This window comes from Kogia breviceps, chromosome X (assembly GCF_026419965.1).
Source record: "Kogia breviceps isolate mKogBre1 chromosome X, mKogBre1 haplotype 1, whole genome shotgun sequence".
NCBI lineage: Eukaryota > Metazoa > Chordata > Mammalia > Artiodactyla > Physeteridae > Kogia > Kogia breviceps.
Window position 1 is genome coordinate 87,973,591 of NC_081330.1, and position 72,089 is coordinate 88,045,679.

General features: G+C 43.2%; 1 protein-coding gene across 1 annotated transcript; it reads left to right on the top strand.

Annotated features, from left to right (window-relative positions):
- The first annotated feature begins 2,723 nt into the window (after positions 1–2,723).
- Positions 2,724–44,871, top strand: ITIH6 (inter-alpha-trypsin inhibitor heavy chain family member 6). The gene is given in 21 exon segments (XM_059049738.1): positions 2,724–2,824; position 2,996; positions 4,079–4,233; positions 9,260–9,350; positions 9,352–9,371; positions 10,217–10,278; positions 10,281–10,463; positions 12,548–12,717; positions 17,463–17,579; positions 24,685–24,856; positions 25,585–25,778; positions 25,780–25,900; positions 25,903–26,533; positions 26,535–26,698; positions 26,701–27,636; positions 29,868–29,960; positions 31,038–31,073; positions 41,923–42,036; positions 43,016–43,070; positions 43,072–43,380; positions 44,658–44,871. Coding segments are annotated over 21 exon segments (3,939 nt in total).
- The last annotated feature ends 27,218 nt before the right edge of the window (positions 44,872–72,089 follow it).

Consider the following 72,089-nt stretch of genomic DNA (forward strand, 5'->3'; position numbering starts at 1 on the left):
ATCAGATAAATAAGTAAAATATATAATAAGTTTAAGTGTTATCAGTGCTATAGAGAAAAATAAATCAGGATAAAAAGGATAGGGAATGCCAGTGAGAGTGGGAGGTTATTGAAGTTTTAAAGAGGTTGGTCAGAGAAAGACTCACTGGAAAGGTAGCATGTGAACAAAGACTTGCATGAAGTGAGAGAGCTAGCCAAGTGGATACCTGGGGAAAGAACATTCCAAATAGAAAGAACAGTCAGTGCAAAGGCCCTAGAGCAGGACTGTGCCTGGCATTGTTTGTCTCGTGCCTGTCATTTTTGAAGAACATAAAAGTCAGTGTTGGGCTTCCCTGGTGGCGCAGTGGTTGAGAGTCCACCTGCTGATGCAGGGGATATGGGTTCCTGCCCCAGTCTGGGAAGATCCCACATGCTGCGGAGCGGCTGGGCCTGTGAGCCATAGCTGCTGAGCCTGCGCGTCCGGAGCCTGTGCTCCGCAACGGGAGAGGCCACAACAGTGAGAGGCCCGCGTACCACAAAAAAAAAAAAAAAAAAAAAAAAAAAAAAAGTCAGTGTTGCTAGACTAGTGGAGTAAGGCAAGGAGGGAAGTAATAGAAAATGAGGTCAGATAGGTAATGAGGGCCTGATCTTATAGGGCCCTGTAAGCCAAGCCACAGTGGGATCCACAGTAGGGTTTTGAGCAGAGGTGGGAGTGTATCTGACTTGGGTTTTAAAAGGATCCCTCTGGCTGTTGTGAAAATAAACTGGTGGAGGGTGGGGAATGACAAAGTAGGAAGCTGAAGACCAGTGAGGAGGCTGTTGTAGTAATTGCTTGGGTTGGATCCACTGTTACCTGGGTTCACTGTTCTGGGCACCTGTTCTGGAAATCCTTCTTCAGCTTTGGAAAATTAACTTCTAATAAGTTTTTGACAAATTGTCCTTTATTTTTTATGTTCTCTCTGACTAGGACTCCTGTTATTCAGATGTTGAACCTGCTGGATTAATCTTCATCTCTGAAATTTTCTCTCCTACTTTGTGTTTCTTTGTTTTTTGGCCCTGCATACTGGGAAATTTCCTCAATTTTAATTCCCAGTCCTTCTGTTGATTTTCTTTTCATTTCAGCAACTTATTTTCCATCCCTAAGGAGTCTTTCTTTTCTCTGATTGTTCCTGTTCTGTGGCATTTACTTCTTGTTTTATTCATGTTTTACCTTCTTGAAATTTGCTGAGGATATTATCATTTCTTTTCTGAAATTCTCTTTCCTTTCCAAAATTGCCAAATTTCTCTGGGATCAGTTGTTCTATTTCTTATTTTAGTCTTTTGCTTTCATGCTGCAGATTCTCTTAATTTGCCTGAAGACTCTTAGTTATCCATCCCAGGTAAGGGAAAAGGACTGGTAGCTGATGTGGGTTCCTCTGTTGTTGTATAAGCAGAGCTGTTTTTCTAGCTAGGACTCTCTCCCATGAGGAAATTCTGACAGGAAACCTCGTGTGGGCTTGGGGGAGGTGGCAACTGACAGGCCATGGGTCACCAAATACAAGAATGAGGAGGCTTTGTTATTTGGTACCAAATGCCATAGGACGTTCCCTATGCAGTTTGTAAAATGTCATTAGAGATTTTGCCTGAAGGTAAGTGCTGGGTCTGCATGTGCTCTATGTGGGTAGAAAGGGCAGAGGGATAGGGGTTCTGACTGATGCTGATGTTCCATGTGCACACCTTCAAGCAATTTTCTTTCTCAGCTCCAGTTCTCACTCTTGCCCTCCACAGTTCCTGTAGACACAGTCCAGAGCATCTCTGGGTTCCCACAGACAAACTGACGCCCATCAACTGAGCATCTCCCCTCCCCTCCCCCACCTAGGTCTCCAGAGGGACAGGGAGCTTCCCATACTTTTGAGATCAATCAAGCCTCATCCAGCTCTAGTCCTAGCAGCTAATGTTTACTGAATGCTTACCATGTACCAAGCATTCTGAAAGTACAACCTTTTAAAATCTTCATAACAACTTTATGAAATAGGCGCTATTATTATTCTCTTTTTATAGGTAAGGAAACTGAGGCTGCAGAGCGATTAATTAAATTTCACAATATTACACTGTCAGTAAGTGGCAGAACTGAGACAAACCCAGTTGGTCTGAGTTCAGTAGTTCTATTTTGAACCACTATCTTATTTTCTCAGTCCTAGCCTAGCCTGTCTTGGCCTCTGAATATTCTGGAGATTGTAAGGCTCATATCTTTAGGAGTCAATTTTTATGGGACCCTAAGTAAATCCTTCCTGTCTCAAGGCTAAAAACCATGCCAGAAAGGACCAGGATTGGGGCCTTGCTCCACCAACCCCTCTCTCATATCAGCTACCTTTTTAAGATGATCAGTGCTAAGTGACCTTTCTCTGGCCTCAGTTACTGAACTCCTGTGGATGTTTATAGGAAAGGAAAACCCCACCCTGGGCCAACACAGCAAACAGACAGACCCAGAACTCTAGTATGTTTAGTTTCCATTCATCTTACAGCTGGATGATGGGGAAAAGGGAGGCATGGAACTGGCCCCTCTCCAGGCAAGATGCCAACCCCAGCTCTTGGACAATCCTGGCTTGTGTGGATTCAATGCCACATTCAGAGTCTTCCCCACCCTTCAGGATAGTCGCTCCCTCTCAAGAGAAGGGATACCTGAAGGCTTAAAAGAGCACGAGTTTGGAGATTGGGCTCAGACCTTCTGGATGTGAACAACAGCCCCGGGCCAGAGGTCGCATCATGTCTAAGTGGAGATACCTCATCAGTATCAGCTTTTTGCTGACCATTCTCCTGGAACTGACATGCCAGGGACCTTCTGGGCCCTCCTCATCAAGCACAAAGTTTAGATCTGGGATGAGGGAACAGAGCTCCAGGATTTACAAGGAAATTAGCTCCTTGGGGGCAACAGCGGAAGGTTATTTGGTCTGCTTTCTCAGTCCTAGGAAACTAGGGCCAGAGGAAGGAGTTTCTATTTTCTGAGTATATGTCAGGTACTCCACCAGGGATTTTAGAGTTATTATTTCATTTAGTCCTTACAGCATCCCAGTAAGCTAAGCTCTACTATTATAGCTAAGTAGATAGCTAAGCTACCTACTATTATAGAAGAGGAAACTGAGACTCATAGATTGACAAGTTAAGAGGTGGCAGAACCAGAATTTGATTCTAGGTCCATCTGATCCCAAATGCCTTCATTTCCCTCTGCCCCACACTGAGAATGAACTAGACGTGTGGGTAGATGAAGGGATCATGGCTTCAGGAAAGGTCAGGAAGAAGATCGATATGTTACTTGCTGTGCGACCTCAGGCTGTAGGCCCAGTTAACACATCCGTAAAATATGAACAATAATATTATGTAGCCCATAGAGATGATGTGAGGATTAAATAAGATCGTGGATGCCAAATGCTTATCATGCTTTCAGTGTCTGATTGTACTTATCAGGTGCAATTCTTTTTTTTTTCCTCTTTCGGCCCCGCCGTGCGACATGCGGGATCTTAGTTCCCCAACCACATCAAACCTGTGCCCTCTGCAGTGGAAGTGCAGAGTCTTAATCACTGGACCTCCAGGGAAGTCCCCAGGTGCAATCCTTTACACTTGAGTTCCTAAAAAGGGAATAGATATAGATATAGTTATAGACACATATATCACGGTGTTGCACAGAGTAGAGCTCAACGAATGACAGCCACTCTGTTATATTCTAAAGCCTTGCTACTCAAAGTAAAATTCATAGACCAGCAGCATCAACATCAACTGGGAGTTTGTTACAAAGTCAGAATCTCAATCCCCACCCCAGACTTGCTAAATCAGAATCTGCATTTTAACAAGATGTCCAGGAAATTCATGTGCACATTAAAGTTGGAGAAGCACTTGTCCAAAGGTCCCTTGATTTGTGATCCTCTGTGAGCCTTTGGGTTTGAGACTTGGTAAAGCTCACTGAAATATTAGGCAGATCCACAAAATGAGTGACAGAGGCTGTTTTCCCTCTCTGGGCCTCAGTTTCTCCATTTGTACCTTGAGGACTGTCCAGGAGTCCTGGGTACTAGTGCATGTAGGCCAAGGATAGAGTCTACCTAACCCACCTCCCTGTCTTCCCTCAGCTGTTGATGAAAAGCTATTCCATGCATTCTACTGTGGTTTCCCGCTACGCTCACACCTTGGTCACCTCTGTCCTGTTCAGTCTGCATGCCAAGGCTCATGAAGTCATCTTTGACCTAGATCTGCCTCGCCTCACCTTTATCTCCAATTTCACCATGTAAGTCTGCTTCCAAACTCATGGTTTTATTCATTCTTTTGTTCATTCTTTCAGCAGAGCATAGTGATAAAGAGCATGCACTCTTGAGTTTGAATCCTGGTTCTGCCAGCTATGGGACTCAGGACAAATCATGTCACTTATCAGAGTCTCATTTTACACATCTGTAAAATGGGGATAAAATTAGAACCCACAAGGCTTCCTGGTGGTGTAGTGGTTAATAATCCACCTGCCAATGCAGGGGATATGGGTTCAAGCCCTGGTCCAGGAAGATCCCACATACCATGGAGCAGCTAAGTCCGTGTGCCACAACTGCTGAGCCTGCGCTCTGGAGCCCGCGAGCCACAACTGCTGAAGCCCGCATGCTGCAACTACAGAAGCCCTCATGCTGCAACTACAGAAGCCCGCATGCTGCAACTATGGAAGCCCGTGCACCTGGAGCCCATGCTCTGCAACAAGGGACACCACCACAATGAGGACCCCACGCACTGCAACAAAGAGTAGCCCCACTCGCCACAACTAGAGTAAGCCCTCACCCAGCAACAAAGACCCAAAGCAACCAAAAATAAATAAATACATTAAATAAATTTTAAAAAGATTAGAACCCACCTGAGAGGATTAAATGAGCTAATATATGTGAAAATATATGCTAAAATTAGTGGTGGGCAGATAATATCTGCTTGATTATTTTTTTAACAAACATTTCCTGATGCTGACTGTGTGACTTACACTGGGCTGGGTATTACGGAAAAAGGAAGATGAATTGCACATGGCCCTGCTCCCAAAGAGTTCACAGTCTAATGGGGGAAATAAAAATGAAAGTAGATAATTTTAATAAAGTATGCTGGGAAGAAAGAGAAGTGTGAATGCGGGATGGTGGGAATGGCGAGGCCTACCAGGAGACAGTGGTCAGTTCCCCAGCCCCACGCAGAGAAAGCCTCACAAAGATGACACCTAAACTGAGGTTCAAAATATGAGGTGTTCATTGGGCAAGCAGGCTGAAGGCAGGGCTGGAGAATCCAGACAAAAGGAGCACAGGAGTAAATGTTTCCTCATTAGGGGAACTGGAAGGACTTCACTGTCACCAGAGTGTAGGGCACAAGCAGAGGTAGAGAGTGGTCAAAATTGAGACTGGAGAGGTAAGGAAAGACTAGGTGGTAGAGGGCTGCCAATGCCAGACCAAGCACCTGGTCCTTACTTGATGGTCTTCAAACCGGTTATCTTCTGTGTTTGCACGCCCATCAGGAAAAAATTGATCATGTACTTCCCAAATATATATTATTTATTAATTTATAAAGTATATAAATATACTACTGAGCAAATATATTAGGTAAATTATGAAGCATATGCAAAAATATACGTAGACAATGTAGGAGAAAACCCTATAAGTAGAGTGTTAACATTGCTTTCCCACTCCCTCAGTGTGTGTTGGAGTGTACACGCTCCAGCACCCCCGAAGTGTGTGCATCCCACTTTAGAAATTACTGTGGCCTATAATGAGGAGACATGGCAAGGTTTTAAGCAAGGAGTGACAATAGTGAGGTGGGGTAGACTGGAGGGGCCAGCTGGGAAGCAGGGAGCTCAGTAAGGAGCCTGGGGCAATATCCGCATAAGGGCTGCTGAGGGCTGGAACAGTGCAGTGGGGGTGGGATTTGAGAGACCATAAGGAGGGAGAAACAACCTGGTGCATACATGTGGGGGAGTTATGTAAAGATAGAAGGTGCCCACCTGATTTCAGCTTGTCTGGCCTGGTAGATGAGAGTGCCTTCTTTGAGATGGTAAATGTGAGAGGAGGAGCAGATAAGGAGAAGCTTGGTGGGGCCTCATTGGCTCATATACCTTAGTGTGAATTAGAATGAATGAGGCCAGCACGTGCAGAGTTTCGGCCTTTGCTCAGACCCCCTCACCAGAGGTGGGCTTTGTGCTATAAACAATCTGTAAGCCTCTGTTAACAGCAGCCCTAGAGCCTGAGCTTTGTCATCAGGAACCTCCTGGCCTTGATGGACAGATGGCACTCCCCCGAAGAGATGAAAGATTGGAGGAGGTAGGCAGTGTGCCCCTGGCAAGGGATTTCATAGGAGAGGTGGTGAGGTAGTCAAAGAAATTTTCCTGGAAACAGGATTTCCATATGGGTAAGACTGGAAGGGACCAGGATCACTGTGTGTGGGTGACCCAGGAAGATCAAAGGCAAAAAAGACAGCATGGGTTTGGAGTATGGGGGCTCACCAGAGAGGTTGCTGGTCAAATGATACAAGAGCTAAGCAGCCAGACAGAATGTGGATTTTTGCTCTAATAGAAAAAACTCCAAAATAATTTTTTTAATTAAGCAAAGCAGGCTGGAGGAAATGTTTTGGGCAGACTCAATGGAAAGTATGCTTGCTGGAGGCAGCACACACACAGAGGCCCCAGTGTGCTGCTGCCAGACCTGCCCCACCCTACTCCCCCACAACACCCAGGAGACCTTGGGGCAATGCCAGCTCAGCCCACCCCCACATGAGCCCAGCCACAGCAATAGTCTGTTTCAGCTGCCTAGAAACACTTCCCACCTGAGTGGTCTTTTCTGCAGGTTGCATATCCTCCTCAAGTGTTCCTAGAAACTGCTGCTTTGGTCAAATAACTTCATTCTACCCCAACCACCCCCAGTACCTGTGCCTTCCATTTGCAAAATAGAGACTGTTGCTCCTGCCACTTACAGAGTTGCAGTAATATTCTCTAGGACATGGAACTATCTATCATTCCTCAAAGACCAGCTCTGACCCGTCCCCCACTTCAAGATTTATCTTGGAATCCCATTCTCCAAATCTGGTCTTCACTGTCATATGAGCTCATTGAGTCTAGTGTTCAAAGCCCTTTATTCTCTAGGCCTACACAACCACTCCAAACTTCTCACCATAACTCCTTTCCCTACCTCTCTGTTCCAGCCAAATCTAACCACTTGCTGTTCTCTGAAACATGGTCCCTGTGTTTTCCTGCTGTCTGTATGGAATGCCCATTCCACAAATAATTGTTGAGTGCCTACTATGTGCCAGGCAGCATTCCAGGTACTGGGGATACAGCAGCAATTAATAGAGACAAAATTCGTGCCCTCGAGGAGCTTACAGTCCAATGGAGAAGGCAGATAAGGGAAAAATAAACAAGGAAGTATATGTCAGTTTATGGATAAGTGCTACAAAGGAATAGAAAGTAGAGCAAGGGAGATAAACAGTGAGTGGGAAAGTGCAGTTTAGGAGTGATCAAGGATGTCTCTCTGAGGAAATGACATTTGAACAAAGACCTGAAAGAAGAGAGAGTATAAGATTTGCCAATATCTGAAGGAAGAGTTTTCCAAACAAAGGGAACAGCAATTGTAAAGGCTCTTAAACAGGAGTGTGCTGAAAAAACTCAAGAAACAGCAAGGAGGACTTGGTGGCTGGAGAATAATGAATAAGGTGAAGAGAAGGAGGAGATGGGGTTAAAGAGGTGACAGGGAGCCAGAGAGTATAGGACCATGGAGGCCCTGGTGAGGACTTTGGCCTTTACTCTGATTTGAGACAAGAGCCACAGAGACTTTTGAGCAAAGAAGGGACATGGTCTGACTTAGGATTTAACAGGATCTAGGATCTGTCTGACTGCTGTGAAGAGAACAGATAATAAGGAGGCACGGCTTTAAAGAGGGAGGCCAGTTAGTAGGTTGTTGCATTTATCCAAGCAAGAAATGTTGGTAGTTTGGATTAGGGTAGTAATTGTGGGTGTGGGGAAAAGTAGTCAGATTGTGGACATATCTAAAGATAGGGTCAATTCCCTGATGGATTAGAAGTGGCGTATGAGAGGAAGAAGGGAGTCAAGCATGACTCTAAGATTTCCAGCTGAACAACTATTTCCTGAGATAAGGAAAACCAAGGGAGGAGCAGATTTGGGAGGTGGGGGAGATACAAGGAACTCAGTTTGGGATATGTTAAGCTTTAGGTGTCTACTGGAAATGCTGGTGAAATGTCAAGTAAGCAATATATAGGTCTGGCGTTCAGGAGACAGGTCCACACTAGAGATACAGATTTGGGAGTCATCTGTGTGCAAATGATATTTAAACCCATGGGACTAGACAACCTCACCTAGAGAGTGACTGTAGAAAGAACAGAGGAGAGGAAGGGGAGGTCTAGAACAGAGCCTAGGAGTGTTCCAAAGATTTAGAATCAAGAAGAGAAGGAGCCAACAAAGGAGACTGAGGAAGCATGGCCAGTGATGATCATCTGTCCAAATCTTCCCTAATTTGAATTCCCCCACCACAAAGGCCACCTCCTCTAGGACCTTTTCTGGAAGACTTGGGCAAAAGTGCTTCCTCCCTTCTTTGAACTCCTTTATACTTTATTACCTTCCTTAGAGCAATAGGAAAAACTGGGGTAAAACAAGTTTGAATTAGTATCTCATTGGTCTCTGAGCCCGCTAAGGTCAAGGCCCCTTCCCTAGTCAATCTCAGATGCCTTTGCAGCAATTTGCATTCCGCTTTCACAATTTTTACTGCCTGTGCCACCCACCATATTTACTGAATATAGTTTCTGTAAATAGACACACTTAAGATTACCTAAGTTAGGCTTATCCTAAGTAACAATATCTATGAGCTCATGTGTTCAACATGCTACTTATATTTTAATACTCATTACAGTAAATATATAACAACTGTAATAAAAATGTTCAGTTGTGTCCCACCTAAAATTATTTTATGTGCCACAACATGGAATTCATTCAACACTTTGGAAAACATAAAGTCCTAACACCAAGTCAACCATATACCAACTGTGTGGTCTCTGTTTCCCAACCTGACAAATGGAGATAAAGATAACTGCTTCACCTGGTTTTATCTCCCTGGACTCTCCTCTCTTCTCTTCTTCCTTCTATCACTCTGGCTTCACAGTTCTATTTTGCTCTTTTTCTCTCCCCATTCCTCATCCTCTTCCTCCATCTTCTTTGTATGTCTCTTTCCGTCTATGTCACTGACCATCTCTTTTTTCCTTTCTCTGTTTCTGTCTGTCCTTCCTCTTTCCTGCTCCATCAGGACCATCAACAATAAAGTCTACATTGCATAAGTCAAAGAGAAGCACCAGACAAAGAAAATCTATGAGGAAGCCCATCAGCAAGGAAAAAATAGCTGCTCATGTAGGCATCAGGTAAGGCTCCAACCAGTCTGAAACATGACAAGTTCATCTTTGATGTGTGATCAGGGGTTTACACATGTTCTCACTTGGCCTCAATCTCTACCTCTGTAAAGTGGGGATAATGATCTCTACTTCATAAGATTACATAAAGATGAGGTGAGTTAATGAATAGCAAAACCTATAAGAGATTAGGTGTTCAATAAATGGGAGTTTACTTCACTACTTCCACTTTCCTCCTGCCAGCAGGATGTGGCTTATTTAAGAACTGGCATCTTCCGGTAAGGTTATGTTCAAGTGAGATTTCTCTAAATCAAATCCTGTTTCCTAACTGAGTTCCATTCTGCTGGCAGAAGTGTATTGTCTTCCTTCAGTGTTTCCTCCCAGCCTCCAAAAGAGTTTCATCAAGCACGGAAACTTTAGGTTTGGCTACTGCATACTGATGAATTAATGCCATATAAACAAGCTTAGTCTAAAGCATGGGGGAGGGGTGGGCGTGAGGGGTTATTTGAAGGGAAAGAGGCATTGTGTGTAAATTGGAACCTCTTTTTATAAAACAAATCATTAGTCCCTTATTGTTTTATTGTAGATTCAGATTTTCACTAACATTGTTTCCTTATAGGTAAGTTGCCTGTGATAGAATGTCTTAGGCAGAATATTTAAGAGGATGAATGAGGGACAGAGACAGTTTAACAAGTGGGTGAGTGAATAACTAACTGTGGTCGAGGGACTGAGTTGAAACAGAAGTCTGGCCAGGTCTGCTGGGGCCAGAGAGTGGGTAGCCAGAACTAGGTCATCTAACAGCTCCCCTCCTCCTCACGATATCCCATCTCTTTCATCCTCCTCCCTTTCAAGACCAGGGACTGAGAATCAGAGAAGTTTCACATCTTCACCAGGCTGGCAACAGCCACAAAGGTGACATTTTTCTCACCTACGAGGAGCTGCTGCAGTGGCACCAGGGCAAGTACCAGCTGGTGGTGAGTCTGAGACCCCAACAATTGGTGACAAGGCTGAGTGTAGAGGTCACAGTGTCAGAAAAGACAGGCAATGGCTATCTTCACGTGCCACCTCTGAGGACCAGCCGTCTGCACACCAACACCCACACAAGTATGTGAGCGGCACTACAGGCCACCCATAAGACTGGCCTTCCCTAGATGGGAAGCTGCCTCTTTTCCCTCTGCTTCCCTCTAATAACACTCCTGCCCTAGGTTCCTTTCCCATTCAAACAAGGAGAAGAGGACATGTCTGAAGTTGAAAATATTTCAGTTACAAACTTGGTCTCATCCTTGCAAGCTGTGTGAAACCAGCAAGTCCCACATTTCCCACAGTGGTGATTTCCCTCCTGAAACTGTAAAAAGTGGAGAAGGGGTCGCTGGGTCAGCTCCATGAAACCATATGTTGACAGTGCTAAGGGATGCAGAGGCCACACTTGCTTTCCTCTGGAATCACCACCGAGAATGGAAGGGCAATGGGAGGACAGTGTGAAGTGCAGGCTGCCCCAGAGGACATCATCTCAGACTCTGTAGGGCAGAGAGACATCCTGGCCGCCAGCCTTGCTTCAAACTTCATCTCAAGGTGTTTGTTTTTTCATCTCAAGGTGTTTGAAGGCCACACTGGCTACAGCAGAATTGCTATGTGAGCTGTCAGAATACAGATTCCTGGACCCCACCCTCCTGGAGTCTGCTTCAGTAGGTTGGGGAGGGCCCCAGGAACCTAGATGCCTCTGCTGAGGGACAAGTGGACAGGCACAGAGAAATCACCCATGTCATGTGGCCACTCTCACTAAACTGTTTAGCTTCAGTTGTCCTACCTACTTGGACCCTGCTGACCCAGAGAGACAGTATGGAATACAGAACAGGAGAGAGACAGACACAGACCTGGGTCCAAACCCCAGCTTTGCCAGCTGGGGCAGCAGGCAAATCACTCACTGGCTCTGCTTCACTTTTCCCGTCTGTATGATGAGGACATGCAATCGATGGCCCAGGACCACTGTGAGAATTTGAGAAAATTCCTCTCTGCAAATCACTGGTATAGAGTAATGAAGACCTGATGATACTTGTAATCATTAGCATTACCGAGCACTTACTATGATCCAAGGATGGTTCCAAATGCTTTACATAAATGATCTCATTGAATTCGCACAAACACTGTCTATGAAAGAGGAGTTATTATCCATCCCGTGCTACAGATGAGGAGCCTGAGGCTTAGAGAGTATGAGTAACTTGTCCAGGGGCCCACAGGCAGCATCTGAGTCCTTGGAGCCTGCACGCTTAAACCCTAAGCTATAAATGGCAGCTCCCTCCCCCTTTCTCGTTAAAAGTTAAAGCGGAGGGGAGAGCCAATCCTGTGGGGATAAAACAGAACAAAGACCTCTGAAAGGAAGGAAGCCAAGAGAATGTATGTAAGCAGATGCCTCAGGGAGTATGGGGGCTCAGTTTGCCCCTAAGCTTCCTGACAGCTGTAGCAGGAAAGGGAGGCGGGGAGTAGAATTCCCTAGTTTCCATTTTCTGGAAAAAAGGAGGCACAGAGGCATGTCTAAATGCACATTTGTCTTGGGCTGAAATTCCAGAGGAGTTGATCTTGTGGCCAGCTCAGCAAACATCCGGGACCAGAAGTTCATCTGTGATTTCATGAGGCGCTAAAAGTCTTATTCACACACGTGATTCTGAGAGTCAAGAAGCCAGAGGGGGAAGAAAACACATGAAATTCTATCTAGAAGAGACCGTTGCTGGGCTGCAGTTTCCCACAGCAGTAAGGGGCATGGGAGGAGACCGAGGCCCTGACTGTGTATCTGTCTCTCTCCACAACACACACGACACGGTCACTCTGGGAGGAGATCCAGGCTTCTGGGGACGTGACACTCCTCCAGAGACTGGGATCCCGGGGTGGATGGCAAATGAGCCAGGATGAAGTTGTGAGTGAGGGCCATGTTGCCAGAGCCTGGGAGCTGAGTGGGGCTGGGTGGGTCAGGCTGGGCCCGTGGAAGAGGCAGAGTAAGGGGAGCTGGTTGTAGGATTGGGAGAGGAATGCAGCATTTGGGCAGGTGGAGGGGCGTTGTAGGCACAAGGAACAGCAGGTGGTGCAGGGCTTGCTTCTCACCCTCCCCAGATATTGCCTCTTTTGATGTCCCTTTACGTGGCTTTCTGTCTGGCAAGCTCTCCATCCCACCTACCCCCTCCCCACCCATGCAGGTGAGGCTGACTCGCCCCCATCCACCAGGATTGAGAGGGGAGAGACCTGTGTCCAAATTACCTTCTGCGCGACACTGCAAGACCAGTCTGCCTTCTCCAGTTCAGGTATCAGGGCCGACTTCGTGGTCCAGTATGATGTAGTCATGGAAGACATCATTGGAGATGTGCAGGTGAGAGGGCCAGGGGAATGGAAAGTTTGTGGGCTCTGGAGTCAGACAGGCCTGGGAAACAAGGTGCTGGCCTCCACAAGGTGCGTGTTTGTTTCTCCCTAGGGATCAGTGAGGACTAGTGAACACTGACAGGACGGTGTGTAGCAACACATGACTTCACACCTGGTGAGGCACATGTGTCCCCCAAAGGGTTGGAGACCCGGGACTGTATAAACTGAATCAAGATCCAGGTGAATACATTCCTAACTGAAGCAAGTCATAGCCCACTCTTAACCAGACCTTTTGGAAAGGCAACCATTGGCCTGTGATTAGTCTCTCACACTTTCTGCAGCTCTGATACTCTCATGTTCTCTTGGGCTTTCTGGATGTCTCTAAGTTTTAAAAATTATTTTTGCCTCACTTGAGCCATTTGCCTAAACAGGGAGCCCTTAAATTCTGAGCGCACACACTCACGAAGAACGTGCAGAGGTCCCACGCTCTACCAGAGGAGTGGAGGCTGATCTGGGACCCTTGGCTTGACAACAACAATTGCATGGCAGCCTGAGATGTCTGGTCCCAGCCTGCTTCTCCCACCACACCTCTCACTGCCTCCAGCACACAAACCATCCTCCAGCTGCCCCACACCACACCACACAGCACACCAACGTCCCAAAGCACCTGAACCTGCCAGTCATCTGTGCCTGAGTATGTGCTCATACTATCTGCCGCCCTGGGAATGTCTTCTCCCTCCTTTCTCCACTGGTGAGTGTCCTCCTTATCCCTGAAAACCTTGCTTCAGTGCCACCTCCATGATGACCCCACCCCCACTTACAATTCCTCTCTCTGCTCTGGGCTAATATAGTGCTTTGGTTACACCTCTCCTCATGCACTTACTTATTCATTCATTCATTCATATGTGGACTCATCTCCATCAAGCAGGAAACTGCCCTAGCCCAGTCCTGCCCTCAGTGACTCTGGGAAGTCAGGAATGAGTTGGACACAGCCCCTAATCTCCCTTTGGAAATGTCCCATCCTGAGGTAACCCGATACATAGAGCCAGAGCAGTCATTAAAGGCTCTAAGGGCTGTGTATAAATCTGTAATGGGTTACGTATGGATACCACTGAGGGGGGTTTCACGAGAGCCTTCCTGAACGAGTTGGCCTTTAAGTTAGCATAGGAAAACTGAATAGACTTTACCTCCACCTGGACTGATAGGATGAAGGGGAGGGCATGCAGAGAGAGGGGAATAGCATATGCAGAGGCACAGAGGTATAACAGAGGCCTGTTGTGTAAGGGGAATAGAAGGAATTCACCCTCTCAGAATAGGAGCTGAGGGTATCATGCCAGTAGGTGGCAGCAGGGCCTTAACCTGGTGTCCTGGGGTGTGTGTGTGTGTGTGTGTGTGTGTGTGTGTGTGTGTGCGCGCACGCGGGCACGCGCACACGTGTGAACTGAGGCATTTGTCTGCTTGTTCCTTCTTTACCATCTCCCATCTCCCACCATTGCCTGGAGCAAAGATACAGATAGAACAGACGGAACTAGGCATTAAATAGTATGACTGATACTCCCATCCACTGTGCGCTATGATTCCTGCATCCCCCAACCAAGAACCCCTCAATTCCCCTCCCATTTTACTTGAGTATGCCCGCCTTTCAAAGCCCAACACATTAACTCCATGGGCACCTAATCCATTATGCCCACTGCTAGCTGATGTCAGGAACCCTGAAGTGAATCACACACAGATCTTATTCACTGTCACCAGGTGAAACAGAGAGACACGAGAATGACGCAAGTTGAGAAGTGCTTTGTCAATGACAACATAAGTATGATGGAAGCCATCATGAGGGGTGAGGAGGTCAGGGAGTCTGACCTGGGTCTTAAAGAATTCAAAGAAGTGTACCAAGTTGGGAAGGGGGCTCTCAGAAGGCAAAGGCAGTCTAGTAAACTGAGGGCTGCATGATACAAAGAATGGAGGCTGGAAATATCCAGGGGTGTGTAGGTGAACTACAAGTGGATTGGAGTTCCTGGAGTGTTGATTTGAGGCCCAAGAAATGCTAAGAGGTGAGATTGAAGGCCATGAGTGCTGCAGGGGCTTGATAAGGAACATACAATTTATGTTGAACATGCCCAGGGAGCCCTGAGAGGGAATGACGCTATGAGGTTTGTGTTTAGAAAGATCAGACCGTGCAGCTGCTGAAACGATGCATGGATGGGAGGGGCCCCCAGGAGAAGCAGGGAAAGGAGCTCTAAATTTGGGCTTCATTAGTTTGGGATGGCGAGGAGGGGTGGACCTGAGACATATCCAGCCGATCAAACCGGCATGAATTTGTGGCTGGTTGGATGTGAGGAGTGAGGGACACAGGAGGATTCAGGGGTGACACTCAGGTTTATATCTGGAGTGACCATGTGGATGATGGTGCCTCTAAATGACAAAGACACGCAAGGGTGAGACGGAAGGAAAGTAATGGATTTGTCGTTTGGGCAGCATACATTGGAGGCTTCAGCCATCCAAGGGAACAGGTCCGGTGGTAAGTGGGTATGAAGTTGTGGAGGGGGAAGAGTGAAGAGCATTGTACTGGGGAAAGAGTTGTGGGGTCAGCAGTGGAGATTCAGGGGTTGAATCCAAGAGAGCTAGCTAGGGAGGTGACCCAGGCCAAATGTATAGAGCCAGAAGAGCAGATCCAGGGTGGCAGTTGCTACGGTAGAGCTTCCCAGTCTAGGAGCTATTGATCTCCACAGCCCTTGGGGTATCTGGCCCCACGAGCTGCCATCAGCCTATTCAGGGCTCTAAATCCCCACCACTTCCCTCCGTTGTGCTACACAAACGTCATCATTTTCTTTGCAGGCCATGACACACAAATATTAGGCAACACTGTTTAAGGGACGGGGGGAAAATGGAGCTGAAGAAAGAGACTGAATCCGATGGGCCCGAGAACTGGAAGGAGAATAAGGAGCGTTCATCATCTCTGGATCCCAGGGGAAAAGATTCTTCTGAGGACTAGAAGTGATTGTCAATTGTGAAATATATCAGGGAGGTGCAGTCTGATGAGAACTGAAATACACCCACTGAGTGTTCCAACCAACTGATCGTTGCTACCTTTGGTGAGAGATGGATCAGCGGTGGGGGTGGGAGCCAGTCTGCAGTGGGCAGAGGAGTAAACCGGAGGTGAGAAGACCATTGCATCTGCCGAGTTCATTACCTTGGCATGCTACCGGGAAGAAAGGAGCTGATTTGAAGTTTGGGTGGGATCCAGATGAGTGGAGGTTGTCTTAGTGGATGGAAAAGACACCAAAATTTTTAACCTGTAATGAAGACCCAGTTGGGTGCATGGGCTGGGTTGGAGAGTAGGAGTCTTGCTGGTGGAAGAGGTACTGGAGGCTGGGCATGCATGGGGTCAGGGAAGGATTGATTTGTCTTTCAGTAGAGGGAGGAGGCATATAGGTGTGTGGACCCTGTGCAAGGGTGGGGTGGGCAGTGCAAGGGACATGGCCTGGTGCCCTTAAGTCTTTCATGAGGAGGGAGGGGAGGCATTTCCTGAGAATGGGGTGGCATGACAGCTGAAGGGAGTGTGAGAGGTTGGTGACCTGGGTCATGCCTCTTGTTTATATAATAGGATGTGAGGTGTGGGGCCACTGGTGAGCCTGGGACCATGGAGAGGTAGGAATGTGATTTTCCCAGAAGCTCTCACCTACCCAGGTATGGGAAGAACACAGAAGGACAGCTGGACTTTGCCTGAGGCTTGGGCAGTTGCAGGATGGTTGACCCAGGGCTTGGGGAACTGCTGTAGAGTGCCAGGAAAAAGTGCAGACAAAGCCTGCGCTTGTGCTTGTGAATTAATTCAAAGGCTGGGGTGGAGGGGAAGAGCAAGATGTCCTCCCATCTCCTTCCTGCTCTCCACCACCCCCCTCCTGCCCTCCAAGACGGGAGGAGGATAGTGTGTCCAGCTTTGTGACCAGAGAATGCCTGGAGGGCTGAGAGGAGAATAAGCTGGTTATCCCAGGACAGAGCTTGCTTCAGGCTTCTGGGCAGAACAGACCCTCAGCGAGCCTATACTTCCTTAGGCTGAGCTGCCCCTGGCCCTGGGGGCCCTTCCAGCTTCCCCCTCCCCTTCCCTCAACTGTCCCAGGCCCCAGGCTCTGCAGAAGGAGAGGTGGAGTGGGGGAAGGGGGTCAGCAGCCAATCATATCCCCGATAGCCCAAGGCATCTGCACCTGGTCTAACCAATCCCCTCTGAACAAATAGCTCACTCAGCCTCTGCTCCCTCCTCCCCTCCCTGCTCTGCCCAGCAACAGCAGAAAGGAGGTTTAAGGAGGAGAGGGAGGCCCTGCAAACTCCCAGCCCCTGGCAGCAATGGAGCTGGGCCTCAGGCTCACTCTATAGAGGGAGGTTAAAACAACACTCTCAGTTCCTGGAGCCCAGGCAAACCGTCCCTAGGGGCCCTCAAGACTATGCAAGCCCAGCTCTCACAGACAGGAACTCACATATTACAGAGATCCTGATCCCTGGAGCCTTGGGCCACAAGCCAGTCTCATTTTCTCCACAGCTCAGGGGCAGGCCCTGGGCTGGCAGCCTGACCAGCAGAGATACACTTCTGGTGGAGGAGATGGACATTGAGCAAACAATCCCACAAATGCCTATTTGATAGATAGCAACAGTGATAAGGCCTAGGAAGGAAAAGAGCAGGGTTTTATACAGCAAAATAAGAGGGGACTTGATTTAGACTGGCTTTCACAGTTTTTGTTGATTCCACTTCTTTTTTTCCAGATTTGCGATGGCTATTTTGTTCATTACTTTGCACCCAGAAGCCTTCCACCTGTTGAGAAAAACGTGGTGTTTGTTATTGACGCGAGCGGCTCCACGTTTGGTACCAAAGTGAAGCAGGTAACAAGGACCCTGGGGATCGTTCATAGCTCTTGATTTAGAAAGCTCAGAGAGCAGAGAGTGCTGGTACACTGGTTCCCTGAGACAAGACACCCTGCCATCCCATCACCTTTGGACCTTATAGGCCTAGGCCTATCTTAGAGTCTTGGTACCTTACCTATCAGGTGCCATGTAGACATTGGAGCCACAGAATCCTAGGAACACTGAAACATAGGACTATGGGGCCTGAACCCATCAAGAGCCTCAACCACAAACCTCCAGGACTCATAAAGGCCCAGAGTCACAGAGACTTTGGGCTAGAGTACTCTGGCATCATAAAGCCTGAGTCAAAAACATTAAAACTGTAGTCATTTTAGATTCAGAACTGTCAAGGGTCCACAGCTTTGTTTTGTTTTGTTTTGTTTTGTTTTATTTGACTATGTAGCCAGAAGAATGCAGTGCACTGGCCTTATAGTGCTTAGAAGCCATAGAGTCCTGGGTCCATCTAGGCTTCAGTCTTGTATCCACAGCTTTGTTTTGTTTGACTATATAGCCAGAAGAATACAGTGCACTGGCCTTATAGTGCTTAGAAGCCATAGAGTCCTGGGTTCATCTAGGCTTCAGTCTTGTACCCCACCTAACAGAACACCCTTGAAACAGCATCCTGGAGCCACAGGCCAAAGTGATTTTGACTTTAGAGCCTGAATCCATAAAGTTCTGGAAGCTGCGTTTCAAACCATAGTACTCTAGGTTTCTAGAAATATACAGTTCTAGTGTCTTGGGACCGTGTAACTTTTTTCCTTGACATTTGTAACCAAAGAGCCCATGGGACCTAAGGCTAACTGACTTGTGTTTTATGAGAATATAACTAAACTTGGAGAAGTGAAGTATTGAAAACTGTCTCCTCTAGCCTTTAATGTATGGGAAGGAATATACCCAACTCCAAACCTTTTTAGTCTTCCCATTTGATCTAAGGCAGGACAAAAGCTGAAAGAAATTATGATGAGCATATTCCAGGGGCTAGGCATCCTAAAAGACTGAGATCTAGTCCTGGAACTATAGAATGTTTCTCCTCCCCCCATGCATGGCCACCATATCAGCTGAGTTCCTGTGTAAAAGCAGGAGGTTACAGTTGAAAGAACTGTAAGCCTGTACTCTATTTATGAAAGAGTCTCTAGGGAAACTCAAGACAACATAGGAAACAAAAACAAGGGCTCTAGAAACAATTTTAGTCTCTGACACCCACAACTGCAGCAACCAACAAACACAACCTAACTCCTAACAAGATAAACATAAAACCTCACACTAAAGGTCTATTTACCTCAGTTTCTTTTACCTCATACCTCATGTCTGGCTTTCAACAAAAATATACAAAGAGTGCTAAAAGGAGCACAATCTGAAGAAATGAATCAAGCATCAGAACCAAACTGATATGGCAGAGCTTAGAAATTATCACACCAGGAATTTAAAGTAAGTATGACTAATATGTTAAGGGTTCTAATGGGAAAAGTGGGCAACATACAAGAACAGATGGCAAATTTAAGCAGAGATGGATATCCTAAGAAAATTAAAAAGAATACTAGAAATATAAAACACTGTAACAGGAATGAAAAATGCCTTTGGTGGGCTCTTTAGGAGACTGAACATGGCCAAAGAAAGAATCAATGAACTTGAAGATATGACAATAGAAACTTCCCAAACCAAAAAGCAAAGAGAAAAAAGAATGAAAAATATATATATATGGAATCTAAAAAAAGAAATGGTTCTGAAGAACCTAGGGGCAAGACAGGAGTAAAGACATAGACATAGAGAATGGACTTGAGGATACGGGGAGGGGGAAGGGTAAGCTGGGACAAAGTGAGAGAGTGGCATGGACTTATATATACTACCAAATGTAAAATAGGTAGCTAGTGGGAAGCAGCCACATAGCACAGGGGGATCAGCTCAGTGCTTTGTGACCACCTAGAGGGGTGGGATAGGGAGGGTGGGAGGGAGACACAGAGAGAGGAGATATGAGGATATATGTATATGTATAGCTGATTCGCTTTGTTGTAGAGCACAAACTAACACATCATTGTAAAGCAATTATACTCCAATGAAGATGTTAAAAAAAAACAAAGACAAAATATCCAAGAACTGTGTACATGTACAAAAGTTTAACATGTGTAATGGGAATCCCATAAGGAAAAGAAAGAGAGAACGTAACAGAAGAAATATTTGGAGGAATAACAGGTACACATTTTCCAAAATAAATTACATCCATCAAACCACAGGTCCAGGAAGCTCAGAGAACACTGAGCAGGATAAATACCAAGAAATGTGCATGTAGGCATATCTTATTCAACCTGCAGAAAACTAAAGACAAAGAGAAAATCCTGTAAAAGCCCACAGAAAATAATACCTTACTTATAGAGGAACAAGAATAAGAATTACATTGAATTTCTCTTGAGAAACCATGCAAGGAAAAGGAGAGTGTAGTGAAATATTCAAAGTGTTGAAGGAGAAGGGAAGTTGAAGGAAAAAACCACTCACTTTGAATTCTGTATGCAGCAAAATTGTCCTTCCAAAGTGAAAAATAAAGACTTTATCAGCCAAATATTGAGAGAATTGTCACCAGTAGACCTGTCTTGCACAGCTAAATGTTAAAAGAAGTTCTCCATAGAGAATGAAAATGGGATAGCTCAGATAGTTGGATCTCCATAAAGCAAGGAAGATTGTTAGAGAAAGAATACTGCTGGTGGGAATGTAAATTGATACAGCCACTATGGAGAACAGTATGGAGGTTCCTTAAAAAACTACAAATATAACTACCATACAACCCTGCAATCCCACTACTGGGCATATACCCTGAGAAAACCATAATTCAAAAAGTGTCGTGTACCAAAATGTTCATTGCAGCTCTATTTACAATATCCAGGACATGGAAGCAACCTAAGTGTCCATCAACAGATGAATGGATAAAGAAGTTGTGGCACATATATATAATGGAATATTACTCAGCCATAAAAAGAAATGAAACTGATTTATTTGTAATGAGGTGGATGGACCTGGAGTCTGTCATACAGAGTGAAGTAAGTCAAAAGGAGAAAAACAAATACTGTATGCTAACACATATATATGGAATCTAAGAAAAAAAATGTCATGAAGAGACTAGGGGTAGGACGGGAATAAAACACAGACCTACTAGAGCATGGACTTGAGGATATGGGGAGGGGAAAGGGTAAGTTGTAACGAAGTGAGAGAGTGGCATGGACATATATACACTACCAAATGTAAAGTAGATAGCTAGTGGGAAGCAACTGCATAGCACAGGGAGATCAGCTTGGTGCTTTGTGACCACCTAGAGGGGTGGCATAGGGAAGGTGGGAGGGAGGGAGACGCAAGAGGGAAGAGATATGGGAACATATGTATATGTATAACTGATTCACTTTGTTGTAAAGCAGAAACTAACACACCACTGTAAAAGTTATACTCCAATAACGATGTTAAAAAAATAAAATTAAAGAGAATGACATTGTAACTATAACTTCGCTGTACAATGAAGGCAAAATAAATGGAAACAGATAAATATCAAATAAATTTAATGCTCTCAGTAAGTCTTAGGTACCCTGAAAAAAAAAAGAATAAATAAAAGTAAAATAATATATTTTATTTTTAACTAATTGATCTAACAGATAACGATTTGTTCAAAATAATAATAGCAACAAGGTATTCAGTGAATATAGTTTACTGATAAGTGAAATTAATGACAGCAATGTTATAAAGGACAAGATAGAGGAATTGGACTACTCTGTCACAAGGTATTTGAACTATTCATGAAGCTGTATAGTGTTATTTGAATGTGGACTGGAATTAGTTGTAAAGGCATGCTGCAAACTCTAGTGCAACCACTAAGAAATTTTCTTAACATAATGGATATGCTAAGAGACAAGAGACAATGGGACCGTATAAAACACTCGACTGAAACCAGAGAAGGCAGGAAAAGAGTAGAAGACAAAGAGAAAAAAGGGAAACAAAGAGAAAACAGTTAGGGCTTCCCTGGTGGCACAGTGGTTGAGAATCTGCCTGCCAGTGCAGGGGACACGGGTTCGAGCCCTGGTCTGGGAAGATCCCACATGCCGCGGAGCAACTGGGCTCGTGAGCCACAACTCCTGAGCCTGCGCGTATGGAGCCTGTGCTTCTCAACAAGAGAGGCCGTGATAATGAGAGGCCCACGCACCGCGATGAAGAGTGGCCCTCGCGCACCGCAACTAGACAAAGCCCTCACACAGAAATGAAGAACCAACACAGCCATAAATAAATAAATAATTTTTTTAAAAAAGAGAAAACAGTTAAAAATATAGCAAATATTAATCTAATTATATCAGTAATCACTTTAATGATGACTTGTCTAAATACACCAATTAAAAGACAGAAGCTTCCATATAATATGTTTATGTATAGCTGATTCAGTTTGTTATAGAGCAGAAACTGACACACCATTGTAAAGCAATTATACTCCAATAAAGATGTTAAAAAAACCAGTACGGCCAACTTAAAAGTGGCTTCAAAATTTTAAAGGCTAGATCTCATGTTAAGTGTTCTTACCATAACAAAATTTTAAAAATTAAAAAAAACCACGGAAGCTGTCAGTGTCAATTAAAACAAAACAAAAACCAACTATGTTTTCTACAAGAAGCCCATTTTAAATATAAAGACACAGATAAAAGTAATGGGATGCAAAGAACATATACCATGCTAACACTAACCAAAAGGAAGCTGGAACAGCTATATTAATTTCAGACCAAGTACACTTCAGAGCAAGTAAATTGTCAGGGATTAAAAGGTACATTATATTATGGTAAAAGGGTTGATTCTCCAAGAAGACATAATAATCCTTAATATGCATGCACCTAACATTAAAGTGTCAACATACATGAGGCAAAAATTGATAGAACTGCAAGGATAAATGGACAAATCCACTATTATAGTTGGAGACTTCAACTTCCCTATATCAGAAATGGACATATCCAACAGGCAGAAAATCCATAAGGACATTGTGGAACTGAACAGCACCATCATTTAATTGAATATAACTAACATCTACACAACACTTCATCCAACAACAGCACAATACACATTTGCCCCAAGCTCACGTGGAACATTTGCCAAGATAGACTATATTGTGGGCCATAAAACACACCTTAACAAATTTAAAATAAGATAAATCATACAAAGTATGCTCTCAGACTAAATGGAATAAAACTAGAAATCAGCAACAGAAAGATAGCTGGAAAATCTCAAAGTAATAGGAGATTAAACAACATACTTTTAAAAACGTAATCTGTCCCTGGATAACAGGATATTCTCAGGGAAGGCCATCCTTTATGTGTCAGCCCTCTCAATGGAAGCAGGAGTATGGTGCTCAGCTCCTTTTTTGAAAAAAATATTTATTTATTTATTTATTTATTTGGCTGCTCCAGGTCTTAGTTGCAGTGTGTGGAATCTTCATTGTGGCATGCAGGATATTTTTAGCTGCAGCATGTGGGATCTTTTTTTTTTTTTTAGTTGCAGCATGCAGGATCTTCGTTGCCGCATGAGAACTCTTAGTTGCGACATGTGGGATCTAGTTCCCTGACCTGGGATTGAACTGGGGCCCCCTGTATTGGGGGTGTGGAGTCTTAGCCACTGGACCACCAGGGAAGTCCCTGGTGCTCAGCTCCTGATCCCAGAATGTGTGACCTATCCCCTGAGTTCATCTTATGGCAGGAAAGATTCTGATCCACTTAAAAGCATTCAAGGCATCTTCTACCAGTTTAAGATGTAGAGAAAGGCAAGCCACAAATGTCCTTCCTGTGGTTTCTAGAATCCACACCTCTATAAAAGGTTGAAGGTGAATACTTAAAATCACTGGACTTACCACCTCCAAAATACAGATTTGAGTCCCTGGTCCATCAATGACTAGCTGTGTGACCTTGAGCTAGCCACTCCACTCTCTGAGCCTTAATGTCATCTCTTGTAAAATGAGGATAATATTAGTACCTCCTTCATTGTGTTGCTGTGAAGATGAAATGAGCTGATGCATCTAAAGTACAGTGCCAGGAACATAGCAAGTATCCTATAAATGGTACCGTAATACTAGAACCTACATACTGTATTCCCTGAGCGTAGCCCTATACTAAATATTGTCATGGAGAAGGGAGCCAAGAGGAAGTAGCGATCTAAGCCCTGTTCTCAGAGGACTCAAGATCTGTATGGAGAATGAAAATATTCCACATAAGACAGTCAGAAAATAGTGTGGGACAGGGAATATCTGGGTGCGAAGGGCATGGATCAGACTAGGCAATCAAGGAAGGGCTGCCCAGAGAAAGAGCAACTGAAGGAACTATGATGATATGAATAAGTAAAGGACAAAATTGTGGAGACAAAATGGAATCTAGGTTATCAGGAGGTTTCTTCCAGCCTGGAAGAAACAGAAATTGAGGTAGAAGAACAGATTAGAGAGAACAGAGAACCAAATCATGCAAAGTCATTGAAAGGTAGCTATAAATACCTGGAGTTGTAAAGCTCTTAAAATTTAGGGCCCTCGAATCATTGAATCCTTGATCATAGGTTCAGAAACCATAGGACAAATGAATCCTAGCTCTCTGAAAGCATAGAACTTGAACCTTCTAGACCACCACTCTCCAGTAGAACTTTTTTGATGATGGAAATGTTCTAAACAGTGTCCAGTACAGTAGCTACTGGCCACATGAAGTTATTGAACCCTTGAAATATGGCTACTGCAAATGGAGAAACAGAATTTTAACTTTTTCTTTAATTTTAACTAACTTACATTTACATTTAAATAACTACATGTGGCTAGCAGTTACCATTGGACAGTACTATTCTAGGCTTTGAGCCATTAGAGCCTATAGAGCATTTTGACCTAAGAATTCTAGACTTAAAGTGCTGGAGTCAGAGAGCATTAAAACCATACAACAAAAGCAGAAACTAACACACCATTGTAAAGCAATTATACTTCAATAAAGATGTTTAAAAAACATACAACACTTAGACCTCAGTATCTTGTATAGAAAGAGGCTTTCAGTCTTGAACAAGACCTCAAGTCTTGGTCCATCTCCTTCACATCATCTATATCCCACAGACTAAAAAGGCCATGAGTGTGATCCTTCGTAACCTGCCAGCCAGAGACTACTTCAACATCATCTCTTTTTCTGACACAGTTAGTGTCTGGAAAGCCAGAGGCTCCATCCAGGCCACCATCCAGAATGTCCACAGTGCCAAGGACTACCTGGGGCACATGGAAGCTGCTGGCAGTGTTAGACCTACCCACCCAAATTGGCAGGCTGTGATGACATGGGAAATTCTTAAAACCCTCCCTTCATGCACCCATCATTTCACCTCTCATAATGTCTGAAATATCACTGTTACACTTTACACAAATATGTACCTTTGTCCTTCTGTGTTTCTTTGCCTAGTGGAAAGAGCACAGCTAAATCTCCATGTATTTTAGGACACATTCCTCTTTGGGGCTGAATTTCCTCCTCTTTAAAGCACATACTCAAAAGAATTTGCTGAAACTTTTGTTTTATTTTTTATCAATAATCTAGATATTTATTTCTAAGTATTTGAGCAAGCTGCTGCCCTGATTTTGGCTTCTGATCAATCCTCTCTCAGACGATTACTGAAGTCTCCTCCACCTACCGCCTCCTGACAACTCAGCCCTTTTTTCCCCTGTAGCATGGAGGTGGAGATGCTATCCTTGGGGATCTGCCAATCTGACTAGAGAATGAGACATCCCCCCAGGAAACAGTCAGAGCAGTCTGAGACAGGGAGTGATAAAAACCAAGGACATGTGGGCCCCACTGTCAGATGTCAGGGAGCCTGTGTGGGGGTGGGGATTTGGGAAGAATAAGCAGCGGAAACAGTGTGAGCAATGATAAGGAGATATGACTGAGCCTGAGAGGTTGGTGAGGTACCCCGTGTGTCCAATGGGGGTAGAAGTTACTAGAAAACATGGTTTCACAGTCTGCTCTCCAATTAGGGACTGACATCAATGCAGCTCTGCTGGCAGCTGCTTCAGTGCTGAACCATAGCAACCAGGAGCCTGGAAGGGGCCCCAGTGTGGGGAGGATCCCTCTCATTATCTTCCTGACAGATGGGGAGCCGATGGCTGGAGTGACGACTCCCAGTGTGATCCTCTCCAACATCCGTCAGGCACTGTAGAACAGAGTGTCCCAAGGTCAGCTTGGCCTTTGGGGATGATGCTGACTTCCCACTGCTGCGTCGCTTGTCCCTGGAGAACCAAGGAGCAGCCTGGTGCATATATGAGGACATGAACACAGCCCTATAGCTGGAGGGCCTTATGAAGAGATCTCTATGCCTCTGCTGGTAGATGTGCATCTGGACTACCTGGGTGGCTTGATTGGGGCCTCCTCTTGGGCCTTTTCCCCCAACTACTTTGGTGGTTCAGAGCTGGTGGTGGCAGGCCAAGTGCAACCAGGCAAGCAGGAACTGGACATCTACCTGGCAACCTGTGGCCCCAGGGGTCAGCTTCTCATGGCCTGCCACAGTGAGGTGGCCACCAACAGCAGCCAGAAGGTCTTTGGTTGCCCAGGGGACCCAGCCCCCAATGTAGCCCACTTCATACACTGCCTCTGGGCCGACATCACCTTTGGAGATCTGCTGGAGGCACACTTCCAAGCTCACGATGCCAGCACTCACCACCTGCTGGCTGCTAAAGTCCTCAACCTGTCCTTTGAATAAGATTTTGTCACACCTCTGACTTCACTGGTCATGGTGCAGCCCAAAGAAGCCACTGAAGAAGTCAGGAAACAGACTTTCACCGCAGATGGACTAGGCACCATCTTGCCCTCAACCACCAGCAGTCATGGCCTAAGGGCAGGCACAGCCCAACCAGCCTTTGTTCCCAAGGTTTCTCCCAAATCAAGGCTTGTGAAACCAAAGTTCTACTTATCTTCAACTACTCCTGCCCAGTTCCAAGGAGTTGGAGCCAGTGGGTCAGAGCCCTAGTACCCCATCCACTCTCGCACACCCAAAGCCCCAAATTCCAGCACAACAGGGTTCTGGCAACTTGGCTCAGCCAACATTTAGGATACCTCCTGCTGCCATTGTGCTCTCAAATTCTGGTGGCCTATTGTTCTGAAGCCCAGTACGCCATTACATCAGAATTCTGGTACCCTATTACCCATGAATTCCAAGACACAAGTCCCACCTCTGAATCCTAGCACCCCAGCCCAGCCCAAAGCTGGCTCTATGAAACATGTTACTCTGCTGCATTCCAAACCTGGTTCTCCATCACAACCTAAACTAGATGTCCCATCACACCCCCAACCTGGGGTACTTACATCACAGTCACCCAAATGCCTGTCACAGCCCAGGGCTGGAGTCTCCACACATCAGATTGTCAAATACTCATCACACACCAGAGCAAGGGTTCCTGCTCCTAAGATCCCAAACAACCTACCGTACCCTAGACCTGGGATCCTCTTACCCAAGACCCCTAAAATCCCATCACCTCTTAAACCTAGTGCCCCTCCTCATCAAACTCCCCTAAGCTTATTACTTTCCAAACCTAAGACAATGATCCCCAATAAACCCAAAATCTCATTACCCCCCAGGCCTGACAAACTCAGGTCCCCACCTCCTCAGAGCCTTAGCATACTTCCGAGCACTATCTCAAGTCCTACAAGTCCCAGCAGTTCCATGACAATTTCTGTCCTTGGAGAACCCCTCCCTACTCTCTTTCACCCCACCCTGCCCTCTCTGCTGGCCCCTGGAAGGCTCTGGCATCAGCATGACCTGTTGCCCGAGCCCCAATGCACCAGGAAACTTCTGGGACCATCTGTGTCAGGAGTCCCGATGATGGGCCTACCCAACAGCTCCAGGCCTATGCCAGAAGGCAACCCCCCAAACCTGCCAGTCTTGATGCCTTCTAGCACCCTCCCTGAGGCGGTCAGCCTGTTCCTTATCCTTAAGGAGCTACAGCTGCTGTCTGAGTCAATGGAGGAGTCCAAATTTGTGGAGTCCTTGAACCCACCAGCTTTCTATACCTTCCTCATTCCTGACAAAGATGGTGAGTGCCATGGGCAAGAGGTCAAGCCACAAGGGGGGGCAGTATGAATATAGAGAGCCAGGAACTAGAAGTATACTAAGCTTGTGCAGATTCTTGTGATTCAAGCTGCTTGCTTGCTTACTTTGAGACTTTGAACCAGCTACTTAACTTCTCTGGGCCTCAGCACATAGGCACAGAATTAGAGGCCCTGGGAGAGAAGGGATGTTAAGACTGGGGAATGCACAGAAATGAACTGGCCAAGCTATGGCTTTGACATTTGCTTTGTTGGACAAGAGAATTGCTCATGCTTCCCAAGCAGAGAAGAGATGTGGGGTTATAAATTGGAGCATCACTGGGCTAGTCAGCTCTAATTCGTTCTTTTGTGCTCTATGAACAGCCCTGCTTAATGAAAGGGATATAAAAATTGGGGAAGATGATGATAGTTGTCTTTAAATTTCCCAAAGACTGTGAAATAATAACAGTTTACATTTTTTAGCTCTTCCTATGTGCAGGTACTGCTCTACATATTGTACTTGTAGTCCTCATTTGATCCTCACCAAAACACTCTTAATATCTGCATTTTACTCATGGGGAAACTGAAGCACAGAGAAGTGAAGTAACTTGTTCCACATCACATAGCTAGTAAGAGATTTGAACCTACATAATCTGGCCCCATGCTGAATGTGATTCACCTCTGCACTATTTGCCTTCCTGAGAGGAGTGACATTTCCTAGGGTGACCTTGTAGGGCAGGATTAGAACCAGTTGGTGGTGGCAATAAGTCATTGAGATAGAAATTTGGGCATGACATCCTTGATGTACCCCTCTCCTTCACCACCCTCCCTCCCAATATCCCATCCATCTTCAATTCCTGACACTGTTATCTTTGATATGTTTGTCAAATGCACCCACTTCTCACTACCCCAACTGTCACTATCCTAGGGCAGACTACCATTGTGCCTCATCAACAAAACTGTTCCAGCCTCCTCACTGGTTTTCTTGCTTCCTCTCTTGAGATATTCTCTTGGCCATTCTCCCCCAGCAGCTGAAGGTATCATTTTTTAAATATAAATTTATGTATTTTATTTTATTTTTATTTTTGGCTGTGTTGGGTCTTTGTTGCTGCACGCGGGCTCTCTCTAGCTGCTGCTAGCAGAGACCACTCCTCATTGCGGTGCATGGGCTTCTCATTGTGGTGGCCTCTCTTGTTGTGGAGCACGGGTTCTAGGTGTATGAGCTTCAGTAGTTGTGGCATGCAGGCTCATTAGTTGTGGCTCGCAGGCTCTAGAGCACAGACTCAGTAGTTGTGGCGCACGGGCTTAGCTGCTCTGCGGCATGTGGGATCCTCCCGGACCAGGGCTCGAACCCGTGTCCTCTGCATTGGCAGGCAGATTCCTAACCACTGCGCCACCAGGGAAGCCCAAAGCGATCGTTTAAAAACATAGATCACTTCATGTCCCTTCCCTACTTAACTCATCTCAAGGGTTTCCTATCATCCCTAGAATAAAATCCAAAGTCCTCTTTATGAGCTTCAAGGCCCTGCATGATCTGCCCTCTATCCCATACCTCTCTGACCTCACCTTCTCCCACTCACCCTCTGAACTCAAGCCCCAATGGCCTCCTGTTCCTCCAGTGGGCCTTACCCCCATCCCTGCCTCCATTCAGGGACCTCTTCCAAGCTGTTCCCCCTGCTTGAAAATTGCTCTGACCTGCCTTGCCCGGCTCCCTGCCTACCACCCTCATCTCTTCCACTGCCACTCAAACTCCATCTCATGCCTTAAATCTCAGGTCAAATGTCCTTCTCACCCCTTCCTACTGCCCCAGACTACATCAAGGATCTGCAGCTCCCTCCATCAATCTGTTCTTTTTTCTTATAGCATTTGTCACCATTGGTAATTATAATTTCATTCATGCCTGCCTTCCCAACCAAAATATGAGCTTCACCAGGTCAGAAATCATGACTGACTTTTTCACCACCATATCACTGATGCTTGAACAGTGCCTGAATGAATAAATAAATGATCACATGAATGCATGCATAAATGCTATAAGGAAGAATTTTGAACATAACTGAGCTTGAAAGACTAAGGTGCTATGCAGAACATAAGGTCTCAGTCTTGGCAATGTGCAGGTCAGATTGGGAAGCCAGTGAAGACTCTCCTGGTCAGAAGGAGAGTCTCCCCTTTGGTGGGCCGAGGATATCTTTGCCCTCAGAGTGTGAAGGATTTCTCTTATTTCTTTTACACTTGGCAGAAAATCCGCATTGGGACAGCAATTCTGAGGAGATCCTGGAAGGACCTGGAGACAGCATGGAATCTCGGGGAAGTTCTGCAGGGCTAGCAAAAGGTGAACAAAGAGCTCCCCTGACAAAGATGCCTGAGCTTTCATTTTCATTCAGTTAGAATTTTCAGAGGCATTGTGTGAGCCCAGAGGAGGGGCAATGTATTAATTTTCCATTGCTACGTAATAAATTACCACACTTAGTAGCTTAAAACACTCCCATTAATTATCTCACCGTTCTATGGGCCAGAAGTCTAGGCTAGAGTTAGTTAGGTTCCCTGCTCAGGATTTCATAAAACTAAAATCAGGGTGTCTATCAGACTGAGTTCTCATCGTCTTCCACATTCGTTCAGTTTGTTTGCAGAATTCAGTTCTTTGTATTAAGACTGAGATCGCTGTGGGATATTTTGGGGGGGGTTTTGTTTTCTTTGTTTATTTTGGTTTTTTCTGATTGTTGGCTAGCAGTCACTCTCAGCTTCTAGAGGCTTCCTGCATTCCTTGCCACGTGGCCCCGTCCATCTTCCAAAGACAGCCATGGAGAATATCCCTCTTGTTAAATCCTTCTCATACTTCAAATCCCTCTGACATCTCTGCCTCTGATCTCCAGACCAAGATTTAAAGGGCTCATGTGATTAGGTCATGCCCACTTCGATAATCTCCTTATTTCATCAACTGCACCACATAACATGACCTATTTATGGGAGTGATAACTCACCATATCACACCCTGAGGATTTTACAGGGTGTGTATACTGGGGAATCTTGGGGGACATCTTAGAATTCTACCTACCACAGGCAGAGAGCAAGAGAAAATAACATTTGAGTTGGCCTGGAAGAATAACTAGAAATTGATCTGTAGTAGCTAAAGGAAGGAGAACATTCCAGGTGGCAGGAAAAAACAGAAGCAAAGGGTCACTAGCAAGATAAGGCAGGGCACTCATAAGAATAGTCAGTTCAGTTGGGCTGGAGCATGCAGAGGAGCCTGGAGAGCTAGGCAGGGACTAGATACTAGAAAAGACAAATGCTGAGCTCAGGATTTTGGGGTTTATTTTGGAGGAGGTGACTGAGAGGCCAGGGAGCCCCAGAGTACCTAGGAATGTAATAGATCAGTCTCTTACCAACACAGTCCCCCTCTCTTTTGTAGGCATGGTGCCAAGCATCTTCACCTTCTCATCCTCAGGTAAGCCAGCCACCCTCGCTGTCCTGTTTGAGTACAGGACAGCTTGTGCACTAGGACTGGGGCTGAGCTGTCTCTCTGGGGAAATAGACATGGCCTCCTAACTTCTCCTCTCTCCATCCCTCCCCTCCTCTCCCATTCCTTCTGATCTCAAGTGACCTCAGTGTGCAGTGACTTGAAGCAGGGTTTTGGTTCCTGGTCAGAGATAGAGGTCAGGTTGTGGCAGTGAAAGCACCAAATCCTAGCCACTAGACCAGTGGCCCTGGCCTTTCAGCTTTGCAGAAAAGAATTCCCACAAAGATGGAAAGTAGTGAAACAAGTAAAGTATTTGTTAGAAGACAAAAGAGACAGTACATGTGGATAGACACAGGGGCGGACTCAGAAAGAGAGTAACACCCTCATGGTAGTTTAAATCACTTATATGGGGCATTTCTTCTGGGTTTCCTTTGGCCAATCATTTTGATTTGCCTGGTTCAGAGTCTGTATTTGGTATACCTCAGGATCCTTCCAATGTGTGCACCAAGATGGATTCCACCCAAGAGGGCTATGGGTAGTTTGGCAGCACTTCCCTTTTGACCTCCAAGGACCTTTCTAGTTGGGGAGATCTCCCTGACTTTGAGAATGAGAACTATGTGGTCTCTTATCTTCTATCTGGGCAGGGCCCAGCCTCCTCTCTCAACTGTCCTGCTATTCTCATCTTGGAGTATCGTCCACAGGTATTGAATCTCCAATTGCTTACCCTGGGGGGTATCTACCTCCTGCCTCAAATACCCCATGAGAGACATAGCCCCCAAGAAATATTTATGGGGAAGATGAAGGACAAAGGTCTATCTTCCATAGCTTCTTCAGGCTGGCAAGGGTCTTGTAGACCCTACCTAGTTGGGGTCACAGAACTCTTGCCCTGTCTCATTAAGGGGCCCCAGGGTGATTTCTGTTGTTATTTCGGCAGGATTGGCTGTGGGGAGTGGTTGGAGTCCCTGCAACACCATTGTCCTGTGATGCCCTAGAGAAAACAAACTAAATAATTAGATTAGAGAAGCAGGGGCTAAAGACTAGTAAAAGACTACTATAATCAGAGACTCAAGCAAGGGTAGGAAGCTGGTTATACAAGGTCAGCATATGTTTGTTAATCTCAGGCTTAAAATTTTAGTATATTTCTCTATTTCTAAAATGGAAGTTCTGCACCTGTTGGTTCCAGGTCTCCTTCTTGGACTGAAAGGTCTTGGTTGCAGATTTGCAACAGTATGGAAGACAACAGAACACTAGGCAAAATATAACATAAATCAGTATGGCTGAAACAAGGAAGGTTATAAGAAAATGGAAACCTCCCATCAGAGAGGTTCTTTTTCTTTGGTTCATGATTTTATTTTTACACCACATTGTAAAGCAACCATACTCCAATAAAAATTAATTTAAAAAGAAGAATGCTGGTATAGGAAGGCATGACAGTTCACAATTGCTTAATTCTTAGATATCACTAATAATTAAAGTTTTTAAGATTAAAGAATTCTTGGGCTTCCTTGGTGACACAGTGGTTGAGAGTCCGCCTGCTGATGCAGGGGACATGGGTTCATGCCCCGGTCCGGGAAGATCCCACATGCCACAGAGAGGCTAGGCCCGTGAGCCATGGCCGCTGAGCCTGCGCGTCCGGAGCCTGTGCTCTGCAATGGGAGAGGCCACAACAGTGAGAGGCCCGCGTACTGCAAAAAAAAAAAAAAAAAAAAATTAAAGAATTCTAAGGAATACATGTAATTATAATTACTAGAACCAATAAAGGAAACAACTGTGTATACCAAAAAATTAATTAATTAATTAATTTAATTTATCTTTTAAGTGAACTTAATTAGAATCTAATATTAATTCTATTTTTAATTTCTTTTTAAGAATATTACTATACTTTTACTTTTAAAGCCACTTCCTGTTACATTTTTAAAATCCTTTTCTTTTTTTATTAATTTTTATTGGAGTATGGTTGCTTTACAATGTTGTGTTAGCCTCCACTGCACAACAAAATGAATCAGCCATACCCATACAGATATCCCCTCCCTTTTTGGACTTCCTTCCCACTTAGATTATCACAGTGCATTAGAAAGGTTTTAATATCTTGTGGGATCCAGGAAAACAAGCTGGAGAACCAGTTTTCAATTTTCCTGCCCATAATAGCGAGGATTGGTGGTTAATTGTCTGCTGAAACCAGGTGGCTTGTTGTCGAATTTTCTCAATGTTAGTCTCTACCTGGGAAGAGGTGTTAATGTATGTGCAGCAAGAAGTGTTGGCAACTGCACGTACCCCTCCTTGTTCTGCCAACAGATAATCCAGGGCCAGTAGGTTGTCAAGTACCACTTTGACCAGCAAATCTAGAGACTTCTGTAAATTAGTGAGAGAGTTAGCAGTATTGTTACCTATGGCAGTAAGAGTATGAGACAAGTTTTGAAGGACATGTTGGTGGGCGGCTACTCCCCACCATGGTAATAATGTATACCAAAAGAAATAGGCATCTCCATCTGGGATGCCACCAGGTAAATCTCGAGTTAATTGAGTGAACAGTTTTAATGAAGTGGCCCAGTGCTTGGATTCGTTTAAGGAGTGGATTAAGAAAGGGGTAATCAAGGTTCCCAGCATACACTGTGTGGGCATGGAGTTATTTTGTAGGCAATTAGTGGTGCATGGTTTTTTATCTACCTGACATATGAAAACGTATCCTGGCAGGGCACAGTAGACTAACTCACCCAAAGTTTTAAAACCTAGGCATCCAGAGGGGGGAAGGGTAAACTGGGACAAAGTGAGAGAGTGGCATGGACATATATACACTACCAAACATAAAACAGATAGCTAGTGGGAAGCAGCTGCATCACACAGGGAGATCAGCTCGGTGCTTTGTGACCACCTAGAGGGGTGGCATAGGGAGGGTGGGAGGGAGGTTCAAGAGGGAGAGGATATGGGGATATATGTGTACATACAGCTAATTCACTTTGTTATACAGCAGAAATTAACACAAAATTGTAAAGCAATTATACTCCAATAAAGATGGGTTTTTTTTTTTTTTTTATAAAAAAGACTTAGCCATCCAATTCTATTGTTATGGAAAATTTCTCCAGCTACAAATCCAACCCGTTCCATTCACATCTGTCCTGCTATCTGCTTCTCCTGTGTGGATCATTCTTCCTTTGTGTAGCAAGTTAGAGTTTGAGCACAAATAAGTAACTGGAATTCTGGCTTGGGGGGCCATTATAAAACGCTGGGATGCTTTAATGCCAGTTCTTCATCCTCCCAGTTTGACTTCATATTCTCCTTCTGTTGCTAAAGGGAGAGTTAGGAAAGAGACGTTAGAATTTTCTTCAGTAGGAAAATGAACAATTCTGACTCTGTACATTATGGTTCTGAGCCTTGGGTCTCTGGTAGAAGACCATTTTCCATCAGGAACTTGGCTAAAATTCCTTACAGGATGGACAAGAGGGTTGCTCTGGTCCACAATGGACTTAGCTCAGGGTAAACAAATCCAGCATTCTGTCAATAGAGTGGAGGAAGCAAGAGTTTGTGCAATGTGAACCAGAGTTGCTATCCATCCTGTGAATAAGGGAAATAGGCATAGAAAAGCTAAGGCTTCATAGTAGCCCCAGTCAGAGTCATATTTAAATCACCTAGCGTGGGCAGAGAAGTTTAGTAAATTCCAAGAGCAAAGGTGAGAGCAAAGAAGACAATAGTTATCTAAATCTACCAGAGCCTATCAATTATTCTGTAAGTGGATTGGAGTACCGGAAGGCAAGAAGGAAGATAGTGGCTATGGGTACTTAGCTTAGGGTCTAAGAAGTCTTTTTGTCCTTTTCAAATAAAAGCTTCAGGTCTTGGAGAGATTCATTCATCCACCTGGAATTTTCAGGCTTTCCTGGGTCCTCCGAATCCTGTGGAGACTCAGAGGAAGGGGTGGATTCACAGGAATGGCTGGAATGTGGGTCTTCAGGTTCTTGTAACATATCAGTGGAAACAGGATTAATCCTGGACAGATGAACCCAGCTGGTGACCCCCTGGAGTTTAACTGCTGTAGGAGTGCTCAGCAGGACTTGGCAAGGACCCCCCCCCTCCATTTTGGGAGTAGCTGATGACCAGGTGACTCATTTTTCCTGGTCTTTAAAAGTTCCCAATCTCCAGGTTTTACAACAGAGTGACTGGGACTGTCATCTGGAGAGGGCCGTACTCTGTTGCCATGCTCTTGTATAGCCTCTGCACCTGGCCTAGGTTTATAATGTATTTAAGAACCTGGGTTTCTGGGTCAGTTATCAAGTCCAGAGTAAGGAATATCCTTCTGTATGTCATTTCAAACGGGCTTAACTTAGTGGTTCTTTTAGAGGCTGCTCTGACCCTTAAGAGGGCTATTGGCAGCAAGCAATACCACGACTCTGACCTTTCCTGATGGATTTTGCCCAAGGTTTTCTTTAGAGTATGATTAGCCTGTTCCACTTTTCCTGAAGACTGTGGTCTCCAGGATGAATGGAGGTTGTATTTAATCCCTAAAGCCTGATTAAGCTGTTGAGTGATCTTTGCTACAAATGAAGGTCCATTGTCACTCTGAAGGTGACGGAGCAACCTGAATCTAGGAATACTTTCCTTTAGGAGAGCCTTAGCCACTTCAGTTGCCTTCTCTGTTCTAGTAGGGAAGGCCTCTATCCATCCAGTAGAAGTATCTATAAAGATTAGTAATTATTTGAAACCCTGGAAAGAGAGCATCTGAGTGAAATCTATTTGCCATTCCTCTCCTGGTTAAGTCCTACATCGCTGGACTGGGTTAACAAGAAGGGGAGGCTTGAAGTTGCCTCCTGGATTATGGGTGGCACAAAAGGCACAGGCTCAAGTAACTCTTTTAATTGTCTCCGGGATCCTTTTCCTTGTAAAAAGATGGAAAACGATTATAGACATTGCATCTTTCCCCAGATGGCGAGAATCATGTAGCCCTTTAATAATTTTCCATTGGTCAGAGAGAGGTATGAGCAATTTCTGATCTATGTGCCATGGGCCATCCATTCCCTTAGTTCCTCCTCTGTCTCATGTCCAGTTCTCTTTGGAAGTTGAGTACCTGGGTATAACGTTAGAAGGGGTAAGAGATGGGATTAATGCCATTTCAGTTATGGGCATCAAGACTGCTTTCTTTGCTTCCCGATCTGCCCTGTTGTTTCCTTGGGAAATTTGAGAAGTTCCCTTTTGGTGCCCGTGGCAGTGAATGACAGTTACCTGTTTTGGTTTTTGAACCACTTCTATGAGCTGTAAAATCTCATCCCTATGTTTTATAGGGAAATTTCTAGCATTTAGGAGTCTTCTCTCTTTGCCGATAGCTGTGTGGTCATGTAAAACAAGGAAGGCATATTCTGAGTCGGCGTATATATTTACAATCTTTCCTTCCCCTAGGATTAAGGCTTGGGTTAGAGCTATCAGTTCAGCCTTTCGGGCTGAGGTGTTAGGTGGCAAAGGTTTTGCTTCTATGACAATATGCATGCTCACAACAGCATACCCTGCCCTCCTAACTCCATCTTTAAGGAAACTACTGCTATCAGTTAACCATTCTTCCTCAGGGTTTTCTATGGCCTGGTCTGTTAGGTCAGACCTATAGGCATAGACATGGTCAAGGGTTTTGAGGCAAAAATGTGTTAGCTCTGGGCTTTCAGCGGACATTAGTGTAGTGGCATTAAAAGGGTGGCAAGTTTTGAGGGTTAGCTCTGGGGAGTCAAGGAGCAAAGCCTGGTACTTAATAAGATGGCCTCCAGTTAGCCAATTGTGGCCTTTTATATCTAGAATCCCTTGCACTTAATAAGGGGTCTGGACTTCCAGTGGCTGTCCAAAGGTGAGCTTGTTGGCTTCTTCCACTAATAAAGCAGTGGCAGCTACTGCCTGGAGGCAGCCAGGCCAACCTTGGGCCATGGAGCCTAGTTGCTTGGAAAAGTAGCCTATAGACTGAGGAATTTCCCCTAGATTCTGTATAAGGACACCAAAAGCTGTCCCCTGATTTTCAGCCACGTACGAGATGAATGGCTTTTCAAATTGGGGAGACCCAGAGCAGGGGCTCTGGTGAGGACCTGCTTGATAGCATTAAAAGCCTTTTCTTATTCCCCATTCCAAAGTAATAGCTCTGTATCTGGGCCTTTAGTGTCTTCATATAGGGGCTTAGCCATTAGCCTGAATCCTGGAATCCAAATTCTACAAAATCCTGCCATGCCCAAAAAGGTACGGAGATGTTTCTTTGTCTTTGGTGTGCTTAGGCCTGATATAGCTTGGTTTCTATGTGGAGATAACTGTCTACTTCCAGGGTTTATAATACATCCCAGATATTTAACTTTTTACTTTGAGATTTGTGCCTTTATCTGAGAGACTCTGTAACCACAGGATCCAAGGATATTAAGGACTTCAATGGTATTTTGATCTGAGGTCTCCATGGAGGGACAACATATTAATATATCATCTACATACTGTATAATAGCCCCTTCGTTCAGGTGTATTTCCCTTAGTTCCTTTCCTAGGGCCTGGGTGAAAAAGTGTGGACTGTCCCAAAACCCCTGAGGCAATACTGTCCAGGTATATTGTTGCATTTGGCCTGAGTCGGGGTTAGTCCACTAGAAGGCAAATAGATATTGTGATGAGGGATGAACTGGGATGCAAAAAAAAGGCATCCTTTAGGTCAAGTGCAGTAAACCATTTAGTGTCCTCAGGGGTTTGGGCTAATATGTTATAAGGATTGGCCATGAGGGGATGTATAGGGACCACTGCATCATTTACTGCTCTAAGGTCTTGTACCATCCTATATTCCCTATCTGACTTAACAACTAGCCTAATAGAAGTATTGCATGGAGACTGGCAGGGCACCAAGAGGCATGCATTAAGAATTCATCTATGAGGGGTTGTAAACTCTTCTTCACTTCCAACTTTATAGGGTATTGTCTCTTGTTAGGGTAGGCAGCTTCTGGTCTATGGCTAATTCTTGCAGTTGGGCATTTATGGCCCTTCCAGGGATTCCTTTGTCCCATACTGAAGTGTCCACTGCTTGTAGAATATGGCTGGGAATAGGACCTTGCTCTTCCAGTTGGTCTTAGTCAGAGTCAAGATAAGGGGCTGCTCGGGGCCTCCTCAGTGGAGTATGGCCCTGAGGGAGCTCAGAAGGTCTCTTCTCAGTAGTGGGGTGGGACACTCAGATACAACTAAAAAGGCATGCGAAATCAACCACTGCTCAAATTGGCAAGTTAGAGGCCCAGTAAAGTAATGGGTGCTAAGCTTTTCATCAACACCAGTCACAGTACAGCTTTTGGAGGAAAGAGGTCTAGAGTGAGAAATTAAGACAGAGTGAGTGGCTCCCATATCAATTAAAAATTCAATCTTCTTACCTGCCACATCAAGGACTACCCAGGGCTCCTCGATGGAGATAGACATCTCATTGGGGGGGAGCCGCCAGAATCCCCAGCCCACCTCAGTGGTCGAGCATGGCCATCTTGGGAGCGGGAGTCCCCCTTCTCCTTTGGGACTGAGGGCAGTCCCTCTTCCAGTGACCTATTTGTTTGCAGGTTGGGCATGGCATGGGGGGCTCTTTCTGGCAATCTTGGGCCCAGTGGCCAGTTGACTTACATTTGTAGCATTCCCCCTTGTTGGTCTTACCTCCAGATGGAGAGTTGGACTTTCTTGGCCCCCTTGAGTTGTCCTGAGGTTGCAAGGCATGGCTGACAGCAACACCTATCAGTTTTGCATGAGCCCTGGCCTGTCTTTTCTCATGTTGGGTTCTCTCTTCCTTCTCAGCTTATCTCGATTATTAAATATTCCAAATGCCACATCTAGGAGTTGGGGCATGGGTGTTTGTAGGGCTAATTGTAATCTTTGGAGTTTCCATTTAATATCAGGGGTGGACTGACTAATAAAGTGTTGTGTTGTCCCAGCAGGGGCTGAGTTTCATAAGTGGAGGGATCTATGTTGGTATACTTCCTAAAAGTCTCCACAAGCTGCCCATGAAAGAGGGCTGGATTTTCTTCTTCTTCTTGGGTCACTCCTTTAACCTTTTCATAGTTAACTAACTTTTTGATACACTTTCTCATCCCTTCTAATACACTTTGGAGCACATGCTTCCTGGCTTCTGTTCCTGCCTGCAAATTATAATTGCAAGGGGGTTGCTGATTTGAGACTGCATCTCCACCCATAGCATAATGTTTGGGTTGGGGTCTGGCAAGCTGGTTGGCATGTCCCTGGGCAGCTGTCCAGATTCTCTGTTTTTCCTCAGGAGTACAGCAAATAGATAGAATTACTTGGACATCCTTCCAAGTTAAGTCATGAAACCCTTCAACAAACTTAATAGGGTCTTCAGAAAGTTGGCCCCATTTCTGTTTGCATTGGGCTAAGTCATTTAAAGAGAAGGGCACATGTACTTTGATTGTCCCTTCTCCATTTGCCACTTCCCTAAGAGGGCATAGTTTCCCTGATCCTGGGTGATAGGAAGCTCCACTGCGAGTTACCCAAGAAGGACTAGCCTCTCTTGGGGTAATGGAGGGTCTGGTGGGACATAAGGAGGTGCAGTTTGGGGTCAGTCAGAGGGAGCAAGAGGAGTAGGTGGCTCTGGAGAAGTAGGGATACTGTCAGGAGTAGGAGGAGCTAGGTTTCACCCTGAGAGATGGGAGAGCTTAGAATGGGGGTCATCTAAAATGTCAGGAGAGTTTTCTGGTTCCCCAGGTTTTGAATTATAAGAGCCATATAAGGTGGGACTTTGGTTAAGGACTATGAAAGCCTGAATATAGGGAACCTCAGTCCACTTTACCATCCTGCAGAAATAGAGATCCAATTGCAGAATGGTATTGAAATTTAAAGACCCATTTTCAGGCCATTTTTCTCCACTCCCTAACTTATACAAAAGCCAGGCACTGTTACAGTAGAACTTAAGTTTTTCCTTTCTTAGCCCTTCTATTTTAAAAAAATTTCCAGTTCTTAAGGATACACTCCAGAGGTGTCTCTTCTTGCTTGGAGGGGGATCCTCCTATGTTGAGTAACTTGCAAGCGAGAACAAGAGAGAGCTTCTAGAATGGAATCTGGCATTCTGGAAACATTTATCAGGAAGTTTTAACCTGAAGGGATTCAGGGCATCGCCCAAATTCCCTTCAAACCTGATGAGGTTTCAAGCGTCCTCTAATCTCCCATAGATTTCTAACCAGACATCTCTGGTCTTCCATTGTGCAAGGCTTCTCCCCCAACATGGCCAGAGGAGAACCTTTGAACCAGTGCAGACCAGACGCCAGAACTTTCCTTAAGAGGGATCCCTTGTCTATAGAGCTTATGTCCTGTGATAAGTCTTCCTATGCTGGGTTGTATTCCTCGTGACTGAGCATCTACAAAGTTTATAATTCGGGTTTCTGGGTAGCGGCCAGCCATATAGGCTGTCCATAGCAGTGTGTAGGCTGCCAAGACCTGGAGTGAAGGGGGTCCCATAGATGCAAAGAGAAACCCTTGGAGAAATTGGAGTTGGGCGCTATGGAAGATGCCACAGGGTTCAAGGTTCCAGGACCGGAAGGTGGAGAAATTCTCATAGTAAATTTCTGGGCGTTGAGTGAGGTGAGAGACTAGACAGCAAAATAACCCAAAATCCTTTGCCCTGTCTGGCAGCTAAGAGAGAACTGGGAAGCGTCTGACAATTTTGTCTCACACAGGCAGCACTGGATTTGTCAGTGGCAGGGATGCAGTTTAGGAATGATGTCCAGGAAATCCTTCCCTAAAAAGGCACGGAGAAACAAAGTGAGAAAGAGACCTTGTTGTGCAAGTAATTTCTGAAAGAAAAGCATAGTGGAGGGTTCCATATGGGACAGTGAGAGAGAGAGAGCGAGAGAGAGAAAAAGAGACTCCTTGGGTTCCTTCTCAGTTGGAAATCACGTTTCCACCATGTCCCAAAGGATAGCATCAGCTGTCACCCAAGTGTTATTTGAATCTGCACAGCCTGGGGAATCTGCCTGCCACCCTCAATGTTGTTGGGGGTAGCCACAACGCTGTGAGCAGACAGGGGTTATGCCCTGCAGATCTTGAAAGGAAAGTGAAGTGGAGAGTGAGAAAGAAAACAAGAGCGAAAGTCAGGGGCCTCAGGCCGCAGCTGAGTGAAACCCACTGTTTACCTTGAATGCCTGAATTCCCGGGTTTTGGAACCAAATATGATCTCGGGTGCCTCAGCCTGCAGCAGTTTGAAGCAGGGTTCCTGTTCCTGGCTAGAGATTGAGGTCAGGTCGTGGCAGTAAGAGCAGCAAATCCTAGCCACTAGACCAGTGGTCAGTGAACAGGCTCTGGCCCTTCAGCTTTGCAGAAAAGAATTCCCACAAAGATGGAAAGTACTGAAACAAGTAAAGTATTTATTAGGAGGAAAAAGAGTACAGTACACATGTATAGACACAGGGACTGACTCAAAAAGAGAGTCACGCCCTCGTGGTAGTTTAAATCACTTATATGGGACATTTCTTCCAGGATTCCTTTAGCCAATCATTTTGATTTGCCTGGTTCAGAGTCTGTATTTGGTATATCTCAGGATCCTCCCAATGTGTGTGCCAAGATGGATGCCACCCAAGAGGCCTATAGGTAGTTGACATCACTTACTATGGGGTGGCACCCCCTCCCTTTTTGACCTCCAAGGAGCCTTTCTAGTTGGGAAGGTCTCCTTGACTTTGAGAATGAGAAATATGTGGTCTCTTATCTTCTATCTGAGCAGGGCCCAGCCTCCTCTCTCAATTGTCCTGCTATGCTCATCTTGGAGTTTCTGTCCACAGGGAATGAATCTCCAATTTCTTACCCTGGGGTGCCCATCTACCTCCTGCCTCACTTCTAGGGCCATAACTTCAGAGTTGTGCCTCCTGCCTTGCAGTGGATGGGGACACCTACTTTGTGATCCACATCCCATGCTCAAAAGAGAGGATCTGCTTCACACTAGATGGGTGCCCAGGGGACCTACTACAGCTCATAGATGACCCAAAGGCAGGTGAGAGCCCCAAAGACTCTACCTCATATAACTCCACAGACAGATATACACATGTCAACACCCCCAGACATTTGTGGGCTAATACAAACACATAGCAGGGCACTGCACTAACACACAAGTACATACCCAGACACATGGAAACACACACAAATATACTCTAACACCACGACACTCACAGATACACATACACACACACTAGAGAATACAGTAAACTCACAAAAATACACATCCAGGCACATATATTTTGACACTTTCCACACCTGCACATAATAACATACAAATAGGCATCCAGATACACAGAGATGCACAACACATGCCCAGATATACACAATGACACATATATCAACACACTCAGGCACACATACATGCGCTGGTAACCGCACTCATCCCAATACACAAGAATTCAACACAATAGGTACACATACTCTGCTACTCTAGACATATAAAACACACCAAAGCACACAAATACCATGACACACAGCCAGATGCATGCACACTGGCACCCCCAGATATACAATATGTACCAACACACAACCAGACACACACAACATAAACTATTCACCAAGACTTATAACACCAACATATCCAGAGACACATATACACATATAACCAAAAAAATACACACTCTACCATAACACCTTCCCCAAATATGCAGATGCACTGATATGTCCAGAGATACTCATATGAACAGAACTAAACACACACATTTACACACTCAGAGGCAAGCACATACACACAAACAGCCCCACTGGGGTAAGCATGCACACATATACATACATGTTCATACATTGCACAGGAAGGAGCAGCTAGATGGGTGGTGGTAGAAGCACTTTCCTCAGGAGCTAGCTCTCTAACCACAGATCTGCACCACTTCATCTGAACTTCAGGCCCTGAGACTTCACCTTTCCTGTGCTGTGGGTGACTATGTGAATGACCATGTGAAAGCCTGTGCTCCCAGCAAGCATTCTTCTCCCTCCAGGGCTGCATGTACATGGACAGCTGCTTGGGGCACCATCAAGGCCAGGGCACAAGGACCTACTTCCAGACCATCACAGTTACTAAAGACAAATCCCGGGCCTACACTATCACCATCACCCGCAGTTCCATATCCATGCAAGGTGAGGGTACCTTGCTTCTGTCCTGGGACCAGTCAGCCCTACTGAAGAGGTCCCAGCTGGAGCTCCATGTAACTGCTGCAGCCTACCTCATCCTCTGCCTTGGGCCCCACCTTGAGTTCCTAGTCCTCCAGCACCGTTACCAGAAACTCAGCACCCCGCAACTACCCCACCTGGGGCTCTATGTGATCAATGGCTCAGGTCTCAGACCCTTGGCCCATGGCCTGCTGGAAAAGTGTTACTGAGGCTGATAGTGGTCAGAGAGCACCAGTCCCAAGAGACACTCTGACAGGGTGAAAGGCCAGTGAGTCCCCAGCACCTTGACCCTCAAACCACAAAGAGGAATCAGAGCCAAGCTGTGCCCTTGGAGAGCTCCTGGTTTAGGAAGAAGACAGACCCAGGACTTCCCTGGGGGCGCAGTGGTTAAGAATCTGCCTGCCAATGCAGGGGACATGGGTTCGAGTCCTGGTCTGGGAAGATCCCACATGCCACAGAGCAACTAAGCCCGTGTGCCACAACTATGGAGCCTTTGCTCTAGAGCCTGCGAGCCACAACTACTGAGCCCATGTGCCACAACTACTGAAGCCCGTGCGCCTAGAGCCCATGCTATACAGCAAAGAGAAGCCACCACAATAAGAAGCCCATGCACCACAACGAAGAGTAGCCCCTGCTTTCCACAACTAGAGAAAGCCCACACACAGCAACGAAGACCCTATGCAGCAATAAATAAATAAATAAATAAATAAAAATAAAAATAAAAATATATATGACAGACCCAGGCATGGATAGTGATCCCAGGGAGTTATCAGTGCTAGACAGAAAGCAGTCCAGGGAGCTGGAGGAACCCAGGGTGAGGCATCCTGCCCAGCTTTGGAGTTCAAGAAGGATCTCCTACAGGAGAGAGACCCACACCGAGTCTGGAAAGCTGAGCAAACTTGTAGAGGAAAGGAATGGAGATTGGAGGAGATGGAGTTGGAGTGATCAGACAAGTGACAGCATGAGGAATTTGGCTTTTTCCTGCAGGCAATGGGAGTCATGAAAAGGCATAAGCAGGTGAAAGATACAGTCAGATCTGAGTATTACAAAGATCCCTCTGGAGGCTGCTGTAAAGGGGGGATTGCAGGAAGCCAGACTGTAGGTCAGGAGACACTAGCAGAACCTGAGGCAGAGGCACATGCCAAAGAGTTTGGGCAGTGATGGTGGGTTGGACAGATATTTTTACTTCCTCTGAACCTCCTCACTTCTCCAATCTGCTTTGTCATCTCCTTCAAGCTGGGCTGAAGCCCTTCTGCTGCCATCTCATCCACCTTGGCTCTCTACTTTCATACTACTGTCTCATCTGGCTCTTCCACATTTCCCACAATGCTCAGCCTCTTCCCTCCTCCAGGCCTTTGCTGCCCCTCCTCCCTCCCACTTTTCCTTCTAGGTTTCCTGCTTTAGGATCCTCTCAGAGCTGTCAGTAGGACTCAGGCCACTGCCTTAACTGGTGTTGCATCTCTCTCCCTCAGGACAGTTCCAGCATGCAGACATTCAGCTGGTGGCAGGGCCTATGGGGCCAAGCTTGAGGAGGCACCAGGGCCCAGATGTGCCTGTGATCCTAGGCAAGAGGCTGCTGAAGGACTCACCAAGGCTGACACCCCGCTGGGCTTCCTGCTGGCTGGTGAAGCATTCTCATGTACAGTGGCTGCTGGGCCACTCCTACATTGCCTATGTCCTGTGATGGCCCCTGAACCCCAGAGCAGGAGACCTGAGTTTTGGAGACCCAGAGGCCAGGGCATAGGGTGAGCCAGGAACAAAGTCCCGAGGACGTGGAAACACACAGGGACATGCACACTAATACATGCACTAAGTGACACATATACCAGAACACACACACAAAGAAATGCAGATCTATGGACCTAGAGGCTTAGGGACTTCTGCCTCCTCACAGTCCTTACTGTCTCCAGTCTCTACTCTTTTCAATCCATACTCCACAGCAGCCTTAGAAGTGACTTCCTTAAAACAAAAAACTGAGGCACCAGTCCTGCTCACGACCTTCTCTGGCTCCCATGACATATTTAAAGCTCTTACAGTTCCGCTAACAAACAATGCTCTCTCCCACCAATGGTCCTTTGCATGTGCTTTCCTTCTATGTGGGACTCCCTTCCTTGGCTTCATGCAGGTAAATTTTACATATTCTTCAAGTTTTAGTTGTCACTTCCTCTAGGAGGCCTTCCCTGACCCCTCCCATAGATTGAGTGTGGTCCCCTCCTGTTACCATAGCCCACCCCCACATTCCATTCAAGCTCACCTATTATACTGTGTAGTAATCATCTATTTACTTGTCTGGATCCCTTACTTAGACTGTGAGCTCTTTGAGGGCAAGGACCTTTTCTGAATCATCTATGTATCCCCAGGGCCTAACACATAGTAGGTGCTTAGTAAATATTTGCTGAATGAATGAACCAAAAAGGATCCCATGACACAGCAGTAGACACACACATATACTACTCACAACCAAAGGCACGGAATCACACACAGAAAGACAGCAACAAGGACACAAACATGGATGGGTAAATAGAGATAGAGACATATGGAAACACAAGGATCTCAAAATAAAGAGAATAGACATAAGGGCATGTAGACATACAAAGAGGTGGGCAGGAAGCCAGAGTGACAGTATCAGGGACATAAACCCAGAGAAACAGATGCCCACTTGCGGGGCTTCTGTATCCCCATTTTGAGGTGCTGTCCCTGTCACAAACAAAGAGGCAGGGAGAGAAAAATGAGGTCACCCAGGGATAGACACACAATGACTAATGTGAAGAAACAGAGACATAACAGCATACAAATGAAAAGATAGAGATTCACAGAGATCCAGACACAGGAGCAGAGGAGTCAAGACACACAGGGACACAGAAGTAACCAGGGGGACATTGGTCAAAACCACAGTCCAAGACACCAAGGAAGGAGAGGTAGAAACACATAGACATGATGACATGCAGACATGGGGTGGGGGATGAGAAGAGAACACAGAGATACAAGACCAGAGACCTATAAGGATATAGAAACAGAGATGTTACACAGATCCAAACTTGGTGACAAAGACCCAAGGACACACACACATGCAGAGAAACACACTAAGAGTGAGACAGGAGCATAGACTTATATATTTAGAGATCCAGCGACAAAGACATGGGGATGCAGACACCTCAACAGTGACAAACACCACTAAAGAGATAAGTTTCAGACCAGGTAACAGTGACATAAGGACAGACAAAATATAGGCCCAGGAATAATGGGGACATTGTGACACAATGATGGGGACATTGTGACACAATGACAGGGACATAGGAATTCAGAGACAGAAATCTTAGAACAAGTAGACATGGGGATGTGAACTCACAACACAATCATATGGATACAGGCTAGACATAGGGACAAAAACACAGGCACACTTCTGGAAGGATCAAGATAGGAATAAAGAAACCTGGACACAGAGAAACAGATACACAGAACATAAGCAAATGGGCAAAGACACAGAATCAAGATACACCTGGGTTACCCAGAAATAGAGACAAACAAAAAGACAACCAAGGCCACAGATGAAAGGATGGGGACAGTGAATCAGACTCAGGGACACATAAATGGTGGGTCAAAAATAAAAAGACATGGATCCAGACACCAGACACAAACAGAGACAGGGACACAGAAGTGGTGAGTCAGATCAAAACCATACCAGGGAAAGAACAAGACAAAAAGAGGAACAGATACAGAAAGACACCCTGACAAACAGACCCATAGAAACAAGAACACAGTCATGAGAATCTAGAGGAAAAGATCAATGGACTAAGAAAGAGAGGCACTGAGGCACAGAGCAACTTAAGACACAGCAACATCAAGAAAATAATACAGAAACATTGGCAAAAGCTGGCGAAAATAAATGGAGAAGTAGGATAAATACCAAATCACAGACATGGAGAGCCAAGCCCCAGAGATGCACAGACTCAGAGACTCACCAACCAAGGGCACATGGAAGGAGGCATGTGCAGATTCATTAATATAGACACTAGAACACAGAGGCTCAGAGAGAGACACCAGACAGGAATATAGAGACTCCAGGACACACTTACACTGGATCACAGAAATTCAGGGATATGCAAAACTTGGGGATGCACAAGGATAGGAACATCCAGATATTGGAACACAGAGGCTCATGGGTGCCCTGACACGGAGATGAACAGACACTAGATCCTAGATCACATGCAAAGACTTAGGAACATGCAGACTCAAGGATGAACAATGACTCGAGGACACAATAAAGACTCAGGAAAGTGCAAAGATTCAGGAACATGTAAAGACTCAGGAACACAAAAACTCAACAATGTACAGAAAAAGGGATGCACAAACACTCAAACAGAAAGGCTCATTGGATGCCCAGACACTGAGAAGCGGAGATCCATGGGCACACAGAGACAGTGAGACACAGACACTAGAACACAGAGGCTCAGGATATGCAAAGACTCAGGATATGCATGTCCTTATCCTTGAATAAGTATATTCAAGGATAAGGATGCACAGACACTAACATACAGAGATCAGGGACACACAGAGACAAGGACATAGAAGCAAGGGAATACAGACAGAGACTCCAGGACACCCAGAGATGTGGACATACCGACACTGAAACAAAGATACCAATAGGATGTATAAGATAGGTGCATACAGAAAGAGACACAGAAACTCACAGACTTACAGGGAGCCAAGGATATGCATATACTGAACTACTATATGCAATGGAAACCACAGACACCAGAACACAGAGACATTGGGGCACAGAAACCTTGAGAAACTAAAATATGTAGCCACTGGAACACAGCCAAACACTTGCTCATACAGATTTTAAGATACACATAGCCACTGGGAAATATAGGTAACCACTAAAACACACAGAGACACTGGAATATACAAACACAACACACATAGACACTAGAACTGATGTCAGAACACACAGGGACACTGGCACACAGAGATAATGGGACCAGACACTGCCACACAGGTACTGGTACATACAGACACTGGGATACACAAACAGGGACACATAAAACCTGGGACACACACACACACACACACACACACTGGGACACAAGGAAACTGGGGTATAGAGACTGAAGCACACAAAAACTGAAACTCAGAGACACACAGGAGCATGTTGAGACTGGGACACACAGACAATAGAATATAGATATTGAGGCACACAGACATAAGGACATATAAAAACACTGAGACACACAGACACTTTACCTCACAAACAGTGGAACAAGCAAACTCTGGACTATACATACACTGAGGCACACTGACATTGGAACACACAGAAACTGGGACATACAGTTATTGAGGCACATAGAGACACAGAACCACCATAGAACCACCACAGAACTGGATCAAACAGATGTTGTGGGCTACAGGTACTGAAGTACACAAAAACACTGAAACTAAGAGACATATGCAACATGGAAACAGTCACTGGGGTACACAAACCATGGGACATATAAAAATTGAGAAACAAAGATCCTGGAACATTCATAGACATCAAGACACACAGACACTAGAACATACAGTCGTTAGGACATAAACAGATATTGGGACACCCAAGCATTAGAGTACAGAGGGGCTCTGATCTACAGATACTAGGAATTATATATACACTGTGACACACAGTCATTTTTTTTTTTTTTTTTTTTTTTGCGGTACGCGGGCCTCTCACTGTTGTGACCTCTCCCGTTGCGGAGCACAGGCTCCGGACGTGCAGGCTCAGCAGCCACGGCTCACGGGCCTAGCCGCTCTGTGGCATGTAGGATCTTCCCAGACTGGGGCACGAACCTGTGTGCCCTGCATCGTCAGGCAGACTCTCAACCACTGTGCCACCAGGGAAGCCTGACACACAGTCATTTTGACACACAGACTGTTGCACAATCAGTAGACAGAAACAGGGACTTATAGACATTGAGGTACATAGACCCTGGGATACATAAACATTGAGACACACAGAAACTTGGGTGTACAGACACTGGGACACAGCCCCTGAGACACATAGACACTTAGATGTACAGAAACACGGGGATACAGTCACTAGGGCACCTAAGCACTGGCAAACAAGGTACACAGATACTGAGACAAACAACCACTGGGACTTACAGACCCTGAGACACACAAACACTGACACATAGAGATGTTGTGGTACACACTGGAACATACAAACATTGGGGTGATCAGAAACTAGGACATACAGACACCAGAAAACATACAGATACTGGCATATACAGTAGCAAACACTTAAACTTACAGATTCAAGGACACGCAAACACTAGGACATACAGACAGTGTGATATAGTCCCTGAGGCACACAAACACTGAAACTCAGACAGAATACAACATGCTGACATAGGGACACAGTCACTGAAGCATGTAGACACTGGGATATGCAGACTCAAACACACAGAAACTGGGGTACATACACTAAGGCACACAAAACACTGAAATACATAGACACACTGCAACATGCTTACTCTGGAAAACACAGTCACTTTGGAACACACAAACACTGGGGCACACAGACATTGATGGACAATAGAACATACAGTCCGTTGGGACTTGCATAGACACTAGGACACATAGACACTGGAACTTACAGACATGGGGATACACTGACACTGGGACGTACAGACACTCTTTTCACAGATATTAAAACACACAGACACTAGTATGAAAACACTAAGGCACACAGACTGGGATAGAAACCGAGGCACACAGAAACACTGAAACTGAGCTATACAACCAACATGCTGACACTATGACACACAGACACTGGGGGCACATGGACACTAAAGCACTTATTTACAGAGATAGAGAAATTGGTATACATAGACATTGTGGTACATAGACACTGAGACACATAGAACTTGAGACACATAGAAACTTTGATATACAATGACATGGGGATATATATTCATTGAGACACTCAGACACTGGGAATGTAGATACTGGTGCATAGTCACTAGGATACACAGACTCTGGGATACACAGGCACTGGAACACATAGATATTGGTGCACACACACAAGGTACACAGACATTGGGACACACCAACACTGGGACATTCACAGATTCTATGAAACCCAGACACCAAGAAACACAAGTATCAGGATACACAAACACTGAGGCATACAGATATGGGAACACACAGAGAGTAAGGCTCATAAACACTGGGATATACTGTCATCAAGAAATATACAACATTGGAACATACAGTAAATGGGATGCATAGACACTGGAAAACAGGAGTTAGTACATACTGACAATAAGAACCACTGACCGGGACACAGAAACACAGGCACACTTGGTCAAAGGGACACACAGAGACATTGTAACACAGAGACCCTGGGACACACACATTGGGACACAGACTAGGACAAACTGTCATTGGAACATACCCAGACCCTGCAACTCACAGACCCTAGGAAACACAGACATTGAGATATACAGCCACTGGGACATATTGAAACTGGAAAAACAAAGACTCTGAGATATACACAGATGCTAAGATAACATCACTGTTCAATATAGTCATTGGGACATGTAGACACTGGGGCTCAGAGACACTGGCATTTTACACATAAGGGTAAATACCAACAGCAGGAAACACGGTGCTGGGATATTCAAACACTGACCCCAAGACACATAGACGCTTGGGCATAGAGAAAAGCTATGACATACAGTCATTAGGACATACAAACACTGGAACACAGAGACACCAGGGCATAAAGACATTAGGACACACAGAAACTAAAACATATTGACACTTGGACACAATGTCACTGGGATATAAACAAACACTGTGACACTCAAAGGTTGAGACACAAAGACACTGGGATACACAAACAGTGGGAGACATAGAAATGGGACACAAAGGATCTGAGGGTGTTCTTGATGCCAGGCCTTGTAGGACCTTTACCATTGCTTTACCATTGACAAAGAGGAGAAAAGGAGAGACTAGGAGAGGGAGTGGTCTCATCCTGAGCCTTGTGACAGGGGTAAGCATGAGAGTGCTCTAATGAGGAGAGTGGATGGCAGGGTAAAATGAGTGAAGTGGAAAGAGGGAGTGTGGATGAGAAATGTGAGTTTTCTTCCAGGGCCAGTAGAACCAGTGCAGCTTGGGGCAAGGGATGGTGTTTGAAGCCAGACTTGAGGCGCTTGGTCTGATAGGATGGGAGGTGAGGAGACGGGAGAAGAATGTCTTTCTGAGGTGTTAGTGGGTGGGAATGCACAAACACAAAACTCTATCCTTGGTGCACATTCACACTCCTTTTTCTTAATTGAATATTTTAATATTTCATTTAAAATATTATATTAGTTTCAGATGTACAACATAGTGATTCCATATTTTTATAGATTATACTCCATTAAAAGTTATTACAAAATAATGGCTATAATCCCTTGTTCTGTACAATATACCTTGTTGCTTATCTATTTTATACATGGTAGTTTGTATCTGTTAATCCCATACCCCTAATTGCCCCTCCCCACTTCCCTCTCCACACTGGTAACCACTAGATTGTTTTCTGTATCTATGAGTCTGTTTCTGTTTCACTATATACATTTATTTGTATTAATTTTTACATTCCACATATAAGTGATATCATATAGTATTTGTCATTCTCTGTCAGAGTTATTTCACTTAGCCTAATATTCTCTAGGTCCATCCATCCACAATGTTGCAAATGACAGAATTACATTCTTTATTATGGCTGAGTTATGTATATGTGTGTATGTATATATATATATATATGCATATATATATATATCTTCTTTATCCATTCATCTGTTGATGGACACTTAGGTTGCTTCCATATTTTGGCAATTATAAAATATGCTGTTATGAACATCGGGTACATGTATCTTTTGAATTAACATTTTTGTTTTTTCTAGATATATACCCAGGAGTGGAATTGCTGGATCATATGGTAGTCCTATTTTTAGTTTTTTGAGGAACCTCCATACTGTCTTCCATAGTGGCTTCACCAATTTATATTCCCATCAACAGTGTACAAGGGTTCCCTTTTCTCTACATCCTTGCCAACATTTGTTATTTGTTGACTTTTTGAACATAGTCATTCTGACAGATATGAGGTGATATCTTGTTGTTTTGATTTGCATTTCTCTAATAATTAGTGATGTCATGCATCTTTTTATGTGCCTATTGGCCATGCATATGTCTTCTTTGGAAAAATGTCTATTCAGGTCTTCTGCCCAGTTTTTAATTGGGTTGTTTGATTTTTTGATGTTGAGTTGTATGAGCTGTTTATATATTCTGGATATTAACCCCTTATGGGTTATATCATTTGCAAATATTTTCTCCCATTCAGTAGGTTGTCTTTTCATTTTGTCAATGGTTTCCTTTGTTGTGCAAAAGCTTTTAAGTTTAATTAGGTCTTATTTCTTTAGTTTTATTTAATTTCATTTGCTGTAGGAGACAGATCCAAAAATATATAGTTACAATTTATGTCAAAGAGTGTTCTGCCTATATTTTCTTCTAAGAGTTTTATGGTTTCAGGTCTTATGATCAGGTATTTAATCCATTTTGAGTTTATTTTTTGTATATGGTGAGATAAAATATTCTAATTTCATTATTTTACATGTAGCTGTCCAGTTTTCCCAGCAACACTTATTGAAGAGACTGTCTTTTCTCCATTATATATATTTTCTCCTCCTTTGTTGTATATTAGTGGGCCATAAGCATGTGGGTTTATTTCTGGGCTCTCTGTTCTGTTCCACCAACCTATGTGTCTGTTTTTGTGCCAGTACCATGTTGTTTGGACTACTGCAGCTTTGTAGTATAGTATGAAGTCAGGGAGTGTGATACCTTTAGCTTTGTTCTTTCTCCTCAGGATTGCTTTAGCAATTCTGGGTCTTTCATGGTTCCATATAAATTTTAGGATTATTTGCTCTAGTTCTGTGAAAAACATCATGGGTAATTTGATATGGATTGCATTAAATCTATAGACTGCTTTGGGCAGTATGGCCATTTTAACAATGTTAATTCTTCCAATCCAAGAGCATGGGATATTTTTCCATTTCTTTGTATCATCTTCAATTTCCTTTATTAATGTTTTATAGTTTTCAGAGTATAGGTCTTTTACCTCCTTGGTTAATTAATCTACCAGATAATAAGAATGCTAACTGAATTAGGGGAAAGAATAGATGAACACAGTGAGAATTTTTAAAAGGAACTCAAAAATATAGAAAAGAAGCAGTCAGAACTGAAGAATAAAATAACTGAAAGGAAAAACACACTATAAGGAATAAACAGCAGACTAGGTGATATAGCAAAATGCATAAATGATATGAGAGACAGAATATTGGAAATCAACCAATCAGAACAGCAAAAAGAAAAAAAAGTTTTAATGAGAAAAGTTTAAGGGATATTTGGTATAACATCAAGCATACCAATATTCACCTTATAGGGGTTCCAGAAGGAGAAGAGAGAGAAGGGAGTTGAAAATTTATTTAATGAAATCATGGGTGAAAACTTCCCAACCTGAAGAAGGAAACAGGTATCCAAGTACAGGAAACACAGAGGGTCTCAATCAAAAGGAACTCAAACAGACCCACACCAAGACATATAATAATTAAAACGGTAAAAGTTAAATATAAAGAGAGAATTATAAAGGCAGCAAGAGAAAAACAAAGGGTTACATACAAGGGAACACCCACAAGGCTATCAGGTGATTTTTTGGCAGATATTTTGTAGGTCAGAAGGGAGTGGCATAATATATTCAAAGTGTTGAAAAGGAAAAATCTGCAACCTAGGATACTCTGCCCAACAATATTATCATTTAGAATTGAACAATAGATAAAGAAGTCCTCAGACAAGCAAAACCTAAAAGAGTTCATCAATATTAAATCCACCCTAAAGAATTGTTCAAGGGTCTTCTCTAAGTGGAAAAGAAAAGACTATAACAAGAAGTAAGAATTTATAGGAAAAGAAAAATCCCAATACTAAAGGCAAGTATATAGTAGGGACTGAATTTCACCATTTAAATAAGCTACTATGAAGACTAAAAGATTTTTTAAAAGTAACTTTTTTAACATCTTCATTGGAGTATAACTGTTTTACAATAATGGTGTGCTAGTTTCTGCTTTACAACAAAGCGAATCAGTTATACATATACATATGTTCCCATATCTCTTCACTCTTGCATCTCCCTCCCTCCCACACTCCCTATCCCACCCCTCTAGGTGGTCACAAACCACCTAGCTGATCTCCCTGTGCCATGCAGCTGCTTCCCACTAGCTATCCACCCTATGTTTGGTAGTGTATATATGTCCATGCCACTCTCTCACTTCGTCACAGCTTACCCTCACCCCCCCAAAAAAAAGTTAAAGCAAAAGATTTTAAAAATTGTAAAAGCAATTATAACTACAATAAACAGGTAAGGGATAAACATGAAATGTATAATGTGACATCAGAAACAAAAAATGTGGGGGTGGGGGATAAAAATGTACATATTTTAGAATGTGTTTGAACTTAAATGACTGCCAGTTTTAGAAAAGTGCATATAGTTATAGGTTAACATATGTGAACACCCTGGTAACCACAAGTCAAAAACCTACAATAGATACATAGACACTAAAAAGAAAGGAATGCAAATACTGCTAAAGAAAATCATCAAACCAAAAAGGAAGAAATGAACAGAGAATAACTACAAAAACAACTGAAAAACAAGTAATAAAATGGCACTATGCATCTTTCAATAATCACGTTATATGTTAGTGGAATAAATGATCCAATCAAAAGACCTAGGGTGCCGATTGAATAAAAAAACAAGACCTATCTGTACACTGCCTACAAGACACTCACTTCAGAGCTAAAGACACACAGACTGAAAGTTAACAGACAGAAAAATACATTTTATGTAAACAGAAAAGACAAGAAAGGGAAGGTAGCAATACTCATATCAGACAAAATGGAATTTACAACAAAGTCTATAACAAAAGACAAAAGAGGGCATTATATAATGATAAAGGGATCAGTACAAGAAGAGGATATTGCACTCATTAACATAAACACACTGAAAACAGGAGCACCTAAATATAAAAAGCAAATACTAACAGAAATAAAGAAGAAATTGACAATAATACAATGACAGTAGGCAACATTAACACCCCAGTTACATCAGTGAACATATCATCTGGACTGAAAATTAATAAGGCAAGAGTAGTCTTGATTCACAGAAAGATAGACAAGATGAAAAGGCAGAGGGCTATGTACCAGATGAAGGAACAAGATAAAACCCCAGAAAGAAAACTAAATGAAGTGGAGATAGGCAACCTTCCAGAAAAAGAATTCAGAATAATGATAGTGAAGATGATCCAGGACCTCGGAAAAAGAATGGAGACAAAGATCGAGAGGATGCAAGAAATGTTTAGCAAACACCTAGAAGAATTAAAGAACAAACAAACAGAGATGAACAATAAAATAACTGAATGAAAACTACACTAGAAGGAATCAATAGCAGAATAACTGAGGCAGAAGAACGGATAAGTGACCTGGAAGACAGAATGGTGGAATAGACTGCTGCAGAACAGAATAAAGAAAAAAGAATGAAAAGAAATGAAGACAGCCTAAGAGAACTCTGGGACAACATTAAATGCAACAACATTCGCATTATAGAGGTCCCAAAAGGAGAAGAGAGAGAGAAAGGACCAGAGAAAATATTTGAAGAGATTATAGTTGTAAACTTCCCTAACATGGGAAAGGAAATAGCCACCCAAGTCCAGGAAGCACAGCAAGTCCCATACAGAATAAACCCAAGGAGAAACACGCCGAGACACATAGTAATCAAATTGGCAAAAATTAAAGACAAAGAAAAATGATTGAAAGCAGCAAGGGAACGATGACAAATAACATACAAGGGAACTCCCATAGGTTAACAGCTGATTTCTAAGCAGAAACTCTACAAGCCAGAAGGGCTTGATATACTGAAAGTGATGAAACGGAAGAACATACAACCAAGATTACTCTACCCGGCAAGGATCTCATTCAGATTCAATGGAGAAATCATAAGCTTTACAAACAAGCAAAAGCTAAAACAATTCAGCACCACCAATCCAGCTTTACAACAAATGCTAAAGCAACTTCTCTAAGTGGAAAACACAAGAGAAGAAAACGACCTACAAAAACAAACCCAAAACAATTAAGAAAATGGTCATAGGATCATGCATATTGATAATTATTTTTTAACATTCTTATTGGACTATAATTGCTTTACAATGATGTGTTAGTTTCTGCTTTACAACAAAGTGAATCAGTTATACATATGTTCCCATATCTCTTCCCTCTTGCATCTCCCTCCCTCCCACCCTCCCTATGCCACCCTGCTAGGTAGTCAGAAACCACTGAGCTGATCTCCCTGTGCTATTCAGCTGCTTCCACTAGCTATCTGTTTTAAGTTTGACAGCGTATCTATGTCCATGCCACTCTCTCACTTTGCCCCAGCTTACCCTTCCCCCTCCCCATATCCTCAACTCCATTCTCTAGTAGGTCTGAGTCTTTATTCCCATCTTACCCCTAGGATCTTCACGAGCTTTTTTTTTTTAGATTCCATATGTATGTGTTAGCATACGGTATTTGTTTTTCTCTTTCTGACTTACTTCACTCTGTATGACAGACTCTAGGTCCATCCACCTCACTACAAATAACTCAATTTCGTTTCTTTTTATGGCTGAATAATATTCCATTGTATACATGCATGATATCTTCTTTATCCATTCATCTGTTGATGGACACTTAGGTTGCTTCCTTGTCCTGGCTATTGTAAATAGAGCTGCAATGAACATATCGGTACATGACTCTTTTTGAATTATGGTATACCTTAAACATGAATGGATTAAATGCTCCAACCAAAAGACACAGGCTTGCTGAATGGATACAAAAACAAGACCCATATACATGCTGTCTACAAGAGACCCACTTCAGACCTAGGGACACATACAGACTGAAAGTGAGGCAATGGAAAAAGATATTCAATGCAAGTGGAAATATAAAGAAAGCTGGAGTAGCAATACTCATATCAGATAAAATAGACTTTAAAATAAAGAATGTTATAAGAGACAAGGAAGGACACTACATAATGATCAAGGGATCAAACCAAGAAGAAGATATAACAATTATAAATATATATGCACCCAACATAGGAGCACCTCAATACATAAGGCAACTGCTAACATCTATAAAAGAGGAAATCAACAGTAACACAATAATAGTGGGGGACTTTAACACCTCACGTACACCAATGGACAGATCATCAAAAATGAAAATAAATATGGAAACAGAAGCTTTAAATGACACAATAGACCACATAGAGTTAATTGATATTTATAGGACATTCCATCCAAAAACAGTAGATTACACTTTCTTCTCAAGTGCTCATGGAACATTGTCCACTATAAATCACATCTTGGGTCACAAATCAAGCCTCAGTAAATTTAAGAAAATTGAAATCATATCAAGCATCTTTTCTGACCACAACACTATGAGATTAGAAATGAATTAAAGGGAAAAAATGTAAAAAACACAAACACATGGAGACTAAACAATACGTTACTAAATAACCAAGAGATCACTGAAGAAATCAAAGAGGAAATCAAAAAATACCTAGAGACAAATGACAATGTAAACATGACGATCCAAAACCTATTGGGATAGGAGGCTTAAAGATGGCGGAAGAGTAAGACGCGGAGATCTCCTTCCTCCTCACAGAGACATCAGAAATACATCTACACGTGGAACTTCTCCTATAGAACACCCACCGAAAGCTGGCAGAAGACCTCAGACCTCCAAAAAGGCAAGAAACTCCCCACATATCTGGGTAGGGCAAAAGAAAAAAGAATAAACAGGGACAAAAGAATAGGGACGGGACCTACGCCAGTGGGAGGGAGCCGTGAAGGAGGAAAGACTCCCACACACTAGAGGCCCCTTCGCGGGCGGAGACTGCGGGCCCCGGAGGGGGAAGCTCCGGAGCCGCGGAGGAGAGCGCAGCCACAGGGGTGCGGAGGGAAAAGCGGAGAGATTCCCGCAGAGGATCGGTGCCGACCGGCGCTCACCAGCCCGAGAGGCTTGTCTGCTCGCCCGCCGGGGCGGGCGGGGCCGGGAGCTGAGGCTCGGGCTTCAGTCGGATCCCAGGGAAAGGTCTGGAGTTGGCAGAGTGAGGACAGCTTGAAGGGGGCTAGTGTGCCACGGCTGGCCGGGAGGGAGTTCGGGAGAAGTCTGGAGCTGCCGAAGAGGCAAGAGACCTTTTCCTCCCTCTTTGCTGCCTGGGCGCGAGGAGAGGGGATTAAGTGCGCCACTTGAAGGAGCCCCAGGGGCGGGTGCGGAGCTGCCGAAGAGACAAGAGATTTTTTCTTGCCTCTTTGCTTCCTCGGGTGTGAGGTGAGGGGATTAAGAGCACCGCGTAGAGGAGCTCCAGAAACGGGCGCGAGGCGCGTCTCTCGGCACGGACAGTAGAGACGGGTGTCGGACGCTAAGGTTGCTGCTGCCACCACCAAGAGGCCTGTGTGTGAGCACAGGTCACTCTCCACACCGGCCCTCCCGGGAGCCCGTGCAGTCCGCCACTGCCGGGGTCCCGGGATCCAGGGACAGCTTCTCCGGGAGAACGCACGGCGAGCCTTGGGCCTGTGCAGCGTCACGTCGGCCTCTGCCGCCGCGGACTCGCCCCGCCCCCGTGCCACTCCCTCCCTCCAGCCTGAGAGAACTGGAGCCCCCGAATCAACTGCTCCTTTAATATCGTCCTGTCTGAGCGAAGGGCAGTCGCACTCGGACAACCTACACGCAGAGGCGGGACCAAGTCCAAAGCTGAACCCCAGGAGCTGTGCGAACAGAGAGGAGAGGGGGAGGTCTCTCCCAGCAGCCTCAGAAGCGGCGGATTAAAGCTCCACAATCAACTTGAAGTGCCCTGCATCTGTTGAAAACCTGAATAGACAACGAATCATCCCAAGTTGAGGAGGTGGACTTTGGGAGCAAGATATACTATTATTTTCCCCTTTTTTTTCTTTTTGTGAGTGTGTATGTGTGTGCTGCTGTGTGAGATTTTGTCTGTATAGCTTTGCTTGCACCATTTGTCCTAGGGTTAGACTGACCCATTTTTCTGTTTTTTTTGTTTTGTTTTTTGTTTTTTTTTTTTTTTGTGAGTGTATATGTGTGTGCTGCTGTGTGAGATTTTGTCTGTATAGCTTTGCTTGCACCATTTGCCCTAGGGTTAGACCGACCCATTTTTCTGGTTTTTTTTTTTTTTAAGGAAATTTTTCTTCTTAATAATTATTTTTTATTTTAATAACTATACTTTATACTACTCTGTCTTCTCCCTTTCTTTCTTCCTTTCTTCCTTCCTTTCTTCCCTCCTTCCCTCCTTCCTTCCCCCCTTCTTTCCTCCCTTCCTCTCTTCCTTCCTCCCTTTCTTCCTCTGCACCTTCCTTCCTTCCTTTCTTGCTTCCTTCCTTCATTTCTTCCTTCCTTCCCTCCCTCCCTCCTTCCTTCCTTTTCTTTCCTCTCTATTTATTCTACCTTTTATTTTGAGCCGTGTGGATTAAAGGTTCTTGGCGCCCCAGCCAGGCACCAGGGCGGTGTCCCTGAGGTGGGAGAACCAACCTCAAGACACTAGTCCACAAGAGACCTCCGAGCTCCACGTAATATCAGACGGCGAAAATCTCCCAGAGACCTCCATCTCAACACCAAGACCCAGCTTCACTCAAGGACCAACAAAGAACAGTGCTGGTCACCCTATGCCCAACAAAGAGCAAGACAGGTCTAAAGCCCCATCCATTAGCAGAGAGGCTGCCTAAAATCATAATAAGGTTACCAACATCCCCAAACACACCACCAGACGAGGACCTGCCCATCAGAAAGACAAGATCCAGCCTCATCCACCAGAACAGAGGCACTAGTCCCCCCAACCAGGGAATCTACTCAACCCACTGAACCAACCTTAGCCACTGGGGACAGCCACCAAAAACAACAGGAACTACAAACCTGCAGCGTGCAAAAAGGAGACCTCAAACACAGTAAGATAAGCAAAATGAGAAGACAGAAAAACACACAACAGATGAAGGAGCAAGATAAAAACACACCAGACCTAACAGATGAAGAGGTAATAGCCAATCTACCTGAAAGAGAATTTAGAATAATGATGGTGAAGATGATGCAAAATCTTGGAAATAGAATGGACAATTTGCAAGAAACAGTTAACAGGGACCTAGAAGAAATAAAGAGGAAGCAAGAAACGATGAGCAACACAATAAATGAAATTAAAAATACTCTAGATGGGATCAATAGCAGAATAACTGAGGCAGAAGGACGGATAAGTGACCTGGAAGATAAAATAGTGGAAATAACTACTGCAGAGCAGAAGAAAGAAAAAAGAATGAAAAGAATGGAGGACAGTCTCAGAGACCTCTGGGACAACATTAAACGCACCAACATTCGAATTATAGGGGTCCCAGAAGAAGAAGAGAAAAAGAAAGGGACTGAGAAAATATTTGAAGAGATTATAGTTGAAAACTTCCCTAATATAGGAAAGGAAATAGTCAATCAAGTCCAGGAAGCACAGAGAGTTCCATACAGGATAAACCCAAAGAGAAACACGCCAAGACACATAATAATCAAACTGTCAAAAATTAAATACAAAGAAAACATATTAAAAGCAGCAAGGGAAAAACAACAAATAACACACAAGGGAATCCCCATAAGATTAACATCTGATCTTTCAGCAGAAACTCTACAAGCCAGAAGGGAGTGGCAGGACATATTTAAAGTGATGAAGGAAAAAAACCTACAACCAAGACTACTCTACCCAGCAAGGATCTCATTCAGATTTGATGGAGAAATTAAAACCTTTACAGACAAGCAAAAGCTGAGAGAGTTCAGCACCACCAAACCAGCTCTACAACAAATCCTAAAGGAACTTCTCTAGGCAAGAAACACAAGAGAAGGAAAAGACCTACAAGAACAACCCGAAACAATTAAGTAAATGGTAATAGGAACATACATATCGATAATTACCTTAAATGTAAATGGATTAAATGCTCCCACCAAAAGACACAGACTGGCTGAATGGATACAAAAACAAGACCCATATATATGCTGTCTACAAGAGACCCACTTCAGACCTAGGGACACATACAGACTGAAAGTAAGGGGATGGAAAAAGATATTCCATGCAAATGGAAATCAGAAGAAAGCTGGAGTAGCAATTCTCATATCAGACAAAATAGACTTTAAAATAAAGACTATTACAAGAGACAAAGAAGGACACTACATAATGATCAAGGGATCGATCCATGAAGAAGATATAACAATTGTAAATATTTATGCTCCCAACATAGGAGCACCTCAATACATAAGGCAAATACTAACAGCCTTAAAAGGGGAAATCGACAGTAACACAATTATAATGGGGGACTTTAACACCCCACTCTCACCAATGGACAGATCATCCAAAATGAAAATAAATAAGGAAACACAAGCTTTAAATGATACATTACACAAGATGGATTTAATTGATATTTATAGGACATTCCATCCAAAAACAACAGAATACACATTTTTCTCAAGTGCTCATGGAACATTCTCCAGGATTGATCATATATTGGGTCACAAATCTAGCCTCGGCAAATTTAAGAAAATTGAAATCGTATCAAGTATCTTTTCCGACCACAACGCTATGAGATTAGATATCAATTATAGGAAAAGATCTGTAAAAAATACAAACACATGGAGGCTAAACAATACACTACTTAATAACGAAGTGATCACTGAAGAAATCAAAGAGGAAATCAAAAAATACTTAGAAACAAATGACAATGGAGACACAACGACCCAAAACCTATGGGATACAGCAAAAGCAGTTCTAAGAGGCAAGTTTATAGCAATACAATCATACCTTAAGAAACAGGAAACATCTCGAATAAACAACCTAACTTTGCACTTAAAGCAATTAGAGAAAGAAGAACAAAAAAACACCAAATTTAGCAGAAGGAAGGAAATCATAAAGATCAGATCAGAAATAAATGAAAAAGAAGTGAAGGAAACAATAGCAAAGATCAATAAAACTAAAAGCTGGTTCTTTGAGAAGATAAATAAAATTGATAAACCATTAGCCAGACTCATCAAGAATAAAAGGGAGAAGACTCAAATCAATAGAATTAGAAATGAAAAAGGAGATATAACAACAGACACTGCAGAAATACAAAAGATTATTAGAGATTACTACAAGCAACTGTATGCCAATAAAATGGACAACCTGGAAGAAATGGACAAATTCTTAGAAATGCACAAACTGCCGAGACTGAACCAGGAAGAAATAGAAAATATGAATAGACCAATCACAAGCACTGAAATTGAAACTGTGATTAAAAATCTTCCAGCAAACAAAAGCCCAGGACCAGATGGCTTCACAGGCGAATTCTATCAGACATTTAGAGAAGAGCTAACACCTATCCTTCTCAAACTCTTCCAACAGATAGCAGAGGGAGGAACACTCCCAAACTCATTCTATGAGGCTAACATCACCCTGATACCAAAACCAGACAAAGACGTCACAAAGAAAGAAAACTACAGGCCAATATCACTGATGAACATAGATGCAAAAATCCTCAACAAAATATTAGCAAACAGAATCCAACAGCACATTAAAAGGATCATACACCATGATCAAGTGGGGTTTATCCCAGGAATGCAAGGATTCTTCAATATACGCAAATCAATCAATGTGATACACCATATCAACAAACTGAAGGAGAAAAACCATATGATCATCTCAATAGATGCAGAGAAAGCTTTTGACAAAATTCAACACTCATTTATGATAAAAACCTTGCAGAAAGTAGGCATACAGGGAACTTTCCTCAACATAATACAGGCCATATATGACAAACCCACAGCTAGCATCATTCTCAATGGTGAAAAACTGAAACCATTTCCACTAAGATCAGGAACAAGACAAGGTTGCCCACTCTCACCACTCTTATTCAACATAGTTTTGGAAGTTCTAGCCACAGCAATCAGAGAAGAAAAAGAAATAAAAGGAATCCAGATAGGAAAAGAAGAAGTAAAGCTGTCACTGTTTGCAGATGACATGATACTATACATAGAGAATCCTAAGGATGCTACCAGAAAACTACTAGAGCTAATCAATGAATTTGGTAAAGTTGCAGGATACAAAATTAATGCACAGAAATCTCTGGCATTCTTATACACTAATGATGAAAAATCTGAGAGTGAAATTAAGAAAACACTCCCATTTACCATTGCAACAAAAAGAATAAAATATCTAGGAATAAACCTACCTAAGGAGACAAAAGACTTGTATGCAGAAAACTATAAGACACTGATGAAAGAAATTAAAGATGATACAAATAGGTGGAGAAATATACCATGTTCTTGGATTGGAAGAATCAACATAGTGAAAATGACTATACTACCCAAAGCAATCTACCGATTCAATGCAATCCCTATCAAATTACCACTGGCATTTTTTACAGAACTAGAACAAAAAATTTCACAATTTGTATGGAAACACAAAAGACCCCGAATAGCCAAAGCAATCTTGAGAACGAGAAATGGAGCTGGAGGAATTAGGCTCCCTGACTTCAGACTCTACTACAAGGCTACAGTAATCAAGACAATATGGTACTGGCACAAAAACAGAAATATAGATCAATGGAACAGGATAGAGAGCCCAGAGATAAACCCACACACATATGGTCACCTTATCTTTGATAAAGGAGGGAAGGATATACAGTGGAGAAAAGACAGCCTCTTCAATAAGTGGTGCTGGGAAAACTGGACAGCTACATGTAAAAGTATGAAATTAGAACAATCCCTAACACCACACACAAAAATAAACTCAAAATGGGTTAAAGACCTAAATGTAAGGCCAGACACTATCAAACTCTTAGAGGAAAACATAGGCAGAACACTATACGACATCAATCACAGCAAGATCCTTTTTGACCCATCTCCTAGAGAAATGGAAATAAAAACACAAATAAACAAATGGGACCTAATGAAACTTAAAAGCTTTTGCACAGCAAAGGATACCATAAACAAGACCAAAAGACAACCCTCAGAATGGGAGAAAATATTTGCAAATGAAGCAACTGACAAAGGATTAATTTCCAAAATTTATAAGCAACTCATGCAGCTCAATAACAAAAAAACAAACAACCCAATCCAAAAATGGGCAGAAGAACTAAATAGACATTTATCCAAAGAAGATATACAGATTGCTAACAAACACATGAAAGAATGCTCAACCTCATTAATCATTAGAGAAATGCAAATCAAAACTACAATGAGATATCATCTCACACCGGTCAGATTGGCCATCATCAAAAACTCTAGAAACAATAAATGCTGGAGAGGGTGTGGAGAAAAGGGAACCCTCTTGCCCTGCTGGTGGGAATGTAAATTGATACAGCCGCTATGGAGAACAGTATGGAGGTTCCTTAAAAAACTACAAATAGAACTACCATACGACCCAGCAATCCCACTACTGGGAATATACCCTGAGAAAACCATAATTCAGAAAGACTCATGTACCAAAATGTTCATTGCAGCTCTATTTACAATAGCCAGGACATGGAAGCAACCTAAGTGTCCATCAACAGATGAATGGATAAGGAAGATGTGGCACATATATACAATGTAATATTACTCAGCCATAAAAAGAAATGAAACTGAGTTATTTGTAATGAGGTGGATAGACCTGGAGTCTGTCATACAGAGTGAAGTAAGTCAGAAGGAGAAAAACAAATACCGTATGCTAACACATATATATGGACTCTAAGGGAAAAAAATGTCATGAAGAGATTAGTGGTAGGACGGGAATAAAACACAGACTTACTCGAGCATGGACTTGAGGATATGGGGAGGGGGAGGGGGAGGGGTGGGCTGTGACGAAGTGGGGGAGTGGCAGGGACATATATACACTATCAAATGTAAATTAGATAGCTGGTGGGAAGCTGCTGCATAGCACAGGGAGATCACCTCTGTGCTTTGTGACCGCCTGGGGGGGTGGGATAGGGAGGGTGGGAGAGAGGATGATGCAAGAGGGAGGAGATGTGGGAGCATGTGTGTATGTATAACTGATTTAGTTTGTTGTAGAGGGAAAACTAACACACTATTGTAAAACAATTATACTCCAATAAAGATGTTAAAAAAAAAAAAAAAAAAAATGCCCTAGTATAGCTTCCTCTGGCTAGAACTTCATCAACAGCTTAGTAGTTAAAGATTGGTTGTTAATATTAAATATTAACACCACACTTGAGTAATTTCTATTTATTATTTGTAACTTTTTGATCATCTGTGCATATAAATGTTTACATATGAAAATATATATTTTGGCAAAATTCCAGATTACATTAAACAGATGGTTTCTGGAAACAGAAAAAAATGATATGATTATATGGAATTTACATGAGTGAATCAAGTATTACTTATACCAAGAATTTCTGTCTTATTAAAATTTATTGAATATCAAAAAAAAAAAAAAAAAAAAAAAAAAAAAAAAACCTATTGGATGCAGCAAAAGCAGTTCTAAGAGGGAAGTTTATAGCTATACAAGCCTACCTCAAGAAACAAGAAACATCTCAAATAAACAATCGACCGTACACCTAAAGGAGCTAGAGAGAGAAGAACAAACAAAACCTAAAGTTAGCAGAAGGAAAGAAATCATAAAGATCAGAGCAGAAATAAATGAAATAGAAAGAAAGAAAACAATAGCAGAGATCAATCAAACTAAAAGCTGGTTCTTTGAGAAAATAAACAAAATTGATAAACCATTAGCCAGACTTATCAAGAAAAAGACGAAGAGGGCTCAAATCAACAAAATTAGAAATGGACAAGGAGAAGTTACAACAGACACCACAGAAATACAAAACATCCTAAGAGACTACTACAAGCAACTCTATGCCAATAAAATGGACAAACTGGAAGAAATGGACAAATTCTTAGAAAGATATAACCTTCCAAGACTGAACCAGGAAGAAACAGAAAATATGAACAGACCAAGCACAAGTAATGAAATTGAAACTGTGATTAAAAATCTTCCAACAAACAGAAGTCCAGGACCAGATGGCTTCACAGGTGAATTCTATCAAACATTTAGACAAGACCTAACACACATCCTTCTCAAACTCTTCCAAAAAATTGCAGAGGAAGGAACACACACAAATGCATTCTATGATGCCACCATCACACTGATACCAAAACCAGACAAAGATACTACAAAATAAAATTACAGACCAATATCACTGATGAATATAGATGCAAAAATCCTCAACAAAATACTAGCAAACAGAATCCAACAACACAGTAAAAGGATCATACAGCATGATCAAGTGAGATTTATCCCAGGGATGAAAGGAGTCTTCAATATACTCAAGTCCATCAATATGATACACCATATTAACAAATTGAAGAATAAAAACCATATGATCATCTCAATAGATGCTGAAAAAGCTTTGACAAAATTCAACACCCATTTATGATAAAGACTCTCCAGAAATTTGGCATAGAGGGAACCTACTTCAACATAATAAAGGCCATATATGACAAACCCACAGCAAACATCATTCTCAATGGTGAAAAACTGAAAGCATTTCCTCCAGATCAGGAAGAAGACAAGGATGTGCACTCTCACCACTATTATTCAACATAGTTTTGGAAGTCCTAGCCACTGCAATGATAGAAGAAAAAGAAATAAAAGGAATCCAAATTGGAAAAGAAGTAAAACTGTCACTGTTTGCAGATGACATGATACTATACATAGAGTATCCTACAAATGCCACCAGAAAATTACTTGAGCTAATCAGTGAATTTGGTAAAGTTGCAGGATACAAATTAATTCACAGAAATCTCTTGCATTCCTATACACTAATGATGAAAAATCTGATAGAGAAATTAAGGAAACACTCCCATTTACCATTGCAACAAAAAGAATAAAATACCTAGGAATAAACCTACCTAGGGAGTAAAAAGACCTGGATGCAGAAAACTATAAGACACTAGTGAATGAAATTAAAGATGATACCAACAGATGGAATGGTATACCATGTTTATGGATTGGAAGAATCAATATTGTGAAAGTGACTATACTACCCAGAGCAATGCAATCCCTACCAAATTACCAATGGCATTTTTTAAAGAACTAGAACAAAAAATCTTAAAATATGTATGGAGACAAAAAAGCCCCTGATTAGCCAAAGCAGTCTTGATGGAAAAAAACCGAACTGGAGGAATCATGCTCCCTGACTTTAGACTATATTACAAAGCTATAGTAATCAAAACAATATGGTACTGGCACAAAAACAGAAACATAGATCAATGGAACAAGATAGAAGCCCAAAGATAAACTCACACACCTGTGGTCAACTAATCTATGAGAAAGGAGGCAAGGATATACAAGGAGCAAAAACAGCCTCTTCAATAAGTGGTGCTGGGAAAACTGGACAGATACATGTAAAAGAATAAAATTAGAACACTCCCTAACACCATACACAAAAATAAACTCAAAACGGATTAGAGACCTAAATGTAATTCTGGGCACTATACAACTCTTAGAGGAAAACATAGGAACAACATTCTTTGACATAAATCAGAGCAAGGTCTTTTGCTGATCCACCTCCTAGAGTAATGGAAATAACAAAAATGAACAACTGAGACCTAATGAAACTTAAAATCTTTGCACAGCAAAGGAAACCATAAACAAGAAGAAAAGACAACCCTCAGAATGGGAGAAAATATTTGCAAATGAATCAATGGACAAAGGATTAATCTCCAAAATATATAAACAGCTCAGGCAACTCAATGTTAAAAAAACAAACAACCCAATTAAAAGTGGGCAGAAGACCTATGTAGACATTTCTCCAAAGAAGACATACAGATGGGCAAGAAGCAGATGAAAAGCTGCTCAACATCACTAATTATTAGAGAAATGCAATTCAAAACTACAGTGAGGTATCACTTCACAGCAGTTAGAATGGGCATCATCAGAAAATCTACAAACAACAAATGCTGGAGATGGTGTGGAGAAAAGGGAACCCTCCTGCACTGTTGGTCAGAATGTAAATTGATACAGCCACTATGGAGAACACTATGGAGGTTCCTTTAAAAACTACAAATAGAACTACCATACGACCCAGCAATCCCACTATTGGGCATATACCCTGAGAAAACCATAATTCAAAAAGTGTCATGTACCAAAATGTTCATTGCAGCTCTATTTACAATAGCCAGGACATGGAAGCAACCTAAGTGTCCTTCAACAGATGATTGGATAAAGAAGATGTGGCACATATATACAATGGAATATTACTCAGCCATAAAAAGAAATGAAACTGAGTTATTTGTAGTGAGGTGCATGGACCTGGAATCTCTCATACACAGTGAAGTAAGTCAGAAGGAGATAAACAAATAGCGTATGCTAACACAAATATATGGAATCTAAGAAAAAAATGTCATGAAGAGACTAGGGGTAGGATGGGAACAAAACACAGACCTACTAGAGCATGGACTTGAGGATATGGGGAAGGGTAAGGGTAAGCTGTGATGAAGTGAGAGAGTGACAGGAACATATATACACTACCAAACGCAGGGTGGATAGCTAGTGAGAAGCAGCTGCATGGCACAGGGAGATCAGCTAGGTGGTTTGTGACCACCTAGAGGGGTGGGAAAGGGAGAGTGAGAGGGAGGGAGACAGAAGAGGGAAGAGATATGGATACATACGTATATATATAACTGATTCACTTTGTTGTAAAGCAGAAACTAACACACCATTGTAAAGCAATTATACTCCAATAAAGATGTTAAAAAAAAAGAAAATTTACAAACAACAAATGCTGGAGAGGGTGTGGAGAAAAGGGAATCCTCTTGTACTGTTGGTGGGAATGTAAATTGATACAGCCACTATGGAAAACAGTATGTAGGTTCCTTAAAAATCTAAAAATAGGATTACTATATGATCCTGCAATCCCACTACTGGGCATATACCCAGAGCAAGCCATAATTCAAAAAGACACATGCACCCCAATGTTCATTGCAGCTCTATTTACAGTAGCCAGGTCATGGAAGAAACCTAAATGCCCATTGACAGATGGATGGATAAAGAAGTTGTGATACATATATACAATGGAATATTACTCAGCCATAAAAAGGAATGTATTTCAGTCATTCATTGTGATGTGGATGGAGACTGTCATACAGAGTGAAGTAAGTCAGAAAGAGAAAAACCAATATTGTATATTAACACATATATGTGGAACCTAGAAAAATGGTACAGATGAACTGGTTTGAAGGGCAGAAATAGAGACACAGATGTAGTGAACAAATGTATGGACAACAAGGGGGGAAAGCAGCGGGTTGGTGGTGGTATGAGGAATTGGGTGATTGGGATTGGCATGTATACACTGATGTGTATAAAATTGATGACTAATAAGAACCTGTTGTATAAAAAAATAAAATTCAAAAATTAAAATGGCAGACTTAAGCCTTAACACATTACATTTACATTAAATATAAATGATCTAAATATACCAATTAAGACTGAGATTGTCAAAGTAAGTTAAAAAAAAATAACATGACCCAACTACATGCTGACTACAAGAAATTTACTTCAAACATAATGACTTAGGTATGTTGAAATCAAAAGGATGGAAAAAGATATGTCATTCAAATATTAATCAAAAGAGATCAGGAGTGGTTATGTTAATATCTGTGATGGTTGATTTTATACATCAATTTGGCTGGGCTATGGTGTCCATGTGGATGGTCAAACACTATTCCAGGTGTTTCTGTGATGGGGGTTTTGGCTGAGATTAACATTTATATTAATAGACTTTAAGTAAATCTGAATGCCTTCCATAATGTGGAGGGACTACCAGTTGAAGGTCTGAATAGAACAAAAGACTGACTCCCCCAGGCAAGACAGTATTCTGCCAGCAGTATAGCCTTTGGATTTTAACTGCAACATCAGTTCTTTTCTGGGTATCCAGACTGATAGCTTTCAGACTTGACTGCAGGTTTTGGACCTGCCAGCCTACATAATCATATGGGCCAATTCCTTAAAATAAATCTCTCTATATATATACACATACTATTGGTTCTGTTTCTCTGGAGAACCCTGAGTAATACAATATCAGATAAAGTAGATTTCAGAGCAAAGAAAATTTACATGCACAGAGAGGGATATCATATAATGATAAAAGGGTCAGTCAATCCACCAAAAAGAGATAGCAATCCTAAATGTGTATTCACTAAACAACGGACTCCAAAATATGTGAAGTACAAACTTATAGAACTGAAGAAAAGAGAAACATGCAAATTCATAATTATATCTAGGGACTTCAATATGCCTTGTTCAACAATAGATGGAACAACCAGACAGAAAATCAACAATAATGTACCATAACTGAATACTACCATGAAACAAAAGAATCTAATAATCATTTATAGACTACTTCATCCAACAACAGAATACACATTCTTTTTAAGTACCCAAAGACCATATCCTGGACCATGAAACAAACCTCAACTAATTTAAAAGAATTGAAATCCTACAGAATACATTTTATGACTATAACAAAATCATATTAGAAATGAGTAACAGAAAGATTACAGGAAAATCTCCAAAGGCTTGCAAACTAAACAACTTACTTCTAAATAATCCATGAGTCTTGGGCTCTTTATAAAGCACTGGCAGAGAAACCAAGAGTGTATGATAAAGGACCCTGAGACTTGTGCCAGGAAGTAGTCATTACACCCACAAACTGGAAAGGAGTATGAACCTGGCAGAAAAGGCCGCTCTATCAGGAGATGAGACCTTAAGAATACAAATATTATAATGGTCGGCACATGCTTCAGGACAAAGAGCCAAAGAAATAAATACTCAGAACTCATTTGTTTTCTACCCTCTAATGTCCTATCCCTTGGTAAGCCTTTACATCCCTCCACTCTGTGCCTATCCCTAGAATTCCATCCACATAACTAGCCTCCAGACTTCTTTGTCACCTAAAGTCTAAACTCAGGACATCTCTCCTCCTAACAAAATGAACAAGTAAATGTACCTCCCAAAACTCTGCTCAGTGGCAGGATTTTACTTCACTACAGCCTCTCGTGGATACCCCTGAATTGGACTATAATGCAATAGCCATAGACTTCCACCTGATCCCACCATACTTGCAAACCCATCTATAAACTAGGAGTGTGCTGTTTCCTCCTCTATTAGCTGGTTATGGTGAACTCCCCATAAAGCCATAAGGTGAGTTCAGTAACAGGTATTGAAGCAGTGGGAATCAGTATCATCAGAGTGTGATCCAGTTGCTCATATACTCTTCTTGTGCCTTTTGATCCTGTTTTGGTTTGTTCTCATACTTACCATTCAATTTAACAAAGGAACAGCACAACATATATCCAATATTCTGATTTGGTGGAATAGAACAGTTCATGACAAACATTTTGGGGCACATAATCACTCGCTGCCCTAGATTCAGGAGGTTAGTCTCTACCAAGACCAAATAGCAGGTCAGAAGCTGTTTCTCGAATGGAGGATAGTTAGCAGGAAAAAGCATACTTTATTGCAAAACCTTAGGAGCCTGTGACTTTTCTGTGATGTATTCCAGCAGCTCCACAATGCATATCTAACTGCACAGATATTTCTGATACCATTTTGTCTAATGGATCATAAGGCTCATGAGGTAAAACAGTTTGCACACTGGCCTGAATCACTGAAGAGACTTCTTTTGCTCCAGGTCCCACTCAAAAACCTTATGGGCAATCCAGCAAATGCAAGAGTGCAACTTACCTAAATGCAGTGTAACATGCCTCCAAAATCAGTGCAACAAGTTGTCT